General features: G+C 35.8%; 1 protein-coding gene across 2 annotated transcripts; it reads left to right on the top strand.

The window, feature by feature from the left end:
* Nucleotides 1–17,147: 17,147 nt before the first annotated feature.
* Nucleotides 17,148–48,594, top strand: RBM46 (RNA binding motif protein 46; the record flags this gene model as incomplete). Of its 2 annotated transcripts, none has more annotated exons than XM_079699182.1 (4): nucleotides 17,148–17,298; nucleotides 18,133–18,600; nucleotides 19,119–19,901; nucleotides 48,395–48,594. In XM_079699182.1, 4 exons carry the CDS (start codon nucleotides 17,148–17,150, stop codon nucleotides 48,592–48,594), a joined length of 1,602 nt encoding a protein of 533 aa, XP_079555308.1. The 2 variants fall into 2 exon arrangements, with proteins under 2 accessions (XP_079555308.1, XP_079555309.1); XM_079699183.1 differs by lacking the exon at nucleotides 48,395–48,594 and adding an exon at nucleotides 40,668–40,723.
* Between the last annotated feature and the right edge of the window lie 23,495 nt (nucleotides 48,595–72,089).

Here is a 72,089-nt window from a genome sequence, read left to right as displayed (position 1 = left end):
TACTAGGAAGAGGCTACATCAAATTAATTTGGTGATTCTAGCATAATGGTTCTCCATTCTTTTTTAAAATTATTTTAATTTTTAAAATTGAGGTATAATTGACATAACACTATGTTAATTTCAAGTATACAACATAATGATTCAATATTTGTATACAATGCAACATGATCACCACAATAAGTCTAGTTAACATCTACCAATATATATAGTTACACCTTTTTCCTTGTGATGAGCACTTTTAAGATCTGCTCTTAGCAACTTTCAAATCTGCAATACAGTATTATTGACTATAGTCATGCTGTACCTTACATCTTACAGCCACATGACTTATTTATTCTATATCTGGAAGTTTGTACCTTTTGGCACCCTTCACCCTTTTGCCCTCCCCTCACTTCCTGCCTCTGGGAACCACTAATCTGTTCTCTGTATCTGCAAGCTTCTTTTTTCTTTTCTTTTCTTTTCTTCTTTCTTCCATTTCCCCTTTCTTCCTTCCATCCTTCCACATAGTTACTAGCATTGCATATTCTGAGGTTTATTGCAGTTTTTAAAAGTGAGATCATACAACATTTGTCTTTCTCTGTGTGACTTATTCACTTAACATAATGCCTTCAGGTTCCAACCATGTTGTCACAAACGGCAAGATTTTATTCTTTCTTATGGTTGAGTAAAATTCCATTATATATATATATATATATATATATATATATATATATATAATATATATATATATATATATATATATGCCACATATTCTTTATCCATTCACCCGTTGATGAACAATTAGGCTGTTTATGTGTCTCCAGGCCTTAGCTCTGGGTTTACTCCCTGTGTAGACCATTAACCTATGTACGAAGATCCCAAAGATTTGCTGCCTTGGAAAGCTAGGTTGCTAATCATGGGAGGTACACTGAATGGATGTAAAAATGGCTTGGTGTAACCTATCACCCAAACTGGAAAAAGCGCTATTCTACCTTATAATCATCTTGGTACTGGCATTCACATCCCAGAGTCATGAAAAATTCAAATTAATCTGTCAGGCAGAAAGCAACAAATCAGGGTGAGAAATTAAAGGGCAGTGAATTGAATTAAACATATTTAATGTAAGTATGGAAAACGCTCCTATACTTCTGAAAGGGTTTTGAGATATCATTCAAATTTGAGAGTCACCAAATTAAAGGAGCTTCTCTAGCTCCCAAGCTATATTCATTAGTTCTATAAACATGCAAGTAGTTGCCATGTTTTTGGTGGATCTGTGCCATTACGGCCAGATATGGATGAAGGAAGCTCCAACACATGGAAAACAAAGCAGACTGCTACACAAGTCTCTTTTATATAAAACTGTTCACTTTTTACTCCTTTTATTAGGACCAAGCTGGATTTTAAACATTTATAAGGACTTCTCATTGCTTTTATTTCCCTTTTGGGGTTTTGTATTTTATAGAAGGTATGTGAAGATAACTTAATCCAAAAAGCTTGCATTTAATATGGGGAAAAACACATTTACATGGTATCCAGATCCTTTATCCAACTGTATTTTGCATACTCCTCCAGTTTTTTATCGGTAACTTTTTCTTTCCATGTTCCACAGTATTATTTATCTTTCTGGCATTTACAGAGCTCCCCTTCTATTTTCTCCCTCACCAATAAGTATCTTTCAACTTTTGGCTTCTTTTCAGTCAAAAACACCTCTACATAGCTTATCTTCTTTCTTCCATTCATTTGGATCACATTCCCCATAAACTTGTAAATAAACTTCTAATAAACCCTAATTTGGGATCTATTCCTGAAAAATAATTCAAGTTGGTATAAGTGTTTTAGATTCTCTTTTCTAGGAACCTTGAGAAATAAAGTTAAACGTCATTCCTTCAATTTTACATGTAAAGAATATAGTTTTAATAGCATTTGAGAAATATACCTATTTATAGGCTATGGATAATAAAAGATTTAGAAGGAATCTGACCAAAACGACATATAATATAAGCAGCAGAGGGGTCTTCAAGTAACACTGTCTTATCTAAAGCAAAGTTCTTTGGCCTGACTCTAATGCCTATTGAGGAACTTTTCTTTATTTGGCTTCCTTTATACTTGGAGTAGAAGAAAAAGGAAAAAAGAAAACTGGAAATGTAAAACAACCCTTCAGTCTGCTTCCAAGAACATCTTGTGCAGCTCACAAGATAACATCTCCACCTACTGTCATTTTAAGGATCCTACAGCAACTCCTTAAAAAATGATTAAACTTTTCAGACTAATATGTCTAACACAATTTTAGTTAGTTTAACCTTAAACATGTGTTATTTAGAATTAATTAATTGGATTTGAGGAGGCATCAGCATGAAAATTAAGAATGTAAGGAATCTTTCTCTTCAGAGAAATAAAAAGAGCAGCCACAAATAGTAATCAATATGATAGAACAATTATCATCCTTGTAGTTCCTGAAGTGGAGAAATGACATGTTTTTTTTTTTTTTAAAAAAAAGCTAAGTAGGTGTATCCTATCAGTCTAGGTTTTCTGATTGCTGTCCTTTGAATGCATGCAGCCTATATAAATGAGATTGGTATTCATTGACTGAAAGGCAGAGAGTTGAGGGAAGAGTATTTGTTGAGCTTCTAGTATGCATTGGGTATTATGCCACTTGTTTCTGGACACACTTTGAGACAGTATAACACAGTGGTTTTGTCTGCAGGTTTCAGAGACAAACTGGGGCTACTTATTTGCTATTTGACCTTGAGTAAACTACTTAAGCTCTGTGTGTCCCAGTTTCCCCAACTGAAACGTGGGGCTACAGGGGGCTAGCATGTTTGCCAAAGTTACTGGGGAAAATAAATGAACTAATATGTGAAAATCCCTTAAAGTTGTTTCTGGCACATAGTAAGTGCTCATTATTAACATCATCATTTAAACCTCATGAACCCCATTTTAAACTGGGGCTCAGAGAAGTTATTTCTCCAGGGTGTCATAATCACAAAATGGTAACATAGGGATCTGAGCTCAGATCTGTATGACTCCAAAGTTCCTGCTCATTCCTCACTGTTGGAGTATGTTAAAATATATATATATATATATACACACACACACACACACACACACACACACACACGACTTGTTAACTAAGCAAATTTAAGACATTCATTAGTGCCTCGAATATATGGAGACAGCAAATTGAAATCACAAATTAGTGTAGAAGAAAGCAACATGAGGTTGGGCATTAGGGGGCCTGTGTTATTGTGTTAACTCAGTGGATTATTCTGGGCATCAAGTTCCTCCTTTGTCAAAGGAGAAGCTACATGATCTAGGTTCTTTCCAGTTCTAATATTCCATGAATCTATGGAGTTGGTTCCTAAAGTCATCTTTTTCTTTGGTTGTCTGCCATATAAACCCAAGCTCTATTTTTAAAGGAGGCAAAATTCAGGGTTATGCGTGCAGAATGAGACACAACCGTATCCATGAAAGCTGGTTTTACACGAGTACAACCTGGTTCTTCAGCTCCGCCACCGCCAAATCACTCTCCCAACTGATTATAGCGGTAGAGTCCGACCTATTACTACTAAGTCTCCGATTCAGCCCAACCTCTTGTGCACTTAAACCACTCAATCTTTACAAGTCTAGTCTATTGCAAATCCTCCGTTTAGGCTTATACCTCCCCACCCCCACCCCCAAGTCCTTATTTAAAGAGGTCCATAGTTAGTATATATGAATGTCTTGGGTCAGACTAGCAGTTTAAGACTTGAAAACGCTGAGAAAAATAACCTTTACAATGCATCCACATTCCCCCCAAGTAAGAGAAGTACGGAAGCTCAAATCACAGCCCTTGTTTTTAAACGCCTCAACAAAACACACAGGACCTTTTTTGGTATCCGTCTCTGCCCAACTGCGCCGGCAACTGGCTCTTCTCGCTCCAATTGGCTAAAGCGTCTGTCACTCCAAGAGTTTTTTTCTCCCCTTCCAAGAGCCACCTTCGGATTTAAACCTTAGTCCCGCCCACTCCCCCGCCTCCCCTCCCCGGGGCTGGTCACTGATTGGTCGAGGCGTCATTCCTCGTGGGCTGCCAAGGCCACCAAGCGCTGCGCCAGCTGGGAGACCAGGCTAGGCGCGAGGACGGCGCGAGGACGGCGCGAGCTTCTTCACGTGGGCTCCCCTCCCCCCTGCGGCGACCACCGCTCCGACCGACTGGCCCCGAAACGGTGGCGGCGGTTTGTGGTAGTTGGTCCCAGGGATTTAGGACGAACATTTTAAGACCTGAGGGGTGAGGAAGGAATGGGGGCCGCGGGGACACTGCCAAACCGTTGGTAACGGATGGAGACCCTTCCTCCTGGCTGCAGAAAGCCCTGTCCGACTCCCTGACCCGGCAATTGAGCAGCGGGGACCCAAGCCCGGAGGGAGGCGGTGTTTGCGGGTTGCCCCAGTCCCGTCGAGCAGCGGGAGGGCAGGTGCCCTCGGCGTGGCTTCCTGCCCCAGGGGCATCTTTTGAGCAGACTGGTCCCGCCGTCGCCGCTCGCGCCGCGAGGCCTCGCAGGCACTCCGCCCCCAGCCCCGCGGTCCCGTCGGGGACCCTCTGCGGCTCCTTCCGTCCGCGGCGCCCTGCCCTCTCTCCGCCTTATTTCCGCTCTCCCCCGCCGCCTTCCGGCTGCTTCCCTCCATGTTCTTCTCTTAACACTCTTCTGTCGATCGCTGCAGGTCCAGGCCGCCCGCCTGACCTCCCGGCCGTGCAGTTGTTGTCGCGCCCGCGCGTCCCCTCTGGAGGCTTTGGGACGACGCCCTGGCCGTCCCACTGCTGGGTGAGATTTGGCAATTACGTCGTTCTTTTCATCGAATTGTAACGGGGATGAGCCTCGAACTTTCTTCTCTGCCTCGGACTCTCTTCTGTTCCTCCCCAAGGGCTCCCTAGTGTGTCGGGTGTTGACAGTGGCGGGCTGCGGGTGGAGAAGGCGATACTGACCCCTCTCCCCCGCGACAAGCGGCGTGCAGCCATGGACTACTACACGCGTGAATACCCGCACAGTATTATCTTTGTTTCCTAACGCCACATGGTCTTAATTACTAATTAAACAAAAATATTTTTGGGGGTGCCGGAAAGACCGCTGAACCTGGAGTCAGGAGACCTGGGGTTTCATCCTTGCATTGGTTTGAATTCTGAGATTCTTGTGAAGCTGCTTGTTTTATTTGGGCACCGTTGCTTCATATGTGAATTTAGTTTAGCTAATGTTGACGTTTCTTTAAGCTGTCTCTTTATATTCTTGATGAATACTCTATAGCCTTTATCGTATATGGTGATTCTAACATAGGCCAATATCGTGGAACATCAGCAGGTGCTTTTAAAGACTTGCCTTCTTTTACACATCTGTACCACTTTGTGTTTGAGGATGATGCCATAGAACCAGGAAGCAGGATATGTTGCATGTATAAGTAGACTAACATGTAAATAACATTCGCATGTTGATAGAATTTTGCTTATTTAAATAATTAGAAGGTATTTTCCTTTCAAGAATCACTGCAGTGTATAGTTGAGGAGTTCGACAAACTTCCATTTAGAGCTTTTCAGAATTAAAGTTCATCATGGGCTCTAATATATTCCTTTCCAGAGTACACATTAAAAATATTCTATTTTAAGAATAGCTTGTTTGCAATTATGTGCCATTATAGACATAAAGATTAGTATTAGTGCTGCAGTTATTAAATATTACCAGTGCCATAATTAGCACTGCTTCAATTGCTAATTTTCACTTAAGAAGATGGAGTATTCAACTTGAACATAATTCCCTAAGAGTATAATACATATCAACACTTGAAATACAAAGTGAAATGTAAAGTGTATATTTTATTGAAAAATAAGATGTAGCATTACTAGAGATATAAGGAGGTAAAAATTATTAGTAACAAGAATATGCCCAATTTGTGGACAGAAATTAAGCCTTATATTTTTAAGGGTGTCATTTTTGTTGTTAGGGAACTTAGACATGCTAGTTTAAGGAGGGTTTGGTGTAAAATCTGTCCAGATATGCATATTAATGCTGGATGTTGTTTCTCATTTAATTACCTGAGAGTTGGTGAAGCAAGAAAATGAGTGAAGAAAATATGATCTCTGTGTTCAAATTGTAACAGATTTCAGGTGACAGATTATAGAAAACCTTATGTAAGCAATAGTAATGCATAATTTTGTAGTAGTGTACAAGAATTTTGGTCCTATTGTGGATAGCTTTATCCAAAGTTCAAAGAGCACATTACACTTTTGTATTCAAAGCACTATTTTAAAATTTTATTTTTAGTTACAATTATTTTTAAAATAGTTCAATTTTTAAGTCTTTTCTGAATTTAAACCTGCCCTCCACAGTATTGCTAGAGGTTGTGAGACACCTAGTACTGAAACTTTTTATACTTTATGTATTTAACTTCTAGGAATAAAAATGTGCTTTCATTCTTTCATAAAAGTAATGGAATTGAACTGATCCAATTCTACCCTTTTAATGTTAGACTTACACATCCATACATTTTTGACTAATCCTTCTCATTTTTCCAACCATGTTCCTGTAGTGCAGTCTGTCACTAAAATGAATTGTTGCTAAAAAACCTCCATTGACCTGCTAACCATGTACCACACTGAGTAACAACTGAACAAGTGAGGAATTTAATGCCATGAAATTTAAGGGATGCCTTAAAGATCTAATGTGCTTTCTATAAATGTATTTTGATATTTTAAAAATTAATACTTTTTCACTACTGCATTGTTTTTAAAAATCCAAATAAGATCTATAAAATGTTCATTTTCACAACTTCATAAATTTTTACAGTAATTCAGAAGATGAAGTTTCAATTTAAGTAATTTGAACACAACTGACAAGTGCCTTTATTTTTTTATTTTTATTTTTTTGCTGCACGTTTTTCCTTTTTTTATTTTTATTTTTTATAAGTTTATGCTTTATAACAAAGTGAATCAGTCATACATATACATCTGTTCCCACATCCCTTCCCTCATGCATCTCCCTCCCTCCCACCCTCCCCATCCCACCCCTCCAGGTGGTCACAAAGCACCGAGCTGATCTCCCTGAGCTGATCTCCCTGTGCTCTGCGGCTGCTTCCCACTATCTATCTACCTTACGTTTGGTAATGTATATATGTCCATGCCTCTCTTTCGTTTTGTCACAGCTTACCCTTCCCCCTCCCCATATCCTCAAGTCCATTCTCAAGTAGGTCTGTGTCTTTATTCCCGTTTTACCCCTAGGTTCTTCATGACATTTTTTTTTTAATTCCATATATATGTGTTAGCATACGGTATTTGTCTTTCTCTTTCTGACTTACTTCACTCTGTATGACAGACTCTAGGTCTATCCACCTCATTACAAATAGCTCAGTTTCGTTTCTTTTTATGGCTGAGTAATATTCCATTGTATATATGTGCCACATCTTCTTTATCCATTCATCCGTTGATGGACACTTAGGTTGTTTCCAGCTCCGGGCTATTGTGAATAGAGCTGCAATGAACATTTTGGTACATGTCTCTTTTTGAATTATGGTTTTCTCAGGGTATATGCCTAGTAGTGGGATTGCTGGATCATATGGTAGTTCTATTTTTAGTTTTTTAAGGAACCTCCATACTGTTCTCCATAGTGGCTGTACCAATTCACATTCCCACCAACAGTGCAAGAGTGTTCCCTTTTCTCCACATCCTCTGCAGCATTTACTGTTTCTAGATTTTTTGATGATGGCCATTCTGACTGGTGTGAGATGATATCTCATTGTAGTTATGATTTGCATTTCTCTAATCATTAATGATGTTGAGCATTGTTTCATGTGTTTGTTGGCAATCTGTATATCTTCTTTGGAGAAATGCCTATTTAAGTCTTCTGCCCATTTTTGGATTGGGTTGTTTGTTTTTTTGCTATTGAGCTGCATGAGCTGTTTATAAATTTTGGAGATTAATCCTTTGTCAGTTGCTTCATTTGCAAATATTTTCTCCCATTCTGAGGGTTGTCTTTTGGTCTTGTTTATGGTTTCCTTTGCTGTGCAAAAGCTTTTAAGTTTCATTAGGTCCCATGTGTTTATTTTTGTCTTTATTTCCATTACTCTAGGAGGTGGGTCCAAAAGGATCTTGCTGTGATTTATGTCATAGAGTGTTCTGCCTATGTTTTCCTCTAAGAGTTTGATAGTTTCTGGCCTTACATTTAGGTCTTTAATCCATGACAAGTGCCTTTAGATGAATGATTAATTTTCATTTATATTTTGCTAAAATTGTGCTTGTTATTTTTTCATTAATATATTTTCTATTTTGAAAGGCAGTAGGAATTTGAAATTTTATATTTTTGTTAACTTATTAAGATTAATGAAGATATAGTTAGCATTTCAAGCTAAAGGCTTGATTCAAATTGCTGCTTGAGTATCTATCCTGTGATTGGCTATACTATCTTGGATTTCTGCTTTATAGCTTAGTGGGTTTTTTGTTTTTCTTTTTCTTCTACTTTTGAAACTGAGATGGAGAGGAATCTTTGAAAGTCCAAAGTTTAGGAAAAAAGATTTATCTGTGAAAGCTAGAGTTTATAGGGTACAACAACTTTTAACATACCCTTCCCACTTTTTTTTTTTTTTTTTTTTTTTTGCATAGACCATGTATGCCATTCTCATGCTCAGGACCCTCCTTCCTTTACTCAGATTCCTTGGGTCAGCAGGGTACGGAGAAAGTTTGTAAAACACTTAGGACTGTGAATACACAGCTGAAAGTGGCAGAGGACTAACTGAGCCTTGGAGGCCTCAGTTGGTATGTCAGCTTTCTCATAATGTATTGGACTGCTGTGCTTCCTTGGAATTTTGGTAATTCTCAGATTGATTCTGGAACATTTTGGAATGAATATAAAGATATTGTATGCCTGTTTTAGATTTGATTTATAATTCTCTGGTTGAGGTTCTTGAATTCTGGCCCTTATAGAAATGTATTTTGGTTAAATTAAGTATGGTCTTCATGTTAGATATTTTTAAACTTTCTTAATTGTGACTTAGGTATGTGTATATGTTACTTGTGTTTTGGAGGCTTTAAGAACATACTCCTTTTTAAAGAGAGGGGAGGATTGGTGACTTTCCAGTGTATCTTATACTTCTGTAATTTCAAGTTTTTATATTTTGATTGAGATTTCTTGAAATGTACTGAATATAACATACATTTCTAGTATTTGTTTAGTGAAAAGAGTCTTTAATGTGGAGTCTGGCCTATTGGGGGCTTTAGATAATGTCTTCAAAAATATAACGTCAGTGACATGGATTAACCCAAAATATATGTCTATAAAGTAATTGGAGGGGTGGGGTGAGTTGCAGAAATCAGCCATTTAGAGCAGGCTACGCATTACAGTAAAAAAAAAAAAAAAAAAAAAAAAGTCCAAGACTTCTTTGGATAAAATGGAAGCAGAAACCGTATTTATCTATTATGTTTATAGGCAGTAAATTTCATGTGTAAGGTAGCATATTAAACTAGAGCCTTTTTTTCCTCATTCTTTTTCCTGCAGCCTGTTTTAAAAATGGAAATCTCACACTTTGCTTTTCTCTACATTGTATCAACATGATGTCTTTAGTGTAGTGGACCAATATGATGTCCTGTGGGATGTTTATTCCATTAAGGTTCCTCTAGACTAAATGATAGAAGAGAGCCAGAGTTTATAAATCTCTGAGGGCTTGAGCCTCAGGTCTTTTCAGTTACTAGTTTTGTGACCTTAAGCAAATTTCCTTACCTTACTTACTCTTGATTTTCCAATGTATAAAATTGGAGGTGGTTTAAGGTCCACTTGCAATTATAATATTTTCTTACTGTAAAGTCTTCAGTGACGGTATAATGGCAAAAACTAGAATAAAAACCATCTTAAACAAAGAAAAGTAGTTGTATCATTTAAAATGCTTTTGATTTTAAAGGAATGATAGTAGAAAAAAATTGTGTTTAAAGACAAGAGGTTGGTTAACTAATCTTTCTCTCGTTAATGATTTTGATTGTCAAAGAGTAGCATCTCTTTTATAAGAATTTATTAATAATACATTGATTTATTTATTGGGATTTGATGTCACATTAATAAAATACATTCCTGAAGTATAGTATAAGGTACACAGTTAGCTGAATCTACAGACTTAAGACTTCTCCCTTGATAAGACTTCTTTCCTGCTTCTGCCATTTAGTAAATATATGAGGCCAGTAAATTAAAAGAATCTGAAAATGATATAAAGAGAAATGAGGCATTACTAGCCTGATGAAATGAACATGGAAGGAGGAATTAAGGAAAAGCTGAACAGCTTTTTACCTTTTCTGGAGATGGGCCTTTACAATGTAGCTTTATTACTTAAAACAAAAGTTCTTTAGGGTATCACATGTACCTGTTCTTCAAGTGTAAATACATTTTTAAAATGAGTTATCAGTACCCAAATAATATTAATGGGTGGATATTCTGTTTTATTACAAGGATGACAGAATGTTGACTATTTAAGCCAATGTTGAATTCTGTTACTATTCACTGGTTAGACTAGGGCAGATTTAAGTTGTTTTTTTAAATTATATTTGGAAAGATAGCTCTTAATTAAGCTTGCACATATGTGAAAGTTGTGTCTTGGAAGAGGGGGATAAGTTAGGTCATTTCATGTATGGAGCACCAGTTGGATTAGAGAGGAGGGTGGGAAGAACTGGTTGGTTAAACCTAAGAAGATGAAATTCAGTATGACTCTAAAATCTGGTTACTTGATATAGGCTAGGACAGATTTGGGTTTTTTGGTTTTGTTTTTTTTTGACAGTTTGCTTAATTTGAACTGTGAGTGTCATGCAGCTGTGTAAAACATGTAATCTTTCTCTGTACTGGTGGACTTTTCAGTCTTGGCCATCATGCTTTTAAAGGTAAAAGAGGATAGTGAGGGAACATGAAACTATACAAGAAGCAGTTAATACACCCATTTTCCAAATGGCTCTATAGAAAGCTAATAGAGGTACTAAGGAGAATTAGGGTATCATATTGAAATGTTTGGAAAACACTTGAGTTAAACAAAACTGAAAGGTTTGTTTACCTAAAACTTTTTGTGGGCTTAAATATGCTGGTGTTCCTTGTGATGCTCTTAAGAGGAAGGTATAGTGATTCTCAGATGTTTTTAGGCATTGAACACAATTTTGAGGCCTGATAATAGCTCCTGGAATAATCATTTTAGGGACATCAATTTAGAAGATGTTGGGTTAAAGAAACTGATAATGTTTAGCCTGGAGAAGAGAAGAATCATTTTTCAAATGCAGTTAAATGAAAGAGGCATGTTCAGTTTGGCCAGAAGAATAAAGTCAGAACCTATAGGTGAAAGTTACAAGGAAAGAGATTATGATCCATTAAAAGGAAGAACTTTCTTAAAGAGTTAGCCAAACTTACGTTGCTCTAGTGGATAGTGAGTTTGTTGTAAGAATTCAAGAGTAAGATGGATGACTGCTCTGCAGAAATATTATAAAGAAGATGTAAACATCAGGTGGGTGGTTGAATTAGATGATTTTTAAGGTCTCTGATAAGTTTGAAATTATTTTATTAGGGGTTTTCCAAAAAGTTTTTTTTTTTTTTTTTTTTTTTTGCGGTACACAGGCCTCTCACTGTTGTGGCCTCTGCTGTTGCGGAGAACAGGCTCCGGACGCGCAGGCTCAGCGGCCATGGCTCACGGGCCCAGCCGCTCCGCGGCATGTGGGATCTTCCCGGAAAGGGGCACGGACCCGTGTCCCCTGCATCGGCAGGCGGACTCTCAACCACTGCGCCACCAGGGAAGCCCCCAAACGTTTTTGTTGATGGATTTTTTTCCCCTCTAAGTTTGTACAGTGTTGTGATTTTTTTTTTTAATTGTGTTGTAGTTTTTCAAAGAAGGCATGAATGATTGATTAGCTATTTTAACCTTTTTTTTTTAAACTATTATGAAAAAAGTCTGGATTCAGGTACTGGTATTGCAGTTTATAAGTTTTATGATCTCCGGCAAATTATATCACTCTTTGGAGATCTCAGATTATTAAATAACGAAAACGAGGGTAATATAAAGTAAGGGTTTAGGAGTCCACTGTTTAGGCAGACGGGTCTCTAATTTGCATATCTACCTTACAAGTGCTATGACTTTTGTCTCTCTTAGTCTTAGTTTATTTATTTTTAAAATGGAAAAGAAGACTTACCTCACAGGGTAAGTACTAAATGAGATAATGTGTATAAAGTGCCTGTTGTCATGCAGAGTATATAATGTTGTAAATAAATGAACGCAGAAATAAGCATAAAATGGAATTTCAGAAATTAGTAAAGGTAAAAGTGTAAAATGATTTGTCAGAGGTCTGTTGACTGAGAAGTAGAACCCAGGTCCGTTACTTTTAGTTAAACCACAATGTCTCTCTCTCCCTGTCTCATCCATTGAGCATTAAACATATGCCAGGGAATGTACATTGTGGTAGAGATCTGGAAATAAAAGACTAGACCCTTCTAAAACTCTGTCGGGGGCTGGAGAGGAGGAGGGATAGGGGTTGACAGCCCAGCACTCTGGGATGGTAGCAGTACAAAGGAATACAGTACCTAATTCGGCGTTGAGAAGGGAGGGTCGACAAGGGTTTTTTGGGAAAATATTAAGAGTGGGCAAGGCAAAGAAAGTGAGGAAGGACTGGGGGAGCAGCCGATGCAAAGGCTGGTATCTGAGAACATGGCACATTTGCAAAATTGCAACTAGATAAGTGTTGTTGTTGACATAGAGTAAGAAATGAAGTTGGAGAGGGGTAGGTGGGCCAGGTTGGGAAAGGACCTTTATGACTTTTCTAAAAAAGAGTTTAGATTTTATCTTTACGGAGGAGTGGGAAATCCCTGAAAGGGCTTTCTGCTTTTAATAAAAGTAGCATACTCCTGATGTTCACAAAAACGTGACAAATTAAGGTCCCTTAAGTCCTTATTCCTACTTACCAATGATAACTACTGTTAAAGTTCCTTGTAAATTTTTCCAAAATTGTATACCTTAATTTTTGTATTTACAAGCATCTGTGAGTGTATACATCTATATCTTTAAACAAAACACACAGTTGATATATAGTAAAATGTATTGTTCTCCAACTTACTCTCATGTGATATTTCTTGAATATTTTTCTATATCAGCACACACAAATGTATGACATTCTTTAATAACTACATAACATTCCATTGTGTAGTTATACCATAATTTTTAAATCAGTCCTCTATTGGTAGACAACTAGATAGTTTTTAGATTTTTTATTTTGCATACAATGTTTCAGTGAACATGCATGTGCATATATCTTTATATACTTGTGCAACTATACCTGTAGGTTAATTTCTTAGTAATTGAATTACTGAGTATATGTACATTTTAGATTTTAATAAATATTAACAAATTTTCCTCAAAAAAATCATTCCAATTTAATGCATACCTGCCCAAAGTGTATGAAGTTATGTTAAGGATTTTTTTGAATTTTCTGTTAGATTATTCATCCAACAAATAATTACTGAGTACCTACTGTGTACCAAGCACTGTGGTGGGTAACAGGGAAAGTGTTCAAGGCAGATGGGATCTCTGCTCTTATGTAGCCCAGAGTTTAAACCACAGAAAGTCTGCAGGTATTTTGTTTGGTCTCTACAGTTTTTATTACTGTTTTTTAAATTGAATTAATTTCCTTTTTTTTCTTTTTTAACCCTGCAACATTTTGTTTTCAAGGAACTATGAATCTCTTGTAGAGATAATGCTCTCTGAAATGCAGGCTTAAAACATAGAAGGTACCTAACTGGATGATGATGGTGATATTACTCTTTCCTGGATTGTAAGTCCTTTTAAGGCAGGGTCTATGCGTGAACTCTCTTTGTTCTAAATTTTGGAAGGAATGTTAAAAGCCACGTGGTCCAGCAGTGCACCCTTTGTTTGAATCTCTCCAGCATGTCCAACCTGTATTTGAATACTTCAGTTTGGCGGGAAGATACCTTCTGTTCAGCCCTTTCCAACTTTGTGCACTTCTCTCTGCTTAGTAGAACAATACAATAGCCAGGCGTTCCTTTTAAAATGAAAAATCATATTACCCTTGTGCTCAAAATCTCCAGTGACTCCTCATTTACTCAGAATAAATCCTGAAGTCCTTCGGCACCTGACTTACAAGGTCTGTGTGATGAGGCAGCTTGTTACCTCGCTGACTTCATCTCCCACTGTTCCCCTCTTGGCTTTACCATGCTGGTCCCCTTGCTGTACCTTATATGTGCCATGCACGCTTCTACTCTTGGGCCTCTGTCCTCATTTTTCCATTTGTGTTGAATGTTCTTCCCCAATAACTGCAATGGCCAGGTTCCTCAGTGTTATAGGGAGGCCTATGCTGGTTATCTGTTTAAAATTGCACCCTGTCTTCTGCAAACCTCTTCCCCACCCATGTACCCTGTCTCTGTTCTTTTTCCCCCTACTGTTATCTTTTAACATATATTATTTACATATTAGCTGTATTATCATTTGTTTTCCTTACTGGAGTATAAGCTATACAAGGGAGGAATTTTGGTCTGTTACTTGCTGTTGGATCCCAGACATAAGGAGTAGCGCCTGGCACACTCCTGGGCCTCTGTCCTCTGTTTTCCATTCATTAGTTGGTCCTTAATAAACATTTCTTGAGTAAATGAATGAATTTGAGTTTGCAGTCCCTGGTCAGCCATTTGTTTTATTAATTTATTATACAACAGTATTATTTTATTAGAAATTACTATTAATTATATATTGTATTATATTAATTAGATAGTAAATACATTATAGTGCTTATATGCAAAATACTATTTTAAGCACTTTATGCTTAATCCTGACAATAACTCTGTGAAGTAGAAACTGTTACTATCTACCTTTTAGAGACAAACTGAGGCCAAACTTGCCCAAAGTCATAGCTAGTAAAGGGGAGGAACCAGGGTTCACATTTAAGCAGTTGTTTAGGTACCTGAATTTGCTCTCAATTATGACACCATACTGCTCTTCTTATTTGAAGGAAATTAGCCTTTTATTATGTTGTGTTGCAGATCATTTTTCCCTGTTTTTAATTTTCCGTCTTAGTTTTGTGGTATTTTTTGCCTTCAAAATAGTTAATACTTAGGTAGTAAAAATAATCTAGTAATATTTTTCTTTGAGGCTTTTTGTTTATTTTTTAACAGGGCCTTCTTGACTCTAAGATTTAAAAAATAAATTTACCCATTTTTTCCCTTAGTTCTGATTTGTAGGAGAAGCTTAAAGTAGTCATATACGTATTTTATATCATCTTGACAGCATTGTGGAGATTTTGTTTGTAAGAGACAAGGCTAAAACCTGGAATAATGGTTAGGAACCTAGCATAGTTGGCCCTCCGTATCCATGGTTCCACAGCTGCAGAGTCAACCAATCTTTGATTGAAAACATTTGAAAAAAGAAATTCCAGAAAATTCCCCAAACTTGAATTTGCCAGGAATGCTGGCAACTATTTATATAGCATTTGCATTGTATTTACAACTGTTCATATACCATTTACATTTTATTAGGTGTTCTAGTAATCTAGAGATGATTTAAAGTATGTGGAAAGAGGTGCATAGGTTATAGGCAACTACTATGCTATTTTATGGGACTTGAGCATACGTGGGTTTTGGTATCTGTGGGAATCCCCTGTGGATACTGAGTAATGAGGAAGAACTATGCTAATTCAAGTAAGACATAATTGAGAACAGGCTGTGGGGATAGACAGGAAAAGATTGATTTCAAGAAATATTTAGATGGACACAAAGCACCAAGCTGATCTCCCTGTGCTACGCATCTGCTTCCCACTAGCTATCTATTTTACATTTGGTAGTGTGTATATGCTTGTAATCTCTATATGGCAGTTGCCTTTCGATGAGAACCAGTTCCCTCTGGTACATTTACCAAATGCATTTCATTTTTGCAAAGTAGAGATTAATTACGTGCTCCATGAACTGAAGGAAGGGAGGTCAATTTATTTCGAAACGGTAGAATTTACATGGAAAAAATCAGCCAAAAGAAGTAAGAAATAGGTATTGTAGGGTTACATTCAAGGTCTACAGTTGGTTCTACACGATGTTCATGTCTTTATTTTTACAACATTCTTTTTTTTTCAGATTCTAAAATATTTTATGTTGCACATAATAGAGTTATTTCTAAGTTATTGAGAACTGTTAGATGTGGTGATAAAACATAAAAATTCTTTCCTTCAAAAGAAAAGAAAAAAAATATTTAGAAGGGAAAATATGCAGGTCTTTGTGACTGATAGCTGTGAGTCAAAGGAAGGACTCAGGGTTTAGTCCCAAGTTTCTGGTTGTGACAGTTTGGAGAAGGAGTAATACATACTCCTTGTGGTGTCATTTATTGGTTGGATGGATGAATTGATGGAAGTCAGGTAAACAGGAAGGAACATGTTTGGAAGATAAAATGACATTCAGTTCTGGATCTGTTGAATTCAGGATGCCAAATGAAAATCTCATTCTCAGTGCTCGTTAGGCAAACTCAGTAGGCAGTTTGATAAATGACGTTAGTAGTAGTTTAATAAGTTACTTTAATAGTAGTTTGATAAAGAACACTGGGCTGCTAAAGTTAAGGCAGTGAGGTGGACGGCAGGTAGAAGCTGTATGGGTGCACGAGCTGCTCTCCTGCCGTGTTCAGAATTACATCATTGGATGCAATAGGATTGCTTGGAAAGAAATGTAAAGACTAAAAAGATTGCGTGGGTGTGATGTGTATGATATGGATGTGTTTGTAGCTGTATTCCTCATCACTCAGAAAAACTCAGATGTTTTAAAACAAGAAAGGACTTTGGAGGTCACCTAATTTTAGCTCTATCACTTTAGAATTTCTGAATACTTTGTTACTGCTTCTGCTTGCTTTTTTCTCCTCTAACTCCCTTTCAGTTACTTCTGTTTTCCCACTTTTGTTTTTGTTGTTGCCTTTCTCTTTTTCCCTTTTGACTTCCTTTCTCTGTAGCTTAGGCCTTAAAAAGGTACTGCTTAATCGATCAGAGATTAAAAGAGGTTTCCAGCTTCCACTGTAGGGAAGAACTTTGGGGGCAGGGCTACAGTGATAACCAAATGTAGCAGCCACAACTATCCTTGCTTTTTTGCTACTCAGAGAAATGCTTCATAGATTCCTCCTGGTGCTCCATGTCATAAACACTGCTTTTAAACTTTGCTTTAGGAGCTGCAACCATGAATGAAGAAAATACAGATGGAACAAATGGATGCAGTAAAGTCCGAACGGGTACTCAGAATGAAGCAGCATTACTTGCTTTGATGGAAAAGACTGGATACAACATGGTTCAAGAAAATGGGCAAAGGAAGTTTGGTGGTCCACCTCCAGGTGTGAATTTGTTTATGTTCAAAGAACTGAATCTTTAAATGTAGTCATTTACATCAGGTATATATCTCCACAAGTATCCCAAACAATAGGTCTTTCCTTGTAACCCGCTTTAAGACGTCAGCAATCATTTTTACTGTTGGGAGGGAAAAGAGGTAGATTATATGTGTTACGCATGCCTTTCCCTTACATTTTTTAACTCTCCTCTTGGTTTAAGAAGCAGTTGAGAAAGAAGTCAGTATTAGGTCAGTCGGGAAAGGGTACTCTAGGTATGAAAGGGGAGGTCATTTGGGGAGGAATTTGAGAGTACTGAGTAGAGGAGTGCTGTTTATACTAGATGCAAACAGGTTATTGGATATAATGTTTTGCCTTTCTACCAAGAGCCAGTACAATTTCCTTGCTCAGACCCTCCAATTAACTTTCTGTCAGACTTTAAAGAAAATGTTGGCCTCTGACTGCATTGATGGCTACCATTTTACTCCTCCCTCCAGTATACATTTCCTATACAGATCTGCATGCTCTGGTTGTTCTAATATAACTAATATAAAAAACACTTGCTTTTCTTTTTTCTGATATATCCTCAAGGCTCATTCTCTCATTTCATTCAGGCTTTATTTTTCTCCATAGCACTTATTACTCATTGTCTCCTTTCTCTGTTGAATATAAGCTTCATGAGGGAAGGGGGCTTCTAGTTTGTTCACTGTTGTATCCCCAACACCTGTAATAGTGCATAGCACATAGAAGGCTCACAGTAAATTTGTGGAATGAATTACTGAATAGTGAACATAAATATCTAATTAGAATTTATTTGTCTGTTTATTTATTTTTGTCTTTCAGGTTGGGAAGGCCCACCTCCACCTAGAGGCTGTGAAGTTTTTGTAGGAAAAATACCTCGTGATATGTATGAAGATGAGTTAGTTCCTGTATTTGAAAGAGCTGGGAAGATATATGAATTTCGACTTATGATGGAATTTAGTGGTGAAAATCGAGGTTATGCTTTTGTGATGTATACTACAAAAGAAGAAGCCCAGTTAGCCATCAGAATTCTTAATAATTATGAGATTCGACCAGGGAAGTTTATTGGTGTGTGTGTAAGCTTGGATAATTGCAGATTATTTATTGGAGCTATTCCGAAGGAAAAGAAGAAGGAAGAAATCTTGGATGAAATGAAGAAAGTTACAGAAGGAGTTGTAGATGTCATTGTTTACCCAAGCGCAACTGATAAGACCAAAAATCGCGGTTTTGCATTTGTTGAATATGAATCTCACAGAGCTGCTGCTATGGCTAGGAGAAAACTAATTCCAGGTAAACTTATCCTTTTTCAAAGGTTATTTTTCTGTGTTAACCTTACTATACTTAATGGACAGACAACAGTACCTCATAGATCAATTTATGAAAATATGTAGTGCCCTTAAAGAGGAATGGAGATTGTTTAAGGAAGTAAGATAAATCAGGTGATTCCAAAAGACATGAAGCTGATCTTATGAGTCATTATTTATAATAATTTACTGATTTACTGAATGTGTACATTTTAATTTAGCTGTTAATTGTTGTTTGATAAAAATACAAAGGACAGTACATAATTCTTGTAATAAAGATCCATCTTTGAAGTGTTTTTGTTCTTTTGACTCTTAAAATTAATTTCACCATAAGTTCTGGCTACGTTTGCCTTAGTAAAAACTATTTTGTGAGTAGGAAACTAATGCTGACCAAATATATCGATATGTATTTGAGTTTCTGCTTCTTTGGAGAAACAGTTTTACTTAATTTTGACTTTTATTTGTTTTAATTGTCTTCAAATTAATTTATTCTTTTTTTTACAGGAACCTTCCAACTGTGGGGCCATACCATTCAGGTAGATTGGGCTGACCCAGAGAAAGAGGTTGATGAGGAAACCATGCAGAGAGTTAAAGTTCTCTATGTACGAAATTTAATGATCTCAACTACAGAGGAAACAATTAGAGTAGAATTCAGTAAATTCAAACCTGGTGCAGTTGAACGAGTAAAGAAACTTAGAGATTATGCTTTTGTTCACTTTTTCAACCGAGAAGATGCAGTGGCTGCTATGTGTGTTATGAATGGAAAATGCATTGATGGAGCAAGGATTGAGGTAGCACTGGCAAAACCTGTACATAAAGAAAGCACTTGGAGACAGCTTCTTAATGGTCAGATTAGCCCCAATTCGGAAAACCTGATTGTGTTTGCTAACAGAGAAGAGAGCCACCTCAAAATTCTAGGCAAGCCACCAACTCTTCCAGCTCGTCTCAATGGCCAGCCTAGCCCAGGCCCCCCTGAAATTGAAAGATGCACTTATCCATTTTTTCCTGGAACAAAGCTTACTCCAATTAGTATGTATTCTTTAAAATCCAGTCATTTCAATTCTGCAGTAATGCATTTGGATTATTACTGCAACAAAAATAATTGGGCACCACCAGAATATTATTTATATTCAACAACAAGTCAAGATGGGAAAGTACTCTTGGTATATAAAATCATTATTCCTGCTATTGCAAATGGATCCCAGAGTTACTTCATGCCAGACAAACTCTGTACTACTCTGGAAGATGCAAAGGAACTGGCAGCCCAGTTTACATTACTTCATTTGGGTAAGTTTAAAAGTACTTTAAACAATATTGTAGAATATGAAATTAGGAAGTATTATTATAGATTATTTATAAATTCATTTCTTTTGAACTCAACATTAGTGGTGAGTATTTAACATAAATTTTACCTCAATTTTGTGAATTCATGGTAAATTTTGTTGAGACTTCTTTTGTATAAACTTCCTATATTTAGCTATTTAAACATTACTTGGGGGGGATCATTTAGTTTTGATTTACTTTATAGAGTTCATGATCCTGTTTCATCAATTTACTGTTTTTGTAATGACTAATCCTCATTTGAAATGATTTCTGTGTAAGTTCCAAGATTTGTTACTTAAACCAATATATAAGAGTGTTACTGCATCTTTGGTGAAGTCTACACAATAATCTTTTTTTGAGGGCAGGGATAGGGAGTTGGTAAAATCAGAGGCATTTCAGATGGGTCATGTGTAGACACAACCTTATGCTCACCAATCTGGAAATCTGTCATTATTACTCATGAAAGACAAAAAGCATCATTAAGAGATGTTTATGACCATTCTCTTAATTTCATGCTTTAAAAAAAGTAAGTTTCTCTAAAGCATTTGAGGGATAATTCAGACAAGCTTTGGGCCATATGCTAACTAAATGTTTGGCATTGTGAAGGAGGAGATGTATATCACTCTGGTATTTTCCTACTGCCTGTTTGTTACTGTGTTAACCTCTCCCCTCCCCCCTCCCCCTGCACCAGTTTGTCTCATTTTTTAATGCAGCTGTAGATTTCAGTTGGTAATTACTTCATGCTCAAAATAATATTTATTAGAAGAATATTGGCTTATTGAAAAGTCCAATAGAAAGAAAAGGTCTCCTACTAAGGATTATAATTGTTCTTGATTATAATTGTCAAAGTCATAGCTTAAATTGATTTGTTATATAGTTGCAGAATCATACTACTGAAGCTTATATCTATTTAAAATTGACATTCTCAAATTTGGTAAGAAAAGGAAATCGAAAAGGAAAAACATTGTCAAAAGGGAGAGTAATTTTTATACACTATATAGACTTGCTTATCCATCATGGCCACTCCCATGGTATTATGATGAATACTTTTAGGAGATTCTGATTAGGAGGTAGAGTCAGAATTTTAGAACGGAAGGGAGGGTTCCCTACAAGAAACTTTTCAGCAGTATCCTCAATTATTAGTTTGGAATTTGGGAATTTTACAATCATCTAAGTTAATAAAGTCTTAGGTATGATTTCTGTTAATTTACAAAATAGAAATCCTTCCATTTTTCTTTTAATAAAGACAACTGAGTTAAAGATAAAATTAGGTGGATAGCAAATGATTAACATTAGGGTTCTTAGAGCAAATTGGATTAAATTATTCTTTTGGAGTGGAATATTAGGCATTCAGTTGCTGAGCAAGATACTTGTGTCTGATTTAACATGGTAATGCTGAAACGTTTTATTTCTATATCCATTCATTTCCCTTACAAATTTAACTTAAATTTCCAAGATTCTTAAAACTGTTTTTAGTTTGTCAGACTTTCTATTTAAACATGGTTTACCCATCTGCTTTTTTTCTTTTTGTGCGGTACGCGGGCCTCTCACTGTTGTGGCCTCTCCCGTTGAGGAGCACAGGCTCCGGATGCGCAGGCTCAGCGGCCATGGCTCACGGGCCGAGCCACTCCGCCGGCTATGGGATCCTCCCGGACCGGGGCACGAACCCGTGTGCCCTGCATCGGCAGGTGGACTCTCAACCACTGCGCCACGAGGAAAGCCCCTACCCATCTGCTTTTAATTCGATTTTTAAGATGTTTTTTACATGAGTCATAGGGCCATAGTTAACTCCTATTCACCTGTAGTTCCCAAAGGAAACCCCTGTTCAGTTATAGCATTTCCAACTTGATTATGTTCATTAGGGATACAGTTAGCTTCAAGAATTGAAATTCTTAGAGGGCACAGACAGTTTGCTTTAGTCATTCTATTTCAGATTTTATAAACTTTATATCAAAACTGCTTATAAAAAAATTGAACAATTTGTGTTTTATATATTTTTTCAGTTTTAGTTCATCATCAGAGGCAAAAGCTAAGATCCAATATAAGCCAAAAATTTCAATTAAGTACTAGGGCTTGTAAACACAAGGCTCGAGGCCTTGTCTACAGACAGTACCACAAAAATCCTTATTGTGAATATGAGTGAAGCTTGAGTTAAGAGGCAACGAAGCAGGAAAGGAGAGAGAATTCAAGGAAGTGGAAGAATCAGAGATCAGGGGTCTAGGAATCTTTGATAAGAAAGCAAATATCAGATCTTCAGAGGTCATTAAAGTAGGGCCAGGAGCTATAGACAGCCAGGAAGTTACGTATTGCCACAGGGCAGGTTAAGAATAGATTGAATATTGTTGGCAGCGTTCGGGCTTACCTTTTCCTTTTGTTAATATTGGATCATCTGGGCTTTAAAGAGCTGATGCCTTTTTATGTGCAGTTTCCTTTAGATAAAGGTTGTAGGGTTTTGCTGAATGGCTCAGGGTTGAGATCATTTGGTGATAGTGATGTGTTTTTAGAGGGGAAGGGGTACTGTATTACTGATATATCCTGCATGTTTCAAGCATTGGATTGTTTTGAGATCTTGAGAGGTTGCTACTGGTTCCTAGAGTCCCTTAAATGCGGTTCCATTAGATCATCCTTTGCCTCTGTTTTCTTGAAGAATTTGACTCTAATTTTCTAGATAGTGAATTTAACTGCTATTTTAAGATGTTTTCTTTGGGTGTAGTATTTTTTTTTTTTAATTTGCTTTGACACTCTTCTATTACCCTTTCAGTTTTGATGCTATTTCGAGCATTACTATCAAATCTTACCTTAATGATCTTTTGCTATTATATGTGATATAAACAGTCATTTATCTTTTTATTTCGGAGCTCTTTAAGAATGTGCTTTTACTATCCACATTGTTTTGGCATTACCACGCCCATTTTTCAAGCCTGAAAAATAAAAGAGAAAAAAATTAGACTTTATTTAGTTAAATGACGATCATTGGTGTTGAGGAAAATAGAAGTTTTTTCCAAGGGAGAGCAGGCATCTATATAAGTACTAAAGCCAGAGTACTTCTGGTGACCATTTAGTGCTCTTACTAGAATCCCAAATGTTCTCATTGCATAGTACCTTAAAATAAATTTTTAAAATATTTTGGTTTTTTTTGCTTGGTTCCATTTATAGCGAGCTTTATTTTAAGCAAAATATTTTAAGAAAAGCTGAAAACTGGGGTTAATGCCAAAATTACCCCCACACACACACCTTTTTTTACTTCAAAGATAGAGACTGTCTCCATCTCCAAAATGTCAGAGAATAACCTCCCTAACCTCACTGGGGACTCAGCACCCAATCAGCAGGGTAAGAAATTATCTATCACCTGATTATATTAGGAAGCTGTAATAAATAGGATACTTACTGGGTTTAATGGTAGAGTACAGACTTGGGGGCTAGGAGATAGGTTCTATACTAAATATTTGATGTATGGAAACATCTTAGGTCATTCAGTATCACATCTTTTTAAATAAGCCTTTTCTATCTCATAATTTTGTATCTGTTTAATAATGGATCAGACTATCAGTGTGAATAATCCTGCTTTTGCTAAAACCTTGCCTCTGTTTTGAATCTGGGCCTTCTGATATTGCCACTGCTTTCCCCTGGAGGATTCTTCACCATCTAGGAGATCAAAATCAAGGAGATAGAGGAAAGTCTTAGTTTTGAAGAAGAAAGTCCTGGAAAATATTTAGTGGAAGGAGGGAGGTAGCCTCAGTGTGTGTTCATCATTCATTTTATTAAATAATTTATTAACAAATAACTGTAGGCAAGGCATTTCTTGTCTCATTTCTGTGTTTGTGTAATCCTGGTGCAAGTGGTAGTTTTTTACTTGAATGACCAGCTAAAACTTTTAAAACAGAGGTGAAGAACCTCTGTCACAAACGAGCTTGTGCCATTGATTTAATTTCATCTGACTTTTGTACTGTTGTTTTGGCCATGACTGATAAACTTTAATTAAAGAACAAATCTGTTTTGAATGCCTCTCATGTGTTAACTGTACTTTCCTAAGCAATCTGGAGCTAAAGATAAGTAAAACATTGTTTTGGCTGTTAAGGAGCCAAAGAAGAAGGCAGAGACACAAACTCTGAGCATAGGTTATTTGGGGAGTACAGAGGAAGGGGACGCCTCCCACCTGATCTGGGTTGTAAACCTTGAGGAGAGTTTATGGGCAGAAAGGGGCACAATATGAGCAAACACCTATTAGAAAAACAGCGTGATGGTGACTTAATGGCAAACATTTCTGTATAGCATTTGCTTTGGTGATTTCAGTGAGATTTTAAGAATTAGAAATTGAGAAGATGTGGACTTTTAGTTAACTGAAATTTTATCAGTCCTGCTTTTTGAGACTTTGCAGATATATATATTTTTTAGTACAACTGTGTTGACTGTGCTTGCTTTTTCTCTAAGTAATTTTTTTCTTAGATGAATCCATTCTGATTTGTGTGGACTATTTTATGTGTGAATATTCATCTTTTTTATATCTTCTGTACTTTCTTCAGTATTCATTTTGTGTCTGACTTGCATATTGCTTCTCATATTTTGACTTTGTAATGACAAACATCATCAGAAACTTTCATTTTTTTCTCGTCATGAGTGCTAAAATATTTAATATATATATATGTATATATTCTAAGCATGATAGCCATTGTGTTTGCTATCCCTTTAATATCATTTAAAGATTAGGGGATTAGGTTTTGATTTCTGTTATCACTTGTAAGTTGGTTGAAAGTTATTGAAATAGAAGACACAGCAGGATGAAGGTATACTCCTCTGAGAAGTTTTAATCTGAAAAATAACTGGTGCTTTTTTCTTATGAGCTATCATTATCTACAGATTGATGGGCAGAAATGCAAAAATGAAATTTTGATTTAAAAAATTTGCCAATAAATTGCTTTGAAACAAAGAGAAACCTCTAGTTTTTTTTAAATTTAAGAAATAATTTTAGAAGACACTTAAGCTAAGTATAATATAATGGTTATATTATAGTGAAATTTTATTATAAATAATTAGAAGAAAAATAATAATACTTTTAGAAAGTTATCCTTTTCTTTCCAGTTTTAATATAGATCTAACTTTTATACTATTTCAAACTTACATTTTAAAGAACAAAAATAATTTTCTGAATTTGCTTTAAAATTCACCTAGTTATGTAGGATGAGCACCAGCATTTCATACATTGATTTGTTTTCATATGACCAAGTGGTGAGATGAAAATTCCATTTAACTCAACTATGTTTCTTTGACCCTCTGAGAGGGCCCAGTGTTCATGAAAATGTGTTTCTGTTCCTCTTGAAACTTACAATTTTTTTTTTCTGAAAGGTCATCCTCTGGTATTACTCATAATTCTTATCTTACTAACACTTGTATTAACGGACCATAATTGTTACGGAGTTGCTGCTGTCAGAGGAGAAGCTTAACAGAGTAATGAGTAGTCAAGTAAAAGTAAAAGAAGCTGTAGTCTCAGCTGCCAACAAATTGTGACCTTGAAATGGGCAATGAATCATTTACTCTTTGTGGACCTCAGTGCCTTCATCTCTAAAGTATCAGGGTTTTACTTGGTGACCTCTAAGGACATTTTTATCCGCCAAATTATGGTTTTGTTCAAAATATGAAAAAAACTCTTATGAGGTACCAAAAATAATACTTGAGTTTTCTTTGTGTGTGTACTGAGATAGATATTTGAATTAAAAATAGTTTAAAATCAAGAGCTACTTTTGTAGGAATCAACTCTTCTCAGTTTAATATTCCTTTCTTCATATATAATAATTCAAAGCTTATATTTGTCCACTTCATAGCAGAACAACTAGATAAAAAAAAATGAGTCAGTTACCTGTTTCATTTTCATGATGACAAGTAATTACTTTTTATTTCTTTCCCTGAATTTGTCAATTAATTATAATCAAAACCAAGATTTTATAAAACAACCTAATTACTTAACAGTTTGGAAATTAGTTTTCCTTTTGTAACAGAAAATCTAGGAAAATAATGATGTATATTAAAACACATCATGTGACCAGTATTTGTTCCATAGTTATGTTATTAACTGATGAATGTGATCATGTGACTTCATTTACTTTATACATTTATTTAGTCATGCTTGATCCTCTGTCCTACAATTTCTTAGTATCTTTGGTTAATACATTCCTAAAATATTTGTTCTAATACACTAGTTTTAATAGTAGCTACTGCTGTTTAATTTATAAATGTAATGTATGATATTTTTATTTAATATTTTAAAAAATCATGGTTTGTAAAATTTTGCCTATTGTATCAAAGGCCACACAATAAATTTTGCATGTGCATTCTTAGATGTCAGCAGCAATTCATAATTTTGCCACATGATGTCCCCTACAATATTTTTCAGTGTGGCTTTAAAAGGAATTTCAATGTTGTATTGATTTTTCTCTCCTCTAAGGCTTACTTATTTTGGAGGGGTTTAGAATAGTGAAAATCTATGTAGAGGTTGCACTATCGTGCCTTTATTTCTGTTTCCTGTTTAATGTTTAGTAGACAGTAATTCCTTGTGCTATAGAATGAATGGACTAGTGAATGGAGACGGAAAATGTTTTGGAAAAATGGTTTTACTGTGATGAATTTATTCAAGTGATCACCTGTGCTTTTAACCGTTTTAAGATTATTCAATGTGAGTTGCTTCCAGGCCTTTTGGTTAAAATTAAATATAGTATCTACTTTTATTAGTTAATTTCAGATATATTATCTATCCTAGAGCAATTCGTCCTCTATCCTAGAAGGATGCATCCTCTATCTAAGATCTGATAGTGCGTTACCTCTAAGAGGAGTGCACGTCCCTCTGGAGATTCAAAACAAAAGCAAACAAAATAAAAAACCCCTAATTAGAATCTCTAAATTGCCAAAATGTTAATAATAACTTGGATTTTCTTGCCCTTAAATTTGTAATATTTGGTTAGAGATCTGTTAGTTACATGTGGGCCATTCCTTACAGCAAGTGACATTTGAGCTGTAAAAATGGCCTGTATATTGATTTTTATATATATATAATAATTAACACTTTAAGGAAATGATTTATTTGGCTAGCTGTATACCTTCCTGAATTGCTTTTAATAAATATAATCTTACATACCACCCTGATAATGATTTCTACTATAAATGTATTTATAACTTTATGTTAAAAAGCATATAGGAATGCAGTCATTAGAAAACATGTCTGTTGTAATTGTATTGCCTGATAATTTGGTGAGTATATTCTGAACTCCCTCATTTCTTACATGTTTAAACAGTATAGCTTGATTTTTATACACAGATTAATCAAGAATAAATGTGAATAAATAAACATTGTAAACTAGGATGTACAACTCCAGCTTCTTTTATACAGTAGTTATGTTGACCTTCACTTTTTCTTTGCATATTTGATTTCCTTTCATTATATTTTCTAAGGATGTTATTTCTAGAGATACTTCATGCTTTTTTTGTAATCCTGTTTCATAGGTGGATTGTTGTAAGACTGCAAGCCCATGAAATTAATTTTTTTCTTGTTACCTTTGTTTCAACATACATGTTCCAGTCTGCTTGTTTACTGGCCAGATTAGGGGGTAAACAGATTTACAGCAGTTGTGCCATATGTGTCTATGGCTTTTTTTTCTTCTGCTGCTATGTCAATTTTTGGTCCAAAGGTGACCAAATATGTAGTTATAGATTTGTGAAAGTACAATTTCCCCCCACTATCCAAGTTAGAGCGTTCCTGTGAAACCTTTTGTAGGCTGAAATGGCATAAAGCAAAGAAGCAGTTACCTTAGGACACATCTTGCTAACAGATGGACAAAATAAATCAAGTTAAAGCACAAATGCTCACAGACACAGTTCAAAGCTATGATGGCTGATGCTGAGGCACTGATGTAGTTCTGGGGGAAGGACCTTGGCCATGCCAGTCTGGATGTTCAGGCTGCATGCTGCCTTTATAACGAAATTGCTACAAAACAAACCCGGAATGCTATTTTTGCTTTTTGCCTTTTTTCATAGAAGGGAAAATCCTCTTTGGATTTCTTTTGGTTAGCAAAAACAGATACTATTGTATGGTGTAAAGTGAACTTTTGAAAAGTGGGGGATACCTGTATTGTATAATTTGGGGCACAGAATTTAAAAGGTTCCAAGTGAGCCATTATGATTCTTTGAAAAACAGGTTTAAAATTGTATTCTGCACTATAAAGTTATAATTTTTACCAAAAACAAAATAATTCAAACAGAGAAATGTTTACTCATTTAAGTATCTCACTTGTGTGTATTAGGTGTCTACATATATTTCTTTGAGAGATCACAAATCAAGTTTCCTTGAGGGATTCCTAGGTGTAAAATTTAGATATATCAAGTATAGGAATAATGAAGATATCAAATCATTGGAAAGTTAATTTCTTTTCTCTTAAGAACTAGAGGGAAAGAGGAGATACTGAGCAAAAATAGGATTACTTACCCTGTGAAAGCACTCTTTTGGCTTCTGAGGGGGATTTACAAATATGATGAGATAGCTGTGTTTGTTTTTCCTTCTTTATTTCTTAAGTCTATGATTTACTGACTTAAGATTTTTAAGTACTTGTATTGAAATGCATCTAGGATATCTGTGACTCTCTAGGATATCTGCTCTTTTTTACAATCATCTATTTCTCATTTATGCACCAGTGTCTTTTTTAAACCTCACTTTTCCTAATTTTTAAAAATGTTTGCACTTTTATTTATTTACTTGCTTATTTATTTTTATTTATTGTGGTTTATGCCACAAGCAGGGAATGGCATGTTACTGAACATGACTTGGGAAGAGGATGAACAGCCTTTTTCCATCAATCGTCTTAGGCTTTGGCAAGTAGATTGATGTCAGCCAGTCTTTGATTTAAATTGGTAAATAAGGCAAATTTCATTGCCTTGAGATCTTATCTGAATTTTTAGGCAGTAATGATTATTTTCAGTTATTTTAGTCTGGTGTTCTATTTTTAAAGTTTTTATATGAGAAGAAAAATTCCTGTAGTCAACTAGCAAATATTTATGTTTAGATATGAGGTATGAGTAAATTGAAACTAAATAATTCAAATGTCGTTGCCTCATTTATTTAATTATATTTATCCTGGGATGCCCTTTAAATATGTAGTTCATTAATTCAAGGAATTTACATACATTCTAAAGCCCTATTATAAAACCCAGGTTAGGAGAAAGATTGAAAGATGTTCAACTTCGCCTCAGCTCAGTTTCTTTTTGGGGAGAGATAGCATTGTCTCATATTGATGGGGCAGGCTGACCTAAGCAGAATATTAATCTTACCTTTGTGATGGGCTATCCACTGTAGTCCCTGCTTCACTCCCTGAAAGATACGTGGTGGCTTATTAAAAATAAGTGAAATACGAAAAGATTCATATCTTACATTGAAGGAATTGAGGCAATGGGAAATTATGAGTAGGAAAATAAAGCCAAGCAAAACTAAACAATATATTGTTTAGGGATGAAGGAATGTATGACAGAACTATAAAGGAAAGCAAGAGAATGGTTAACACTTAAAAATTAGGATCATGATTACTTTAAAGACTAAAAGGAGAAGTTGGCAAGGATATAAGAGAGACTTCTAAGGTATTGATAATCTTCTGTTTCTACACCTGAGTGGTGAGTGCATGTTTTTATTTTTAAAATTATGTTGACTGTACATCTATATTTTATACATTTCTCTGTTTGTATAACATACTTTTATAATAAAATAAATAAGGTGACACAGAATGAAAGTCAGCCAACCAACCAATAGTAAAAACCTGAATTATTTTGTCAAAACCAGAATAAGAGTCATTCTACTCTAGAGATTGTCAGATTAACATACATACCCTGGAAACAATATGGGTTTGAGTTGTGCTGGTCTACTTATATGTGGAGTTTTTTCAGTAGTAAATGCTACAGTACTACGAGATCCAAGGTTGGTTGAATCTGCAGATGCGGAGGGCTGACTATAAGTTATATGCGAATTTTCAACTGCTCAGAGGCTCAGCACCCAACCTCTGCATTGTTCAAGGGTCAACTGTAACTCAAGGCAAAATTGGAAAGTTATGTAGTATTCAGACCAAATAATTTTATTCTGCTCAACCTATATCTGGAATGTTTTGTTTGCTTTTGGGCACCAGCATTTAATTAAACATTGGCAACTAAGGAAGACTTAGAAAATCTGTAATAAGAAGTTGGGACGGTGAACAACTGAAGTATGTAGTTCTGTTTAGTCTGTAAATATTAATGCAGTATTTACAGGGGGAATATGATTGCTGTCTTCAACAGCTTGAAGAGCTGTCACATAGAAGAGAGACTTCAATATGAAGCTCCAGGGGTTGGAATTAAGTCTAATAGAGGAAAGTTTCAGGGAGGTAGATTATGATTGAATATAATGCAGAACCATGTAAGTGCTTAAACTACTAAAAGCTCTGTACAAAAGGAAAAAAAAAACTTTACTTTTTTAACATTTATTTTAAAATTTTAATTTTTTAATTTAAGTGTAGTTGACTTACAATATTATATTAGTTTCAGGTGTACAGCATAGTAATTTGATATTTTTATAGATTATACTCCATGCTAAACTGTTATAAAATGCTGTTATATTCCCTGTGCTATACATTACACTTTTTTAAACTTATTTGTTTTATACCTAGTAGTTTGTGCCTCTTAAACCTGTTTACATTGTTAAGTAAATGTATGGAGGCAAAGCAAGATTCTTTACTAGACTATTTTAACTCAGAATTATCTTCTTTAACACCACGTGGAGTGTATTAGCCTTGCTATTTTGATGCCTTCTGAAAAATTTGCCCTTTTTTCACACTTTGGTTTAAGAAAGTTTATTTTTAGAATCCTTATTCTTATCATATGAATAACCTTTTTGTTATTATTCAGTCCTGTAGGCTTAATTATTTGCATTTTCAGTTTATTAGCTGGCTGATGGTTAATCCTTGTTAATATATAATATATATGTTCATGCAACAAATATGTATTGAACACTGTGCTTTATATGAAGTCCTGAGGATCACTGTAGTGAATCAGACACAGTTGCTGCCTTCATAGAGTTTATATTGTATTGAAGGAGACAGTTATTCAGTTACAGTTCTGATAAACACTCTAAAGAAGTATGGGGTGTTATGAGAAAATATAATTGCATGACCTGACCTAATCTGAGATGAGAGGGTCAGGAAATAGTACATTGCATTTTAGAAAGAATTACAGCAAAAGGAACTTCAGTACTTTAAATTTAGTATAGCGTACAGGCCACATTGAATAAAAGAGCATGGCATTCAGAGCCAGATTTCCTGGATTCACATCCCAGCTTCATTACCTACTTGGAAAAGTTACTATAACCTGTCAGTACTTCAGTTTCCTCATCTGAATGTTAACAGTATTTATCTCATAGGGTAATTATATATATTAAATGAGTTAAAATTGTAAAGGGCCTACAGCAGTACCTTTTATATTAAAATATGCTATATAAGTATCGAAGAATAATACTTATTCAGAAAACAAATCCAAGACAACAGATTTTTCCAATTATTTATAATAATGAACTTTATTAGTAATAATAATAGTTAAGATTCTTTGAGCACTTACTGTATGTTAGGTACTGTGCTAAATGCCTTTACATGATACTACATTATTCTGTCAATTCTTTGAGGTACTATAGATATTATTTTAATGTCTTCACTTTGTTTTTTCTAACAAATGAAGAAACCAAGGCTTCAGTAGATTGAATAATTTGCCCAGGACCCCCCAGTTGGCTAAGAGGCTGTGCTCCTAACTGCTATTCTTTGTTAACTTCACATGATCCCAGTGAAAAACTGACCTTGTCTAATGTTAAACATTTGATAACAGACTGTGAACTTGTGGAATATTATTGGCAAGTTATTCTTCTAAAACTTAAAAGATAGTGTAATGGGCTTTTGTTTCATACTTTATCTCCTTTTCAGAGACAGTTTTAACTCCACTAGTCCAACAAGCCCATATACCAGACCACTCCATGTAGTGTGGACCTAGGACATCTGTCTGAATCCTGGAAGAATCATTCTGAGCTACAAAGATCTTGCGAACATATCTTATTTACCTTGTAGCTTTGAGATTTTTAAGTTTACTCTAGGATAAGCATTGCCAGCTGATACTATATGTGTCAAGGTGGCAGAAGATATGTGTTTTTTTCCTCCATCAGATGCTAGACAGAATTTCAAATAGGCAAAGTTTGTCTACGTCTATTTCATGGTCTCTTGTTGCTTGGTATTCTCATTTTGCTTTTTGATTATACTCCAAACGTCTCATTTTGTAATTCAGCAACATAATTTATCACTCCAGTTATGTCTGATTATTCTTGTTCATCATTATTTCCTTGCTCAGGAACCTACAGTGGCTTGCTATTGTAATGTAATAAAGTCCTCTGAACTCCTCATTCTCCTGTTCAGGATGCTCTATTGTTTGACCCCATCTTACCTAACCATAGATAATACCTCTTGCTTTGATTATCTGAACTTGCCATGCTCATTGGTGTTTCCAAGCTTTTCCTAGTGCTGCTTACTCTGCTTGGAATATTATTCTACTTTTATCTACTTTATCTGTTATACAAAGCTTTTCTTGGACATTGTAACTGAGAATGATTTGTTCTTTATAATATTACTCAACAGTTTAGTAATTTTTATATTACTGTTTATTTACTATTATAAAGTTTTAATCCATTAGGATTATAAGGCCAGGGGACTTTGTACATATATTTTTTAAATTGTTGTTATTATGTCCTTCATTTATTATAGGTCAGTACTATCTCTTCCTTTAATACTCAGCATGTGGTGCTTTTCAAATAATTGAAAGTGATCTACATTCTGTAAGATTAAGAGATAAAATTCTGAGGAAAGATAAAGTTTGGCTGTGCTTTGAGCAGAAAGAAGAAAGGATTAAAAAAGAAATATCTGAGATATAGAGTTGGTAGGTGCAGACACACAATCAAATTATGAATGGTGCTTAACAGGATGATATATATTTATATTTCACTGAAGTAGAAATGAACAGTAAATAATTTTTAAAAGGCTGATAAAGTGTTTCAAAATAGTGAAACCTTTGAAATATAGACTGAGTCGTGGGTTATTTTATATTGAATATGTAGATATGTATTGTGTGTGTGTATGTATATATATATGAATGAAATTTGGAGATTGGAAGAACAGGAGGGTATGGTTGTAGTAGTTGCTTTTAAACTATCTGAGAAAAACTTCATGTTTTTATCTCTGTCAACAAAATGTAGTATAGAAATAAAGGATTGTCTTACGTACAATATTATTATTATTTTAATGAACATTATGATAGCTTCCTAAGTTCATTATGTAGTCTACAGTTCTATTTAGTGCCATTTGTTAGGACTTCGCAAGTGGAAAATAATTGGCAATAGCTTATTGTGTATTATTTCTAAACTTAGTTTATATTAGCATTGCATTTCTTCATTCTTCTACACAGGTATAGACCTAGGCGATGGAGTTGTTTCAGTTTAGTTTCCTAAAGGCAGGAAAAGCCCTGAAAATTCAGGATGCTAATATAGCAGTCTTATTTGGAATATACTGGAATCCTGTGCTTTTAGTCATTTTCTATTTTCAGAAGAAGAAATAGCAGTATGACACATCCAAGAGTCTGAAAAACAGCTTTTCATCTTCATACCATTTACTATAAAATGTATATGGGAATCTTCTTCAAACTGAAACCAGTAAAATCTTCAAAGATACAGAATATACTTGTAACATTTAGTTTTAAGTGACTTTTAAAACTTTTCATCACATCTTTACAGAACAAGTCATAGTTCTACAGTGTCATGTCTTCATGAGTATAATGAAAATTAGAATCCTAATTAGTGGAAATTATACGTAGTTTATCTTTCTTTTGGCTCTTATTCCTACATAGCAGAAGAGTAAAATAACATATCCAATATTTCAGTTTTCAGAAAACAAGATCCTGTCTCTGACCTTTGAAGTTTAATGTATCCTATTCTTATTCTTGACTTTCAATATACCTTTTCTTTTCCTGGTCTCTTTCTGTGTCTTGATTACTGAATAATCTCATTCTAAATAACTTATCGGAATATATCGGTCTTCTTTTAATGGAAAAACACTAATAAATTGCAAATTAAACTGGACTAAAGCAGCAGTAGTAACCTTGTGTTTGATATTAAATTGAGATTCTGCTGTTAGGTTTTCACCATCTCTTCTGTATATTTATTAACAGAAATGTAATTGTCCTATATCAGTAATTGAAATCCCAGCATTTTTTCCTGTTGAACTTGATTTCATTCAACTTAAAGATTAACAGAAAACTAATTCTTAAAACTCCAGGCCCAGGTGGTAGTCTGTGAAGGCATTTTGGAAGGAAGACTTGTTCCATATTTAATAGTAATTCCATTTAGCATCTCTACTGAAAATCACCATTATAGTTTTTTAAAGTTACTTTGAATCATTTTTCTTTTATATGTTATTCTGTATTGATAGTAACTTTATTAAGTGGTTTAATTTTTTATAATTATAAATGATCAACTTCTCGTGTATGTTCTAATTCCTCTTTTTTATAACTTATTACATTACATACAAACAGAAAAGTGCACAATTCATAACTGAAAGCTTTGTGAATTGCCACAGAGGGACCACATCAATGTAACCACTAGGTGAAGACATAAAATATCAAGACCCTAGAAGCCTCCTTTGTACCCCCACTCAGATATTACTCTCTCTGTTCCCAAGGAAACCAGTCTTCTGACTACTACTGTTTTTGAAATTTGTACAAAATTTTGTAAGCTTTTGTCTGGCTTATTTTGACATTATGTTTATGAGATTGGCCCATGTTGTTGCATGTAGCAGTACTGTTCATTCACTTTCATCAATGTAAGGATTCTATCGAAATTATAGAATTTATTTGCTATTTCTGTTGTTAGAAATTTGAGTACTTTCAGTTTGGGCTGTTTGAGATAATGATGCTGTGGAGATTCTTGTACATGGTGTTTTTGCATGTATTTCTGTTGAATACATAGGAGTGAAAGTGGTAGGACATAGTTTTAAAACTTGAGTAGATAATGCCAAACAGTTTTCTAAAGTGATTATACCAATTTACACTTTATTAGCAGCACATGGGTTTCAGTTGTTCCATACATATCCCTGCCAATACCTTGGGTATTATCAGTCTTTTAATATTGAATATTCTGGTTAGTATATATTGCTGTCTCATTGAGATTATAACTTCTATATCACTATTCAGTAATGTTAGTGAGCATCTTTTAATAGGGTTATAGGGCATTAAGATATCCTCTTGATGAAGTGTCTCTTGATTTAAGTCTCTTGTCCCTTTATTGTATTGGGTCATCTGGTTTTTTCTTTATTACTTAAGATACAAGCCCTTTGTTGGAGATATACTTTAACAGATACCTTCTTCCACTTGTGGCTTACCTTGTACTCTCTTCATGATACTCTGAAAAAAACAGAAGTTCTTAATTTTAGTGTGGTTCAATTTATCAGTCTTTAAAGTTAGTGCTGTTTGTACCCTGCTTAAGAAATCTTTGCTTACCTTGAAGTGATAAAATAGTCTCCTGTATTATCTTCTGGAAACTTTTTTTTATCTTTCAAATTTAGTGAGGTTGTGAAGTATGTGTTGTATGTATGTGTGTGTACACACATACACATACCTATATACACATACATATGTATAAGTCTTACTATACATTCTGTATTCTCTTCCATTGATCAATTTTATTATAGTGTGTTAATTATGAAAATCTTAATATTTGGTAGAGAACATCTTCCCAACTTTTTTCTCCATAATTATCTTGACTCATCACAGCCCTTATATTTCCACCTGAATTTTAGAATCAGGTTGTAAATTTTTACCAAAAAAATCCTACTGGGAATTTGATTGGAATTGAATTGAACCTGTGGCTCAATTTGTGAAGAAATGACATTTTTTATAGTATTGGGCCTTCTGATCCATGAAAATTATAGATCTATCCATTTATTTAAACTTTCTTTAATTTCTCTAAACATTCAGTAGCTTGTAAATATTTGTGTAAATACCTCCTATATTTTTTATTAGATTTATTCCTAGGTATTTAATGTTTTGCAATGCCATCGTAAAAGGTGCCTTTTCTATTTCTGATTGTTCCTGTTTATATAAATACAATTTATTTTTTAATGTATTGAATAAAACATTTGAGTATAATGGTTTGTTTTGGCTCTACATTATTTAAAATTTTTCTACATACACAGTCATGTCAATTGCAAATAATGAGAATTTTTGTCTTCCTTCTTTCCTTATACTTTTCTTTTTTCTCTTGCCTTATTGCACTGGCTAGAACCACTCGTCCAGTCTTGAATACAAATAATGATAGAAGGCATCCTTGTATACTTTCAGTATTTCTCCATTGAGGTATGATGTTTGCTGTGGTTTTTATTATAGAAGCCCTTTATCACAGTAAGAATAGTCCCTTCGAGTCCCTTCCTAGTTTGTTAAGAGGTTTTATCACAAATGGGTGATGAATTTTTTCTTTATCTATTTAGATAATTATATCATTTTGTCTATTATTCTTTTAATGTGGTGAGTTGCATTGATTGATGTTTGAATGTGACATCAGTCTTGCATTTCTGAAATAAACCCAGTTTGGTCATGGTACATTATCCTTTTTATGTATTGATGAATTTGATTTTTGATACTTTCTTTAGGATTTTGTATCTATGTTCATTCATAAGGTTGTCCCATACTTTTCCTCATAAAAACATTAGGAAGTTTTTTCTCTTTTACCATTCTATGGGAGAGTTTGTTTAAGATTGGTGTTGTATATTTTTTGGATATGTGGAATATCATTTAAGAAGCCATCTTAGTTTAGAGTTTTCAGCCTTTCTTTTATTACATTGTATGCATTTCCAGGCTACAAATTGACTTCTTAAGTATGGTTATAGCTGCATCACATACGTTTTGATGTACTTTATTTTTATCATCATCTGTTTGAAAATATTTTGATTTCTTTTCACGAGTATAAATTTCTAAAATATGAAGATTTTTATAGTTATATTGTTTTTATTTTACTATGATTGGAAAGTATATTATGTATCATTTCAGTCCTTTGCTTTTTGTTTTTTAATGACTAATTAAAGTAAATATTTCATGCCTGCTTAAAAAGAATCTGTTTCCAGTTTTTAATTGCTGTGTATTAGTTTGCTAGGGTTGCTGTGACAAAGTACCACAATCTGGATGGCTTCAGCAACAGAAATTTATTCTCCCACAGTTCTGGAGGCTAGAAATCAGAAATCAAGGTGTTGTTGGGGCCATGTTCCCTCTGAAGCTGGTAGGGGAGAATTTCCTTGCCACTTTTAGCTTCCAGTGTTTGCCAGTAGTCCTTTAGTTCATTGGCTTATAGATGCATTACTCCAATCTCTGCCTGTGTTGGATATGGTTATCTTCTCCCTGTGTGTCCCTGTGTCTTTACATGGCATTCTCCTCTCTGTGTTTCTCTATTCCTATAAGGATATCAATCATAGTAGATTAAGGGTCCACCCTACTCCAGTATGACCTCATCTTAACTAATTTCATTTGCAGTTACCCTGTTTCCAAATAAGGTCACATTCTGAGGTACTAGGGGTTAGGACTTCAATATATCTTTTTTGGGCACACAGTTCAACTCGTAATATAAATTAGGCCAAGTTTATTAATTATATGTAAATTTCTTTACTTTCATGTTTTTTTGGCCTGCTCATTCTATTACTATGAGAGGGTCATGAAAATCACCTACTATGACTACAAATTTATCTTTTCCTCCTTTTGATTCTGTCAGGTTTTGCTTTTTATATTTTGAGGTTGTGTATTAGGTGCATAGAAATCTAGAATTGTTATATTTTTCTGGTGAAGTGTACCTTTTAGTATTATACTGTGTCATTCTGTCTCTATCATGCATTCCTGCCTTAAAGAATACTTTTTCTGATATTAACATAGACTTACAAGCTTTCTTTTGATTAGGGTTGCATGTGTATTTTTTTCTATATTTTAACTTTTACTTTCCCTGTATCTTAGTCTTAAGATGAGCCCAATATATGGTTAGGTTTTGTTGTTGTTGCTGAAGTTTGTTTTTGTTGAAAGTCTGTGTTTTGAGTTTGCTCAGCTTGAACTGAATATACTTATTGAAAAGCTTAGAATTAAGTCCGTTGTCTTGCCATTTGCTTTCTATTCCTTGTTCGGTGTCCCTATTCTATTTCCCTTTCCTCCTTTCTTGCCTTCTTTTGATGGATTATTTATTTGCCCTTTTCTCTCTTCTTCTTTTAGCTGTATTAGTCATAGAGTCTTTATTATCCTTTTAGTTATTACCCTGTAAACTCCAACATGTATTCTTAACTCACTGAAATCTAATATTAATTAGTGCTTTTATTCCATTCCAGACAATGCAAGGACTTTAGTACACTCTTAACTTTTTAAATTTTCTCTTCCAGTTTTGTGTAGTGTCTTGATATTTCTGTATGTTTTTAACTTATATGTTTTAACTCCCTACATACCTAATTTTAATAGTTTTTAGTTAATATAGATTAGTATTCATTTACCATTTATATATCATTTCCTTTGCTCTTTATTTCCTCCTATGCGTCAACTATGCTTATTTCTTTATCCTGCTCAAAGAACATTCATTTGTGTTTTCTTTGGTATGAATATACCTATGACAGGTTACCTCAGTTTTGTTTGCCTGAATATGTCTTTAATTCACCTGCCTTTTGAAAGGGTATTTTTACTAGATCAACAGTTACTTTCCTTTAATTCTTTGAGGTTATTAATTCCACTCACTGTCTTCTGGCTTCTGTTGTTTCTGTTGAGAAGCCAGCTATAATTTGCTTATTACTCCTTTATTGTAAACCTCCCCACCCCCCAGCTACTTTTAATATTTTCTCTTGTGATTTTCACAAGTGTTACTGTGATAGACTTACTTGTAGCCTTCTTAGTTTTTATCTTAATTGGGACTTTCACCACTTCTAAAATCTGGATTAGTGTTTTTCACTTGTTTTAGAAAGTTCTAAGTGATTCTGTTTTCATATATTGCTTTTGTCCCATTTTGTCTATCCTTTCTATATGGTACTCTAGTTATACATTTCTTAGACTGTTTTACTGTATCCTGTTTATCTACTATGTGCTTTCTGTTCTTTCCCATTCTTTTGTGTGTTTAGTTTGCATATTTTCTTCAGACCTGTCTTTTGGCTCATGAATTCTTTTTTTCATCTGTGTCTAACATGATAAAACCATTATTTGAATTTATTTCTCAGTTCTAAAATTTCATTTGACTTTTTTTTATGATTTACACTTTCCCTCCAAAATTTTCAGGTTTGTTTTTTATTTCCTTGAGTATATTAGTCATAATTATTTTAATATCTAGTTCTGAAAACTTTACATTTCCTGTAGATCTGTTACTGTTGACTTTTGTTTCTTGTGCTTTTAGGTCACATTGTTTTATCTCTTTGATTGGTTCTTTTCGATTGAATTCCAGATATTGTATATGAAAAAAATGTGGAGATAATTTGAAAGCGAACATGCTGTTAACTTTATTCAGAGAGGATTTATTTTTGCTTCCGAAAGGTGACCAAAGGACTGGCAATCCCAGATTGTCTTAATCCAGGCAGGGATTGAGAAGATTTGAATTTAGTCATCATTAAAGTTGGTCTACTTCTGGTTCAGTTTTATTCACAGTTCTAGACTTGCCTCATCAGTAGCTCCTCAGTTCCAGTTTTTGTCCTCTTATCCTCAGAAATTTGTCTGTCTCTTGCCATCTTCCCTTGCCTTTCAGATTCTTTAGAATTGGCCAATCCTCCTAGGCAAAACACACCTCCAGAAGACGTGCACACCTCTTTGGGTTTCTTGTCTAAGATCACAGTCCCACAATTCTTCAGTCTTGGCCATTCTCAGTGCTTTCATGTGGGTAGTTTTGCTTTTAATAATTGTCTAGGTGTTATAGTTCTCACTGGGGGGGGGGTTGATTAAATTACCTATTTCATTATGTAAAACTCAGAAAATACTGTGACTGTTTTTTTCTGCTGAGTTATCTTCAAGATGGGTATTTAAAAATCTGTAGTTTTATGTGGATCATCAAACATTTTTCATTTGTTCATACTCTAATGCAGTTTCTTAGCATAGCTTTGGATATACATTCCTATGAAGAGAGATCCACCAAAATGGATGGATGTCCAGAGTTGTACTATATATGGCTAAACTAGGCTTCTAAAGTTTAGCTGTTAATAAGCCAGATATTTTTTATGGTTTGTATTATTTTGGCCATTTATTTCTTTTTAAGATGGAAAGAAAGGATATTGATATTTTTCAAATTCACTTAGATTCTTTGGCTATCTGCTTATCAAAAATTGGGCAATCTCAGTTGTTTTTAAAATCCTTTTCTTATTTTATTGGTAGAGTAGTACTTGGAAAAACCAACTAATAAGGACTTAATTTGTATAGAAAGATATGTTTTTTCTGTGAATGTATTAACTCATAATTTTCATTCCAAAATCAAAATACTGTTCTCTTTGTTCATCTTTGCAGAACTTCAGAAATAACTATCACTTTTTTCTTTTCCTCAATTTATTTTCATATTTACTGATCAAATAGTTTTTACCTAAAGTTATCAAGGATTCCATGCACTTCCAAGATAAGGGGTAACATCAATCTAAAGACTCAATTCTTTTCTGTCTTCACTGCTTACAGACAGGGAACACAGTCTCTTCAGCCTGGACTTATGTAGAAGAATTTGGAGAAAATAAACAGGTAAGAAAAAGTCTCTTAGGAATATTAAGTGATATATTTAGTTTCCAGAAAGCCAGTTATAAATTAATTCTTCTTATGGTTTTAAGAAGAAATATTTAAAATTGTTCAATGAAACCTTGTGAAAATTTTTAATTATTATGACTTTGTTAATTATAGATACATTAAGCAAAGTTTTAAAGAGTTAAACTGACTTCTATATTTCAGGTCTTCTGAAAACTTTTAACATGCTAGTGTGTACATTGTGAACCACCAGGATGGCAAACAGTATTAAGGTGGATGTAGTTGGAATGAGTGTATTATAAAGTAGATTACCCAGAATTTCTCAAACTTATTTGAAAATGGAACTCTTGTTTTTTCAAGCTTACTAAACCAAAATTATTATTGATACAATTAGAATAAAAGTTATGTTTATTAGGATTCACTGTTTAGTTTTTCCAACATGGTACTGAGAAGGATAAGTTTTAGTCGGAAGCTAAAGGTAGTTTATAGTTTGAGTAAAGATTATTACTATCCAAACTCCTTTTTACATGTAGAGGCAAAAAGAATGTTGCAGTTTCCTGGGTAGTAATCCATGTGTTATTGAGTAGGTTACAATCCTAGTTTGCTATAGCTTGGATCATAATTTTCCCTCTCATAGGCTGCTCTTTTATTCCTCTGTTTCCAAAATGGTATAGAAACTAGCATTAAAGGGAATTTGACATAATTCAATCTCTTAATACAAAGGTAGCAAACTGGAAGCGCTTGATATGATTTGTTTAGTCTCTTCAGTTTTTTGAAAGGAAAGCAACTGGGTTTCATTTCACTACAAATAGCTGGACAGCATTTGTTTTATATTTGGTCCTTTTTGAGTTCTTCTTTTGTTTGTTACATCTTGGCCTCTGAAGGCATTTGAGTTTGTAATTGCTGTGTTTAGTGTATTTTAAGAATTTTTCTGATTTGTTTTTAATGTTTTCCCATTATATAGTATCCCTATTAAAAGTTCTTCCCAAACTGATTTGCCAAGTTGTTGAGTGAAATAACTGTTTCTATGGTCAAGTTTGGGAAGAACCATGTACTATATACTCCCCATGGAAATCATAATGCATGTTAGCATCCTGAATAATTGTAGTAGCAATTTGTTTAGCTGTTAAACCCATCTTTCCTAAGGTTTTCCCAATGTTTTTTGGCCTAAGGGATTCTTGTTTTGACAAGGTACTTGAATTGTGTGGGTTGTAGTTTGAGAAACATTTAAACTAACTTAGAGAAACACTTGGGATTTCTTTATAACTTTTTTGAGGTATAATTGAAATACAATAAAATGCACATATTTAAAGTGTACACTTTCGTCAGTTTTGCTTTATGTATAAGTCTGTGAAATGACCATAATCAAGAAAATAAACATTTCTATCACCTCTACTATAATCCATTCCTCCTACTCTCTTTCCTAGGCAACCACTGAACTGATTGCTGTCACTATAGTGACATTAGTTTGCATTTTCTAGGATTTCAAACCCTTGTTTTTGAAGTTTAAATTATAACCTTTAGAGATAATTTAGAATGAAATGGCTGTAATTTCTTAAAAATAAAAGTACTGATATCTGACAAAGTATATGTTTATGATTGTTATACAATATTGAAGTTTCAGAGTAAGAATTTAAAATCCAAATTACTGTTTCAAAATTATATGGGAAAATACGTTGTAAATTTAAAAAATAATTTAGTTGAAAATAGAAATAGATGATTTTCTCCCAAAATTGAATCTGAAAAATATAATCATCTAGTAAAATCAGAGAACTAATTAACTAGAACCTTATAAGGAAACAGTTATAGACAATAATTTTCTTATCCAGCCACCTGTTACTAAGATTATCATACTCAAACCCTCCTATAAGTCATCTTAAAACAGAAATAGTGGCCTGAGTTACCCTGTGGGCCTAGTCTTAGAAAAAATGTTGGTCATTGCCCGTCTACTTTTTGCCCTTTGCTGTCAGTCATCTGATAGGAAAAATTAAGTAGACAATAAAAATACTTTTTAAAAATTGAATTGAAGTAGGGAAAGTAAATGAAGTAAAAATGCCAGTAAATTTGATAATACTAGTGTATTCCAGCCAAAAGTATCACTTAAAAATTAATGATTTTTAAATATTTCATAGGTTATAAGTTGCTTAATAATTACCAATTCTGAAAATTCTTTCCTCTGCCTTATAGTTAGCTCTTGGTCTTCTGTACTAGGAGAAAGTACAAAATAATAAATGATAAATGTTAATAATATTCGAATACAGATGATTTTTGTAAATCTCTGTGTTTGAACCCAGCTGTATTTTATATTCGGGGTATGTATAATAAATACTGTTACCAAAAACTTGTTTTGCAGATGAAATTCAGTGGTTCAGTAAAAGAAAGTTATTGAGTTATTATAGTTATGACTCTTGGAATGATAGAAATTGAAATAATAAAATGGTAAAATGATTTTTTTTTCAAAAATTTTAATAAAGATCTCATAGAAATCTAAAGAAATACTTAAAATATGTATTAAGGTGGGAAATGTATTTCATAGGTCAAAATATCAGGTGCTTCACCCTTATACATTGCTGTTGGGAGTGTTAAAATGGTACAGCTGCCTTGGAAAACATTTGGCAATACCTCAGAAAGTTAAACATAGAGTTTACCGTATGACCCAGCAATTCCATTCCTAGTTATTTACTCAAGAGAATTGAAGACATACGTCCACACAAAATCTTCCTAACCTGGATGTACAATGACTAATGAATGGATAAACAAAATGCAGTATCTCCATACAGTGGTTATAAAAAGGAATGAAGTTCTGATACATACTACATGGATGAACCTTGAAAACATTATGCTAAGAAGCCAGTTTAAAAAGACCACATAAATTATATGATTCCATTTATATGAAAAATCCAGAATAGGCAAATCTATAGAAACAGAAAAGTTAGTGGTTGCTGGGTCTGGTGGAGAGGGAATGGGGGGCGACTGCTAGTAAGTACAGAGTTTCTGTTAAGGGTGATGAAAATATTCTGGATAGTGGAGTTTGGTTGCACAACTTTGTGAATATACTAAAAACCACTGAATTGTACACTTTAAAAAGGTGCATCAAAAAGAGAGGGGATGAGTGTGAAGGTAGAACTCAGAGCTAACAAGGAAAAGAAAAAAAACAATTATGAAGAATTTACTTTCTAATGGAAAGTTAGTTTAAAGAATATATGGTCAGAAACAAACTAAAAGAAAAAGATTAGTATGAGAAGACACTTTCAACTGAACTCACTTTAAAGTCTCTATTAAGGGTTTCCCCCCTTCATATGAAACAAAAGCAGCTAGAGAATCTGTGATGTTCGGTCAAGAGGTGTAAGAGAATTAGAAACAAAAAAGGGACACACAAGAAGAGAGTAAATCAGTATATATCTATTGCTTAGTTTTCACTGAGGAACATATTGATGGTATTCGTCTCTTGTGCTGGACAGAGAAAGGTAGGAGACCAAATTATAATCGCTGCAGAGGCGGGACTGGCAAGCAGGTGATGAATGTGCTGCCGGCTCTGCTCTTGCGCCCATGTCAGATGTGGCGCTACAGTTACTACTCACTTTCTTGCTCATTCCAGACACAGCTTCAGAATCCTTTGGAATCCAGGGTCCTTTTAGCGATTACTGCTTGATTAGAATTGGCACTTAAGGTTAAGCCTATTTACTAGTCTTAATATAGGTCAAAGTTATTCTGTAAAAATGTATCCATTCAACATTTAAATATGAAATTTTAGAGGATTTGATCAAAATGTTATCTCTAATAATTATATTAAAGCGTTAAAAGGGCCTTTTCTTCAAATGAAGTGTTACATAAAAGTTTAGCATATAAAGCAAGGGAATGCAGAGCTGTGTGGGTTTAAGTGGGAAGTGTGGGCGTGGGCAGGCTCAAGCAGAAGCCAGGTAACTTAGACCACCCTCTATTTCTCTCCCCATACACACAACAGCCTTTTGAAACGCTTTCTCTCAACCCAGTTTTGAGAAGATTGCCAGAGTAAAAAAGCTTGATCAAGTGGAAATAATACTTTCCTAGGAACTGGGAAACCTCATTTTTAATTTGTTTTTTTCTCCATTTAACTGTGGGAATATGGAACAGTCACTTAATCAACCATCTTTTGTCTGTAATATTCTTCAGTGAAAGAGGTGGTTTGAATTAGAGACTTGTGAGGACTCAACCTATTGCTATTTAACATTTTGATTTAGAGAATCTAATTAGTCAAAAACTTTATTGATATCAATGGTAAAAAGACAAAACCAATAAGAATGATCAAAAGGCTTGAACAGATACTTTACTAAAGAAGATGTTCAAATGGTCACTAAACACGTTATTAGTCATAAGGGAAATCCAAAGTAAAGCCAAAATGAGATACCATTCATATCACTGGAATAGCGATGATTAAAAACACTGGCAATAACAAATGTTGGTGAGGGTTTGGAGCAACTGGAGCTCTCATATTTTATTGACGTGAGTGTAAAAATGGTCACAATGCACTGTTCGGCAGTATCTATCTCTAACCTACCACCCAGCAATTCTACTCTTAGTTATTTACCCCAAAGAAATGAAAATTTGTATCCACAAAAGGACTTGTATAAGAATGTGCATAACAGCTTTATCCATAATAGTCAAAATTTAGAAACAACCCAAATCTTTATCAACAGGTGAGTGTGAGTGGATAAAGAAATTGTGGTATATTCATTCAATGGAATACTACTGAACAATAAAAAGGAACAAGCTACTGATACATACAGTATGAATGAATCTTAGAAATTATGTTGAGAGAAGACATAAAAAAATACTTTAAGAATACATTTTAGGGCTTCCCTGGTGGCGCAGTGGTTGAGAGTCCACCTGCCAATGCAGGGGACACGGGTTCGTGCTCCAGTCCGGGAAGATCCCACATGCTGCGGAGCGGCTGGGCCCGTGAGCCATGGCTGTTGAGCCTGCGGAGCCTGTGCTCCGCAGTGGGAGAGGCCACAACAGTGAGAGGCCCACATACTGCAAAAAAAAAAAAAAAAAAAAAAAAAAAAAATACATTTTATATGAAGTCCAAGAACAGTCAAAACTAAGCTATAGTGATAGAAATCAGAAAGTGGTTGCCTCCAGCAGAAGGGCTCTTGACTGTAATGGATAATGGGAACTTCTAGATTGATGGACATGTTTTATATCTTGCTTTGGGTGTTGGTTATATAGATTTATACAGTTATCAGAACTCATTGAAATGAACACATAGGATGTATGCATTTTATTGTATGTAAATTGTGCCTCAATTTAAAAAAGTGTTAATTAAGACAGTTGAATAATTCTCAGTGTAAAACTTAAATTCTGAAATTGGCTCTGTATCTTCCCTTAAGAAGAGGGGGGAAGGGGAGTAATATCCCAGTCTGAGGCAGAAACAGTGGGATTGAAGAGCTAAGGATGTTCATTGGGAAGAAAAAGCAGGGGTGGGCAAGTAAGTATATGTTAGGAATTTTAATTCATTTGTTAATTTGTTAATCAGTGATGTTTTCTGATTTTTATTGTCTGTGATATATAAGTTGTATGTTAGGGGAAAACATGGTTCATCTAGGTTTATCTCACAGTTATTGTCTCAAGTTTGACATGTATTATATTTTCTAATCACCCAGATGTTTTCCCGAATATATTTAGATTCTTAAATTGTAAAAAAATTATTTTTGAAATTCTTATAAACATCTGAAGCTTTTCGTTTCCTAATCTTTGTAGTATTAGGGGGAAATTTTTTTTCTTGATTTATCCTCTGTGAATAAAGTCATCAAAGTGAACTTTTAATTTTATACTTTAATTTAGTCTCCTTAAAAATGTGAGAATAAAACAGTCTGTTAGGGTATTTGTAAATTGAAGGTTTACATCAGGGAAATATCAGAAATACAAATTTTCAGACCTGATAAGCACTCTGCTAGTAGCCAGTTGTCTGTCTATCTTCTTTGTGAAATCTTCTCCTGAAGACCTCTTTTTTATCCACATTTCATGAGTAGGCTGCATTAGATCTTGAATGGATATAAACCCAAAGTGAAAGTGATTTCTCTGAAAACTACATTTCCCCACATACAGAAGTGTAAATATTTAAAGATCTGTTCTTCTAAATCATGTTGTCTGTATCACATTGTTAAAATTTGAAAGAGCTAGTTATATATACATGCTTAATAAGGAATTTATTGTATTTGTGTGATAACGTTTAGAAGGAGAGAATCAGAACTTTTTTTTTTAGCAATTATTTGAATTATCAGGAACACTAAGGTTTTTGTTCATACTCAATGCTATAACACTTCAGGCAAAGTGGATCCTTTAAGAGAAGAAAAAAAGTTCTCTAATACCTAGAGTTATCCTACTTTTGGATATTAGAAAAGCAAATGGTGTCAAAGTCATTCCTTATCCAGTTTCAAAATACTGAAAATATTTTGAACTGTATGCCTTGAATGTATTTATGTCTTCTTGGAACAAACTGCTTTTATTGATCTTATGGTACCATTAGTAAAAATAAAAAGGTTATAAAATTATTCTAATTAGAGTTTTACAGTGCTAGAAATTAAACCTATATTTAACTGATTATTTTTTCCATTTTTTTTCTTAACTAGGTCCTTTCTGATGTTGCTTGAGCTTATTCTCCTGCAGTTGATCTCATTCCTGTTGGCTTAATATTAAGTCCCATGAGAATACTAAGTTAACATTCATTTTTAGGCCTCATTTCTAGCACCAGGAAAATATAGAAAAAACTTTACCTGTGCATAAGATGACCTAATTTCTTCTATTCCTAGAAACACCATACCTTTTATAAATAATCACTTCATAGTCATTTTCACACCCTTGGCTTACTCTAAACCAAAGAACGTAGTTGAGTTTTTGGAAAGTACAGGATTTACAAATTTGGTCTTTAGTACTCACACACATCTGTAAACATTATAACTAATGAAGCAGGAAATTATTCATACATAAGATGAATGTTTATTGTGGAATAGTAGTATTTCAAATGTTGGTTTCTAAAGAAATAATTTGGTTTAATTTTGGGATTTTTCTGTACTGTAAGTTGATAATGGTTTCTTGAAGTTTATTTTATAAAGATGATTCATTTTACTGTTTTATGGTACCAGTAGGATTCTAATGTTAAATTGGTTTGTGGGGTTGTATAAATGTTTACATTAGTATTTAAATAATGAAATATTAGACAGTTTTTGCAGTCCAGGGGTAAATGTGTCTGCTGGTTTGGTACCTAATACAGTTTCAGAAAAGAAGCAAATATGAATTCACTGTTTTATATCTTCTTGGATGATCCCTTAGTGTCAGTACCAAATTTAAAAGGAGTTTCCTTGTGGATAGAGCAAGAGAAATCAGAGGTTCTCTTTTTCGGTGATCATAAAGACACAAAACAATTAATAGATATCCAAGAATGCATTCTAGTAAGATCTCTGAAGCATTGTGTCAGTGAAAGTTTACGTAATACTGACTGATGAAACTATCAGGATTTGCAATGCAGTGAATGCTGAAACAGTCTTTACCAGCAATATAAGATTATCAGGATTTTGAATGTTAGAACATTATGTTAAACTGTGATTATAGTTTTAATGCTTTGTCTCTTTGAATTAAATTTGTAACCATAAAGATGTGAAGCATAATTGTTATGTATTTATTTACAGACTACAATTTCCATCGCAGCTCAATAAATAGTCTTTCCCCTGTTAGTGCTACCCTCTCTTCTGGGCCTCCCAGCCTGCTTCCTTACACTTCAAGGCCTTATTCTTATCCAAGCTATCCCTTGTCACCAACAGTATCACTTGCTGATGGCAGCCATGTTGGACAGCGGCTATATATCTCCAATCAGGCCTCATTCTTCTGAAGAAAATATTATAAATAGGAGTATGAAAGTTTCCTTGTAAAACATGCAAATTAAAATAGTTTTATTTTAGAATCGGGTTTGTACATTTAGTTTTAAAATGATAATTATATATTTATTTCAACATAGTAAATATCAGTCACAATTCAGAATAACCTACCATTGTAAAACTTTAAAAAATGCTAAGTTTAAAAAGTTACTTAGTGATTTCTCTTGATAAAGTTATAACAAACTGCTGTTCTTTTTAAACTTTTGGGATTTTAAATAACTTCTGATTCCTGAGTGGTCAGTAGAACCCAGAAATTTACATTAAATTTTTTCATTATAACTTTGCTAAATAGAGTTTCGCAAGTATTAAAGCACTTGCAGACAATGGTTACACTAGATTTGATTACCAAGGATCACTATCTGTTTTAGTGATTAGAACAATTATATAAACAGAAGCATCTAACTATTATGTAGAAAGAAATGAAGGGCAAAAAGATTAAGATGCAGATTTTATGCAGTACTAAAGAAAAAGCAATCTACCATTGTGGTCCTTGCAAATAACTATAAATATTTTAGTTAATTGTTTGTTGTAGAAATACATTATAATTTTGCTGTAATGTATTTAAGGTTTTTATAGTTACGCTCCATTTGTGCTTTTGATATTCACTGTATAGTTCTTTGAGTAATAAGTGTTATGGTTTTTAATGTTGAAATCATGTGTTAATTTTTGTACTTGAATTCAAATTCTTTGACATTAAATATACGATGCTTCTAATATGCACGTGTTTCACTTTTGTTTATTAATATGCACAAAAAAATTAGCTCTCACAATTGCTTTGACCTTCTGAGAACAATTTCCCCTACTTGGTATACATAGGCTCAGTGTCTTCACTGGGACCAAAGCAAAGGATACTGCAGAAAGAAAATAAATAGTTTTGTGAAACGTAACAAAAGTCCTTTTCAAGGGCCCAATAGAAATACTTTGTTCATGAACCCAGTGACGTTTCCTCCATTTTTTATGAATAATTAATGAATCCAGGTCATTTGGACTGTTTAATAGTTTAGCAGTATACATCTGTAATCAGTTTCTAATGATGGTTTGCATAATTTATAGAGACAAAAATCTTTCCTCTTAGAATATCAGACATTAACTTTGTTGATCAACTCATTGTATAAGGTATAGGGTTTTCATTAATAGAATATGAAATAGTTGCATATATTTTTTCTACTAAAGTTTTTTCTAGCAGAAGTTATCAGAGAGTAAATTAGTTTCTTTTTTCATCCTCTAAAGAAAGTTCATTCCCTCTAACTATATGTAATACTTTCCAGGTTACTGCCTTAGATCTTCTAATTTAAATGAGCATAGGCATTATACTTAACTAGCATTAATTTTTTTCTAACATCTGATTTTACAGTTTTAACTCCCGTGACTCACAGGTTCATATCACTCCTTCAGCAAACATAACGAGCATTTATTTCGTTAGCTACTGTGGAAATACCCTTGGGATGCAGAGGTGACTCAGATTGCAAACCAGAAGATAAACAGACAATTTAGTTTTTCATAGAAATATTTGGAATGGCCCAAATAATAATAATTACAAGTTCACACATAATTTTTTCACTTAAAATATTACACAGTTGACCCTTGAACAATATGGGTTTGAACTGCACAGGTCCACTTTTACATGGATTATTTTTTCAATAAATACATACTGCAGTAGTACACCATCCATGGTTGGTTGAATCAGCCAGTATGGAACCATGGGTGCTGGAGGGTGGGCACCCCCAACACCTGCATTCTTCAAGGGTCAGTTGTATATCGTGAACAATTCAGAGAGCTTACTGACCACATAATGTATTTGGAGGTCCATAGTTATATGGTGGGAAACATATAAGCTTTGGCATCCAGTTTGATTACCACTTCTGCCAAGTGACAGGTCTTTGAACTTGTACACATTTTTTAATCTCTCTGAACCATACTTTCAAATCTGTATAATCATGATATAAATAAACCTTATAACGTTAAAGGTAAAACACTTGCTAAGTAGAAGGCACTGAAGTGGTAGACTATATTGTTTATGTATAATTATATGAAGAATATAGTAATTTATTTGTACTGGTTTTTCATTCCTTCCTCCTTCAACCAGAAATATATACATCAGTGCATTCATATCAAGCACTGTCTCTTTCTATGACGTTATGGTTGAGCAGTTTTGTTCATACTGCATATGAATTTTCATTTGACTTGTGATCATAGCTACTAATTATTTGCTGCATTAATTCTTGTAGCACAGGCTCTATAATAAGCTATTGACCACAAGCCATTATTGGTAGGTTTCTTAGCTATATCATGCAGCTCATTGGGCAGGGAAACACTTCTAAAGACAGCCCTTTATCAAATTCTTTGTACAATTTTGTGCCAGGGGTTGTGGCTGAGATGTTCTACTAAGTAGCCATGATCCCTTGGCTTGCATAAAATCCCTTGTAAGCAGAAAGAAAGGTTATGCAGGAAGTTTAACCTTACCTCTCTTCTCAAGTTTTTCTTTTACAATATTGGAGTGGGAAAGTTTTCCCTAACTATGACTCAAAATCTAGAGGCCATAATAGAAAAATTTGGTAAGTCCAATTTAAAAAGGAAAGCCTGTGTGGCAAGAAAGTGCCGTGGGTCGTGTCAAAAGACAAGTGATGAACAATAATGGAGAATTGTTTCACAAAGGGCTAATCTCTAATATTAATAAAAAGATCATCCACTCAAGAGGAAAATGGACAAAATGTATGAAGGCAGATGACAGATGGCCCTTAAATGTATGAAAAGGTGCTTTATCTCACTCATAAGAAAAATGCAAACTAAAAACTCAGATTTGCAGAAATTCAAAAGGTTAAACCTTTGGAGGCATTGAAGGAAATGAGCATTCTTATACATTGCTGGTGGGATTATAAACTGGTGTAGAGAACAATTTGGCAGCTATCATCCAAAATTACAAATACTTAAATCTTTTGATCCAGCAGTCCTACTTCTGGGATATACTTGCATATGTGTACGAAATGGCATGTTTAAAACACTATTCATTGAAATAGTTTGTAATCCAAATACCCATCATTAGGGGACTGATTAAATAAAATAATAAATGTATTGGTGCACAATAAAAGGCTGTACAAAAGAATAAGAATACTCTTTATTCCTAATATAGAACGAGAGATGTGAAAAAGAACAAGGTTCCGAAATATGTGTGTAAGATCCTATGATGTATTTTGGGTAAAGAAGGAGAAAACATTTGTATGTGCTTATATTTGCACACCAAACTGTGGAAGGATTACAAAAAAACTAAATGATTATGAGGAAAGCTTACGAGATCACACTTTAAAAGTTTCCTTTACTTCAGACACAGTGCTATGATAAATCTATCTATCTATCTATCCATCTATATTTTATCTAAATTTCTTTTAGGTAAAAAGACATATAACTGTTCTCAGAAACAAAATGAAGATCTTTAGTGAACCATATCCAAACAAAAGCACATTAGGAAAAACTACACTGATGTATTTACTGAGTGACCAGACGTTAATGGGTTTTGAGTAGGGATCTAGGGCAAAATAAACACGTGTGGTAAATGCAGCAGTACAATCAGCTATTCACTTCACCAATTTTGACTCAATGGGTTCAACGTGCTTCAAATGTGTCACTAATTATTATGTGTGCATGAAGCATGTATAATCTCTGATAGTAAAAACAATGAAGACCTCTAAGATTTGAAACAAAGTTGTGTTATCTTAGGCAAATAATTCTCCTCCTTCTGAAAAACAGGTCTTAGCTCGTGATTTGGCTTAATAGAGACTGACCCGCATGAACTGGGTGTTACTTTATCACCACGTACAAGTCCAGCAGCACCACCATCAAGTGGAAATGGCATGTCACAGTCTAAACAACTTTGTGCTGTAGTGCCGTCCTTTGCTCTTTTGTATTATGGGGGACTCCTGAAGTCGGTTGGCCAAGGGGAGCATTTTTGGAAATAATGGAACTTACCAAAACCCAAATCTCTTTACACATCCTCTGTAAACTATACAGAACAACCAAAAGCAGATAAAGCCACACATGATCCACACCTTTTGCACAACTAGAGAACACTACAATTTGCAAATTACCCGTAAGTAAAAATAAGTATGGATAACAAATTCCAGAAGTGTTTTATATTATTATTGAGATGTATTTCACATATAACAACTATATTAGTTTCAGGTATATAACATAATGATTCAATATTTTTATATATAAATAAATCTTAACATCCACCACCACACATACTTACAAATTTTTCTTGTAATGAGAACTTTTAAGATCTATTCTTTTAGCAATTTTCAATGTACAATACAGTATTATTAACTGTAGTCACCATGCTGTACATTACATCTCATGACTTTTTTCCTTTTTTAAATTTTTTTACTTTTTACATGTTTAAAGGAGTATAATTGCTTTACAGTGTTGTGTTTCTGCTGTACAACAAAGTGAGTCAGCTATATGTATACATATGTCCGTGTATCCCCTCCCTCTTGAGACTCCCTCCCACCCTCCCTACCGCTCTAGGTCATCACAAAGCTTTGAGCTGATCCCCCTGTGCTATGCAGCAGCTTCCCACTAGCCATCCATTTTACACTTGGTAGTGTATATATGTCAATGCTCCTCTCTCACTTCGTCTCAGCTTCCCCTGCCCCACGTGTGTCCTCAAGTCTGTTCTCTACATCTGCGTCTTTATTCCTGTCCTACCACTAGGTTCATCAGTACCATATTTTTTAGATTCCACGTATATACGTTAGCATATGGTATTTGTTTTTCTTTTTCTGACTTATTTCACTCTGTATGACAGACTCTAGGTCCACCCACCTCACTACAAATAACTCAATTTTTTTCCTTTTTATGGCTGAATAATATTCCATTGTATATATGTGGCACATCTTCTTTACCCACTCATCTGTCAATGGGCATTTAGGTTGCTTTCGTGTCCTGGCTATTGTAAATAGTGCTGCAGTGAACATTGTGGTACATGTATCTTTTTGAATTATGGTTTTCTCAGGGTATATGCCCAGCAGTGGGATTGCTGGATCATATGGTAGTTCTATTTTTAGTTTTTCATGGAACCTCCATACTGTTCTCCATAGTGGGTGTATCAATTTACATTCCAACCAACAGTGCAGGAGCATTCCATTTTCTGCACACCCTCTTCAGCATTTATTGTTTCTACATTAATTGATGATGACCATTCTGACCAGTGTGAGGTGATATGTCATTGTGGTCTGATTTGCATTTCTCTAATGATTAGTGATGTTGAGCATCTTTTCATGTGTTGGTTGGAAAACAGTATGTCTACTTTGGAGAAATGTCTATTTAGGTCTTCTCCCCATTTTTGGATTGGGTTATTTGTTTTTTTTTGATATTGAGCTGAAGGAACTGCTTGTAAATTTTGGAGATAAATCCTTTGTCAGTTGCTTCATTTGTAAATATTTTATCCCATTCTGAGGGTTGTCTTTTCGTCTTGTTTATGGTTTCCTTTGCTGTGCAAAAGATTTGAAGTTTCATTAGGTCCCATTTGTTTATTTTTCTTTTTATTTCAATTTGTCTAGGAGGTGGGTCAAAAAGGATCTTGCTGTGATTTATGTCATAGAGTGTTCTGCTTATGTTTTCCTCTAAGAGTTTGATAGTGTCTGGCCTTACATTTTGGTCTTTAATCCATTTTGAGCTTATTTTTGTGTATGGTGTTAGGGAGTGTTCCAATTTCATTCTTTTACATGTAGCTGTCCAGTTTTCCCAGCACCACTTATTGAAGAGGCTGTCTTTTCTCCACTGTATATTCTTGCCTCCTTTATCAAAGAAAAGGTGACCATATGTGCGTGGGTTTATCTCTGGGCTTTCTATCCTGTTCCATTGATCTATATTTCTGTTTTTGTGCCAGTACCATACTGTCTTGATTACTGTAACTTTGTAGTACAGTGTGAAGTCAGGGAGCCTTATTCCTTTAGCTCCGTTTTTCTTTCTCAAGATTGCTTTGGCTATTCGGGGTCATTTGTATTTCCATACAAATTGTGAAATTTTTTGTTCTAGTTCTGTGAAAAATGCCAGTGGTAGTTTGAGAGGGATTCTGTTGAATCTGTACATTGCTTTGGGTAGTAGAGTCATTTTCACAATGTTTTTTCTTCCAATCCAAGATCATGGTATATCACTCCATCTACTTGTATCATCTTTAATTTCTTTCATAAGTGTGGTATAATTTTCTGCATACAGGTCTTTTGTCTCCTTAGGTAGGTTTATTCCTAGATATTTTATTCTTTTTGTTGCAGTGGTAAATGGGAGTGTTTTCTTAATTTCACTTTCAGATCTTTCATCATTAGTATATAGGAATGCCAGAGATATCTGTGCATTAATTTTGTATCCTGCTACTTTACGAATTTCATTGATTAGCTCTAGTAGTTTTCTGGTAGCATCTTTAGGATTCTCTATGTATAGTATCATGTCACCTGCAAACAGTGACAGCTTTAGTTCCACGTTCTGATTTGGATTCCTTTTATTTCTTTTTCTTCTCTGATTGCTGTGGCTAAAACTTCCAAAACTATGTTGAATAAGAGTGGTGAGAGTGGGCAACCTTGTCTTCTTCCTTATCTTAGTGGAAATGTTTTCAGTTTTTCACCATTGAGGATGATGTTTGCTCTGGGCTTGTCATATATGGCCTTTATTATGTTGAGGAAAGTTCCCTCTATACCTACTTTCTGGAGGGTTTTTATCATAACTGGGTGTTGACTTTTGTCAAAAGGTTTCTCTGCATCTACTGAGATGATCATATGGTTTTTCTCCTTCAATTTGTTAACATGGTGTATCACATTGATTTTTTGTGTGTAATGAAGAATCCTTGAATTCCTGGGATAAACCCCACTTGATCATGGTGTATGATCCTTTTAATGTGCTGTTGGATTCTGTTTGCTAGTATTTTGTTGAGGATTTTTGCATCTATGTTCATTGGTGATACTGGCCTGTAGTTTTCTTTTTTGGTGACATCTTTGTCTGGTTTTGGTATCAGGGTGATGGTGACCTCGTATGATGAGTTTGGGAATGTTCCCGCCTCTGCTATATTTTGGAAGAGTTTGAGAAGGATAGGTGTTAGCTCTTCTCTAAATGTTTGATAGAATTCACTTGTGAAGCTATCTCGCTCTGGGCTTTTGTCTGTTGGAAGATTTTTAATCACAGTTTCAATTTTAGGGCTTGTGATTGGTCTTGCATATTTTCTATTTCTTCCTGGTTCAGTCTTCAAAGGTTGTACTTTTCTAAGAATTTGTCCATTTCTTCCAGGTTGTCCTTTTTATTGGTATAGAGTTGCTTGTAGTAATCTCTCATGATCTTTTGTATTTCTGCAGTGTCAGTTGTTACTTCTCCATTTTAATTTCTAATTCTATTGATTTGAGTCTTCTCCGCTTTTTTCTTGATGAGTCTGGCTAATGGTTTATCAATTTTGTTTATCTTCTCAAAGAACCAGCTTTTAGTTTTATTGATCTTTGCTATCACTTCCTTCATTTCTTTTTCATTTATTTCTGATCTGATCTGTATGATTCCTTTCATTCTGCTAACTTTGGGGTTTTTTTGTTGTTGTTGTTGTTCTTCGTTCTCTAATTGCTTTAGGTGCAAGGTAAGGTTGTTTATTCGAGATGTTTCCTGTTTCTTAAGGTAGGATTGTATTGCTATAAACTTCCCTCTTAGAACTGCTTTTGCTGCATCCTATAGGTTTTGGGTCGTCGTGTTTCCATTTTCATTAGTTTCTAGGTATTTTTTAATTTCCTCTTTGATTTCTTCAGTGATCACTTCGTTATTAAGTAGTGTATTGTTTAACCTCCATGTGTTTGTATTTTTTACAGATCTTTTCCTGTAATTGATATCTAGTCTCATAGCATTGTGGTTGGAAAAGATACCTGATACAATTTCAATTTTCTTAAATTTACCAAGGCTTGATTTGTGACCCAAGATGTGATCTATCCTGGAGAATGTTCCATGAGCACTTGAGAAAAATGTGTATTCTGTTGTTTTTGGATGGAATGTCCTATAAATATCAATTAAGTCCCTCTTGTTTAATGTATCATTTAAAGCTTGTGTTTCCTTATTTATTTTCATTTTGGATGATCTGTCCATTGGTGAAAGTGGGGTGTTAAAGTCCCATAATATGATTGTGTTACTGTTGATTTCCCCTTTTATGGCTGTCAGCCTTTTCCTTATGTATTGAGGTGCTCCTATGTTGGGTGCATAAATATTTACAATTGTTATATCTTCTTCTTGGACCGATCCCTTGATCATCATGTAGTGTCCTTCTTTGTCTCTTGTAATAGTCTTTATTCTAAAGTCTATTTTGTCTGATATGAGAATTGCTATTCCAGCTTACTTTTGGTTTCCATTTGCATGGAATATCTTTTTCCATCCCCTTACTTTCAGTCTGTATGTGTCTCTAGGTCTGAAGTGGGTCTCTTGTAGACAGCATATATATGGGTCTTGTTTTTGTATCCATTCAGCCAATCTATATCTTTTGGTGGGAGCATTTAGTCCATTTATATTAAGGTAATTCTCAGTATGTGTGTTCCAATTCCCATTTTCTTATTTGTTTTGGGTTCGTTATTGTAGGTCTTTTCCTTCTCTTGTGTTTCTTGCCTAGAGAAGTTCCTTTAGCATTTATTGTAAAGCTGGTTTCGTGGTGCTAAACTCTCTCAGCTTTTGCTTGTCTGTAAAGGTTTTAATTTCTCCATCAAATCTGAATGAGATCCTTGCTGGGTAGAGTAATCTTGGTTGCAGGTTTTTCTCCTTCATCACTTTAATTATGTCCTGCCAGTCCCTTCTGGCTTGCAGAGTTTCTGCTGAAAGATCAGCTGTTAACCTTTTGGGGATTTCCTTGTGTGTTACTTGTTGTTTTTCCCTTGCTGCTTTTAATATGTTTTCTTTGTATTTAATTTTTGACAGTTTGACTAATATGTGTCTTGGTGTGTTTCTCCTTGGATTTATTCTATATGGGACTCTCTGTGCTTCCTGGACTTGATTAACTATTCCCTTTCCCATATTAGGGAAGTTTTCAACTATAATCTCTTCAAATAATTTCTCAGTCCCTTTCTTTTTGTCTTCTTCTTCTGGAACCCCTATAATTCGAATGTTGGTGCATTTAATATTGTCCCAGAGGTCTCTGAGACTGTCCTCAGTTCTTTTCATTCTTTTTCTTTATTCTGTTCTGCAGTAGTTATTTCCACTCTTTTATCTTCCAGGTCACTTATCCCTTCTTCTTCCTCAGTTATTCTGCTATTGATCCCATCTAGAGTATTTTTAATTTCACTTATTGTGTTGTTCATCGTTGTTTGTTTCATCTTTAGTTCTTCTAGGTCCTTGTTAAGTGTTTCTTGCATTTTCTCTATTCTATTTCCAAGATTTTGGATCATCTTTACTATCATTATTCTGAATTCTTTTTCAGGTAGACTGCCTATTTCCTCATCATTTGTTGGGTCTGGTGGGTTTTTATCTTGCTCCTTCATCTGCCGTGTGTTTTTCTGTCTTCTCATTTTACTTATCTTACTGTATTTGGGGTCTCCTTTTTGCAGGCTGCAGGTTCGTAGTTCTTGTTGATTTTGCTGTCTGTCCCCAGTGGCTAAAGTTGGTTCAGTGGGTTGTGTAGGCTTCCTGGTGGAGGGGACTAGGTCCTGTGTTCTGGTGGATGAGGCTGGATCTTGTCATTCTGGTGGGCAGGTCCACCTCTGGTGGTGTGTTTTGCGGTGTCTGTGCACTTATTATGATTTTAGGCAGCCTCTCTGCTAATGGGTGGGGTTGTGTTCCTGTCTTGCTAGTTGTTTGGCATAGGGTGTCCAACACTGTAGCTTGCTGGTCGTTGAGTGAAGCTGGGTGCTGGTTTTGAGATGGAGATCTCTGGGTGATTTTCGCCATTTGATATAATGTGGAGCTGGGAAGTCTCTTGTCGACCAGTGTCCGGATGTTGGCTCTCCCACCTCAGAGGCACAGCACTACCTCCTGGCTTCGGCACCAAGAAACTTTCATTCACACGGCTCAGAATAAAAGGGAGAAAAATTAGAAAGAAAGAATTAGTTGAAGTAGAAAGAAAGAAAGAAAGAAGGAAAGAAAGAAAGAAAGAAAAGAAAGAAAGAAAGAAAGAAAGAAAGAAAGAAAAAGTAGGAATGAAAGGAAGGAGAGAGGGAGGGAGGAAGGAAGGCAGGAAGGAGGGAAGGAAGGAAAAAAGAAAGAGAAAGAAGATAAAGTAAAATAACATGAGATACAATATAATAAATTTATTAAAATGAAAAAATAATTATTAAGAAAAAAATTAAAACAAAACAAAACAAAACAAAAAAACTAATGGATAGAACCCTAGGACAAATGGTGAAGCAAAACTATACAGACAAAATCTCACAGAAGCATAAACGTACACACTCACAAAAAGAGGAAAAGGGGAAAAAATCATAAATCTTGCTCTCAAAGTCCACCTCCTCAATATGGGATGATTTGTTTTCTATTCATGTATTCCACAGATGCAGGGTACATCAAGTTGATTGTGGAGCTTTAATCTGCTGCTTCTGAGGCTGCTGGGAGGGATTTCCCTTTCTCTTCTTTGTTCTCACAGCTCCCAGGGACTCAGCTTTGGATTTGGCCCCGCCTCTGCGTGTAGGTCACCGGAGGCCTTCTGTTCTTTGCTCAGAGAGTATGGGGTTAAAGGAGCAGCTGCTTGGGTGACTCTGGCTCACTCAGGTCAGGGGGAGGGAGGGGCATGGAGTGCGGGGCGAGCCTGTGGCGGCAGAGGCCAGCGTGACGTTGCACCAGCCTGAGGCGCGCCATGTGTTCTCCCGTGGAAGTTGTCCCTGGATCCCTGGACCCTGGCAGTGGCGGGCTGCACAGGCTCCCCGGAACGGGGATGTGGATAGTGACCTGTGCTCGCACACAGGCTTCTTGGTGGTGGCAGCAGCAGCCTTAGCGTCTCATGCCCGTCTCTCGGGTCTACACTTTTAGGCGCAGCTCGTGCCCGTCTCTGGAGCTCTTTTAAGCAGCGCTCTTAATCCCCTCTCCTCGTGCACCAGGAAACAAAGAGGGAAGAAAAAGTCTCTTGCCTCTTTGGCAGGTCCAAACTTTTCCCTGGACTCCCTCCCGGCTAGCCTTGGTGCACTAATGCCCTGCAGGCTGTGTTCACGCCACCAACCCCAGTCCTCTCCCGGAGCTCCGACCGAAGCCCGAGCCTCAGCTCCCAGCCCCGCCCACCCCGGTAGGTGAGCAGCAAGCCTCTCGGGATGGTGAGTGCTGGTTGGCACCGATCCTCTGTGCGGGAATCTCTCTGCTTTGCACTTCGCACCCCTGTGGCTGTGCTCTCCTCCGCAGCTCCGAAGCTTTCCCCCTCCACCACCCTCAATCTCCTCCTGTGAAGGGGCTTCCTAGTGTGTGGAAACCTTTCCTCATTCACAGCTCCCTCCCACTGGTGCATGTCCCATCCCTATCCTTTTGTCTCTGTTTATTCTTTTTTCTTTTGCCCTACCCAGGTACGTGGGGAGTTTCTTGCCTTTTGGGACATCTGAGGTCTTCTGTCAGCGTTCAGTAGGTGTTCTGTACGAGTTGTTCCACGTGTAGATGTATTTCTGGTATATCTGTGGGGAGGAAGGTGATCTCTGCGTCTTACTGTTCCGCCATCTTTACAAGTTACCAGCCCGCCGTCCACACGACTGTCACAGCTTTGGCCACCAGGTCCCCTCCAGAGCCAGCAGCCTCAGTGAGGCTGCCCTCCCCTCAGGATCTGGGGCATTTCCGTGACAGCGGAGGGAAGAGACCCCGAGCCTGGAGCTCCAGCTCTGTGGAAACGTGGGCACTTCTAGAGTATTTTTAATTTCACTTATTGTGTTGTTCATTACTGTTTGTTTGCTCTTTAGTTCTTGGTCCTTGTTAAACGTTTCTTGTATTTTCTCCATTCTGTTTCTGAGATTTTGGATCATCTTTACTATCAGTACTCTGAATTCTTTTTCAGGTGGTTTGCCTATTTCCTCTGCATTTATTTTGTCTTGTGGTTTTTTATCTTTCTCCTTTGCCTGCAAGATATTTCTGTGTCTTCTCATTTTGTTTAATTTACAGTATTTGAGGTCTCCTTTCCCTAAGCTTTGGGGTCATAGTTCCTCTTGCTTCTGTTCTCTGCCCTCGGTGATGATGTTTTTCCAGTGGATTGCATAGGCTTCCTGATGGGAGAGACTGGTGCCTGCGTTCTGTTGGGTGGAGCTGAGTCTTTTACCTCTGATGAGGAGGGCCATTTCAGGCAGTGTGTTTTGGGTGTGTCTGTGAGCTTAGTATGACTTTGTGTAGTCTTTGTGCTGATGGGTTGTTTTGTGTTCCTGTCTTGTTTGTCATTTGGTGTGAGGCATCCAGCAATGGGAGTTGCTGGCAGTTGGGTGGAGTCAGGTCTTGAATTCAGAAAGAGGCCATTGTGAGAGCTCTCAGTGATTAACCTTCCCTTGGTCCGGGAATTCTCTAGTGGCCTAGAGTCCTAGACTCGGTGCTCCCACCCTAGAGCCTCAGGCTCGATTTCCTATCAAGGAACCAAGACCCCGAGAGTTGCTCATCCCAGCAGTACAGGGGATTAAAAAAAAAAGTCTAACAAAACCCAAGACAAATGGTAAAAAGTAAAATCAAACAAACAAAAACAGAAACAAGGAAACACACACAGAAGAAACAAAAACAGAACCAAATAAAACAAAAATCAAGAAAACAACCAGACAACGTAAAGAACCCCAAAACGAAATCAAACAATTAAAAAGAAAACTGACAGAAACACAAAACTGAAAAACAAAACCAAAGCAGAATGCCAACTGAAGAATGAAGCAAAGAAACAAAACAAACCAACAAAAATTATTTAAAAAAAGAAAGGAAAAGAGAAAGGGGAAAGATGGCAGATCAACAGAAAAGCAATGTAGAAAGAGAAATATAAAAAAATAGAAAATATATTAAAGAAAAACAAAAGACAAAACCCCAGAGAAATGGTAAAAACAAAGTCAAACAAACAAAAACAGAAACAAGGAAACACACACACATGCAGAAGAAACAAAAACAGAACAAAATAAAAAGCAAGAGAACAACAAGACAAATTGAAGAACTCAAAAATGAAATCAAATAATTAGGATCAAAACTAACAAATATACAAAACCTAAAAACAAAACCAAAGCAGTGTGCCAACTGAAGAATAAAGCAAGGAAACAGAACAACCTGATAAAAATTATTTAAAAGAATAATAGTAAAATAAAAAGGGAAAAAACACAGGACAACAGAAGATCAAAGTAGAAATGGAAATTTTAAAAAAAGATATATTAAGGAGAAAGAAGAAAAGAACACAGAACAATAGAAAAGCAAAGTAAAAATTGAAAGATATAAAAAAATAAAAATAAAAAATTTGTTATAAAATACGAAGATCCCAAAAGACTAAAAAAAGACTAAAACAACTACGAACAAAGAAAAGAAAGAAAAAAAACCAAACAAGCCAGAACCAATGACAGAACGAATCAAAACTTAATAAAATTAATTGTAATAATTATGTTTCCCTGGGGTCTCAGCTGTAAGTGTCCTGGCACATGCTATGAGCCACAGCCCCCCTCCGCCTCCCCAAGAGCCCCTCCTCTGCCTCTGGACTGGTTTCTGGACCTGCTGTGGGCATTGTGGGGACCACTCAGACTCTGATCTGGCCCAATTCCTGCATGTGTTTGCCCCCAAAGTCCACAGCTGCCAGAGCTAGACTGTTTTCATTTGTGGGAACACTCATTTTCTACTCAGCTATTCCATAGATGCAGGGTCTACCTAGCTGATTGTGAGGATTAAATCTGCAGCTTGTACAGCTTATGGAAAGATTTTTGATCTCCTTCCTTAGTCGCCCCATCCCTGGGGTTCTGCTTGGTTTTATCACCACCTCTGCATATGGTCCACCCACAGGAGTCTGGTCCTGAGGCTGCCTTGGAGCTCTGGGGTCTGCCTCAGTGAGGACTGGGTGCAGAGGTGGTATGACTGCTTGGATTGCAGCAGCCCTGCTGACACCAAATGCACAGGGAATCTGGCAGCCAGGGGTGCAAGAGATATGGCCCTAGTGAGGGCCTTTTCTGGCGCCTGACATATGGTGCGTGAGGGCTGGCCCTGGGAGGGCGTTTTTTTTAAATTGCCCTGCAGCCAGCGTGTGAGTGCCAGCCCTGAGGGGGCTTTTTTTATTGCTCGTCAGCCAGCACACAAGAGCCTGCCCTGAGATGGCTTCTTGTATTGTCTGTCAGCATGTGGAGAAAGAGTGGCTACAATAGTGGTTCCTCCCCTTGTGTGTGACTCAGCAATAGTGCCCTGCTTCAATGGCTGTCTGGTCTTCCTCCGTAGGCATTCCCTGCTGCAGGTTTCCTCCCTCCCATCCCCTCAGTCCATCTTCCCACAGCCAACAGCATTTCTTGCTCTGAGCCTGTTCTCCAATCCCCACACTCCAGCTCACAGCCCCCTTGCACACCTGTGAACACACGTCCCAGTCTGGGGCATGTACAGCCACAGTACGGACAGTCTGTGTATTTCTCACTCTGTCCTGTCTGCCATAGATCGGCCACTTAACCCTCTTCCGACAGCCTCAAATGCTTCCCTTCTGTCCCTGGAGAGGGTGTTTCCCTTTCAGAGAGGGGTTTTCCCCAAATTCGGGAATCTCTGCTTCAGCTCCCCCACGCCAGGGTGCAGGTCCTGTCCTGCTTCCTCTCCTCCTCCTTATCCCTTCTTTTTTTTTTTTTTGTCCTACCCAGTTATGCAGGGATGTTTATAGTCCGTTGTTGTGTCCAAGATCTTCTGCTAGTTTTCAGCCAGTGTCCTGTGAGAATTGTTGCATCTATAGATGTACTCCTGATGCATCCGTGGAGAGAGATGAACTTCACGTCCTCCTACTCCTCCACCATCTTAACTCCTCTGACATTTATTTTATAGCTGGAATTTTGTATTTTTTTACCCCCTTTACCCATTTTGCCAACTCCCAGCCCCTCGGATTTGCACTCTGTACCTATTAGTTCAAATTTTTTGTTTTTTGCTCTTAGGTTACACACATGAGATCATACGGTATTTGTCTTTCTCTGTTTAACTTACTTCACTTAGCATAATGCCCTCAATGTCCATCCATGTGTTCACAAATGGCAAAATTTCCTTTTTCATGGCTGAATAATTTTCCATTATATATATATATATATATATATATATATATATATATATATACACACACACACACACACACACACCACATTTCTTATCCATTCATCCATCATAGGACACTTAGGTTATTTTTCTGTCTTGGCTTTTTAAATAAAGCTACAGTGAACATAGGGTACAGATATCTTTTTCAGATAGTGATTTTATTTCCTTCAGATAAATACCCAGAAGTGGAATTGCTGGATCATATGGTAGTTCTATTTTTAACTTTTTGAGGAACCTCCATACTGTGTTGCATAGTGGCTGCATCAATCTACACTCCCACCAACAATGCACAAGTGTTTCCTTTTCTCCACATCCTTACCAACACTTGTTATTTCTTGTCTTTTTGATAATAGCCATTTTAACAGGAATGAGGTGATACTTCATTGTGCTTTTCATTTGTACTGCCCTGATGATTGGTTATATTAAGCATCGTTTCATGTGCTTGTTGAAAATATGTATGTGTTCCTTGGGAAAAATGGCTATTTTGCCTTTTTTTTTTTTTGCAGTACGTGGGCTTCTCACTGTTGTGGCCTCTCCCATTGCAGAGCACAGGCTCCAGACGTGCAGGCTCAGCAGCCATGGCTCACGGGTCCATCTGCCTCAGGGCATGTGGGATCTTCCCAGACGGGGCACGAACCCGCATCTTCTGCATCGGCAGGCAGAGTTTCAACCACTGCACCACCAGGGAGGCCCTGCCCATTTTTAATTGAATTGTTGTTTTGCAGTTGAGTTATGTGAGTTCTTTATATATTTTGGATATTAACGACTTATCAGATATATGATTTGCAAATATTTTCTCCCATTTTGTAGGTTGCTTTGTCAGTTGATGATTTCCTTTGCTGTGCAGATGCTTTTTAGTTTGATGTAATCCCACTGTTTATTTTTGCTTTTGTTGCCTTTGCTTTTTAAACGGTCATCACCAAGACTGATATCAAGAAGATGACTGCATATAATCCCTTCTAGGGGTTTTAGAGTTTCAGGCCTTACATTCAAGTCTTTAATTCATTTTGATTTAATTTTTTTGTATGGTGTAAAATAGGGGTCCAATTTTATTCTTTTGCATGTAGCTCTCCAGTCTTCCCAACAACACTTATTGAAGAGACTGTCCTTCCTGCATTGTATATTCTTGGCTCTTCTGTTGTAAATTGATTGTCCATATATCTGTGAGTTTGTTTCCAGGCTCTCTATTCTGTTCCATTGGTCTACGTGTCTATTTTATGCCAGTGCCGTTTGTTTTGATCATTATAGTTTTGTAATATAGTTTGAAATCAGGAGGCCTGATGCCTCCAGCTTTGTTCTTCCAGTAGAGTTATTTTTTGAGTTCTTGATGCAAACCTTTATGGAGGACAAGGGATGTGTTAAGGGGTCTAGAAAACTGTAGAAAAGGAAATATGAATAGAAAGCTTAATGTAAGCTAACAGTCCACCTCAACTGTGAAAATAGTGGGGGAAAAGTCCTGGTATATACAAGCAGTCTCTTCTTGGAGAAGAAGGTCAAAAGGAACTGGGACATGCCCTTTGGATTCTGGATAGTGAAGGGGAAAAAATGCAAAAGCTGAAATTCAGGATTCTGCAAGACAAATGAGAACCACAAGAGAAAAGGGAGCATACAACTCCTATCACCCACAAAAAAAATCCATTTAAAAAATTGTACTTTACTACACTGAGAGCAGAGGACATTTTTGAACATGGAATCTTATGAACCATTCCAAATTGCCAAGCCTATCTGGTGAAATGAGTAGACAAAAGCAGTCTACTTCTTTACAAAGCCACTCTAAAAAGAAGAGAGAAATGAGAACACATCTCAACTAATGAAAATTTCCTGAAAAAAAAAACACTAAATAGCAGAAAACAATGACACAATACACTAAACTGAAATATACTCAAACAAGAATTTGGCAATGTGAGAAAAAACAAAACCAAAAAGCACCTTAGGCACTCGTGAAATATCCTTCTGAGGCTTCTTGAGGAATCTACTAAAGAGTGATCTTTCAACAACAATATGACTAGGGAAACTTTAGGAAAAGAAATGATGGTGAGCATTTCATTAATTGTAGATCTAAGACTAAAAGGTGGGGCTAAGGGTGGGAATATACATAAATGTTGTTATAACAAAGTAGAAATAATGCAACTAAAAATGGGAGAAGGGAAAGATGAAGGTGGAATAAGCTCTTTGTTTTGTAATTGGTCGGTAGCACTTGGAGGATTCCCTTAATGACTGACAAAGCATATTGTAAAATGTCAAATAAGAAAATAGGGACTAAAAAGCTTTATAAAAGATGATATAAGTAAAAAGATTACCACCAAGAGACTGGCCAAGATAGAAGAGTGGAAAGACCCTGAGCTCAACTCCCCTCATAAGCACACCAAAATCACAACTATTTGCAGGAAAACCATAGATGAAAAAGACCAGAACCTAACAGAAAATATCTTCTACAACTAAAGACATAAATGAGGAACCACAATGAGACCAGTAGGCAGGGTGGACTCGTGATATAGTCAAGTCTCATAACCCTGGGTGGGTGACCCAAAAACTAGAGAACAATTATATTGTAGAGGCTCTCCCACAAGAGTGAGAGTTCTGGATCCCACATCAGGCTTCCCAGACTGGGGATCCAGCACTGAGTAGATGAGCCCTGAGACATATGGCTTTGAAGGCCAGTGGGGCTTAATTTCAAGAGTTCCACAGGACTGGAGGAAATAGAGACTTCACTGTTAAAGGTGCACACAAAATCTCACATGCTCTGGGACCCAGGTCAAAAGCAATAATCTGATAGAAGCCTGGGCCAGACCTACCTGCTAGTCTTGGAGAGTCTCCAATAGAGGTGGGAGGTGACTGCAGCTCACTCCAAGGACACAGACATTGACAGCAGCCATTCACAGGAGTTCCTTCTACTGTGTGGATGATGGTGCAGATGGGTGTCATTGCAGAATCCTCCCTCTAGCTCATTAACTCCTTCCAATAGCCTGTAGGCACCAGTGCTGGGACACCTCAGGCCAAGCAACTAACTGGGTGAGGACACAGCCCCACCCATCAGCACACAGGCTTTCTTAAGACCACATGAGCCCACAGCTGAATCTGGACATGGCCCTACCAGCCAGAGAGCCCAGGACCTAGCTCCACCCATCAGGGGGCAGACACCAGATACAAGGAAACCAAAAGCCCACAGCAGGTGAGACCCTGCCCTGGGGCCAACTGGTCCCCAGCCCTGCCCACTAGCAGGCCAACACACGCTTCAGGACACCCTGGACCCTGTACCCAATGGTGTCAGGAATGGTACCCCAACTAACCAGTGATCTGACACCAGGTCTGGGATTCCTAGGCCCTGGAGCCAGACTCCATGATCCTGTTCTGCCTGCCAGTAGTCCAGCACTAATTCTGGGGCCCCCTGGGGTTCTGCAGTCTGCTGCCTTGTGACCCAGCCCCACCAAAAAGCACCTGGCAGCTTCTGCACAAAGCAGGGTCTGGCAGTCAACCAGACCAGGGACCAGTCAAGCCTACAAGACTGCCCACATAGTCAGCCTGCCACAACAGAAGAACCCACTTAGCCCTCATAAGGGAAACCCCTAAAGCATATAGCTTGGGTGACAAGAGGGGAGTGTGCTTCTGGGATGCATAGGATGTCTCCTACAGAAGACCACTTTTCCAGAGTTGGGAAACATAACTAACCTAACAGATACATAAAGCTACAAACACCAACTTAGGCAAAATGAGGCAACAGAGGAATATGTTCCAGGTGAAGGAACAAGATAAAACCTCAGAAGAAGAACTAACTGAAGTGGAAAGAGGCAATCTACCTGAGTAGAGTTCAGGGTAGTGATCATAAAGATGATCAAAGGACTCGTGAGAGGAGTGGATGCACAGAGCAAGAAGTTAATAGTTTTTAACAAAGAGTTAGACAATATAAAGAACAACCAAACAGAGATGAAGAATACAATTAGTGAAATGAAAAATACACAAGAAGGAATCAACAGTAGACTAAATGATTCTAGAGGAATGGATCAGCAAACTGGAAGACTGAGTAGTGGAAATCACTGATGCTGGACAGAAAAAAAGGAAAAGGAATGAGAACAGTTTAAGAGACCTCTGGGACAACATCAAGCTCACTAATATTCGCATTATAGGGGTCCCAGGAGCAGAGAGAGAGAAAGGGCCTGATCAAAAGAAAGAAAGGGCCTCATCAAAATCAAAAGAAAACTGGAGGAGCAATACTTATATCAGACAAAACAGACTTTAAAATAAAGACTGTTACAAGAGACAAAGAAGGACACTACATAATGATCAAGGGGTCAATCCAAGACGATATAACAACTGCAAATATATATGCACCCAACATAGGAACACTGAAATACATAAATAAAATATTAACAGATATAAAGGGAGAAATCAACAGTAACACAATAATAGTAGGAGAATTTAACACCCCACTTAAATCAATGGACAGATCATCCAAAGAGAAAATTAATAAGTAAACACTGGCCTTCAATGACACATTAGACTAGATGGACTTGATATTTGTAGAGCATTCCATCTGAAAGCAGCAGAATAAGCATTCTTTTCAAGTGCACATGGAATATTCTCTAGGTGAGATCACATACTGGGCCACAAAACAAGCCTCAGTCAATTTAAGAAAACTGAAATCATATCAAGCATCTTTCTTGACCACAACACCATGAGGCTAGAAATCAACTATTAAAAAAAAAAAACCTGCAAAAAACACAAACATGTGGAGGCTAAACAATATGCTACTAAACAATCAATGGCTCATTGAAGAAATCAAAGAACAAATCAAAAAATACCTAGACACAAATGAAAACAAAAACACTATGATCTAAAACCTATGGGATTTATTCTCTATCCCCTTAACCCCTAAATTTCTTCATAGCAGTTATCACCACCTGACATTTTATGTATTTGTTTGTTCAACTGCTTTTCTGTCCCCATGAAAATGTGATCTTCATGATAGCAATTTTTTTCTATTTTGTTCCCTATTTATCTGAAGTATCTAAAATAGTTCCCGGCATATGTTCATTCTCAACATATTTTTAATGGATTTTATGATTACATTCACAAAAGTAGGAAACACTGAAAGAGAAAACACAAAAGTAGTCTAAGAAAACCCACACTTGCCTCTATTTCTAATGCTTTAGTTCAGAAGCTCCTTTGTTTTTCAGTCAATGAAAATATAAGACATACAGAAAGGTGCACAAATCAGACATGTATAGCTCAATGAATTATAGCAAAATGAATATACCATGTTACCAGTATGCAGGGCAAGAAATAGAACATCATCAGAGTCCCCAACATGGCCCTCCCAATCACTCACTCCCTTCTTCCTCCCCAAAGGTAACCAGGAAACTGACTTCTAACCCCATCAGTAGTTTTACCTGTTCTTGAACTATGCATAAATGGAATAATTTCATTTGTTTTCTTTGTGTCTTGCCCCTTTCACTTAATATTAAATTTGTGAGATTCATCCATGTTGTTATATGGAGCAACACTTCCTTCTTTTTTGTAGCTGTATGGGATTCCACTTTATGAATGGTCCACAACTTACTTTCTACTGTTGATGAACATCTGGGTTTTTCCAATTTGGAGCCATTACTACTGACACTGTTATGAACATTCCAGTATATACCTTTAGGTGAACATATGTATTTGGGAGGGTGCGCTATATATCTAGGAAAATAATTGCTGAGTCGTAGAGTATGTATATGTTCAATTTTAATAAATACTACCAAAATGTTTTCAAAAAACAAACAAACAAAAAACCTATGGGATGCAGCAAAAGCAGTTCTAAGAGGGAAATTTATAGCAATACAATCTTACGTCAGGAAACAAGAAAAATCTTAAATAAACAACATAACTTTACACCTAAAGCAACTAGAGAAAGAAGAACAAACAAAACACGAAGTTAGTAGAAGGAAAGAAATCATAAAGATCAGAGAAGAAGTAAAGGAGAGACTACAAAAAAAAAAAAAGAGAGAGAGAAAAGTTCAATGAAACTGAAGGCTGGTTCTTTGACAAGATAAACAGAATTAATAAACCTTTAGTCAGACTCATCAAAAGAAAAAAAAGGGAGAGGGCCCAAATCAGAAATGAAACAGGAGTTACAACCAACACCACAGAAATAGAAAAGCTCATAAGAGACCACTACGAACAATAATATGTCAATAAAATGGACTACCTAGAAAAAAAGGGCAAATTATTAGAAATGTACAATCTACCAAGACTGAACTGGAAAGGAATAGAAAATATGAACAGACCAATTACCAGTACTGAAATTGAATCTGTGATTTAAAAACTTCCAACAAACAAAAGTCCAGGACCAGATGGCTTCACAGATGAATTCCACCAAACATTTAGAGAAGAGTTAATGCATATACTTCTCAAATTATTCCAAAAAAAACTGCAGATACAGGAATCCTTCTGAACTCATTCTATGAGGCCACCATCACCGTGATATCAAAACCAGACAAAGATATCACAAAAAAGAAAACTACAGGCCAATATCACTGATGAGCATAGACACAAAAATCCTCAACAAAATACTAGCAAACCGAATTCAACAATACATTAAAAGGATCATACACAATGATCAAGTGTGATTTATCTCAGGGATGCAAGTATTTTTCAACATCTGCAAATCAATCAACAAACCAAAGAATAAAAACTATATGATCATCTCAACAGATGCAGAAAAATCTGACAAAATTCAACATCCATTTATGATAAAAAAAAACCCTCCAGAAAATGGGCATAGAGGAAACATAACTCAGCATAATAAAGTCCGTATATGACAAACCCACAGCTAACATCACATTCAATGGTATAAAGCTGAAAGCCTTTACTCTAAGATCAGAAATAAAATAAGGATGCCCAGTCTTCCCACTTTTATTCAGCATAGTATTGCTGATAGCCACAGCAATCAGACTAAATAAATAAATAAATGGAATCCAAATTGGGAAGGAAGAAGAAAAAATGTCATTGTTTTCAGGTGACATGATACTATACATAGAAAATCCTAAAGGTGCCACCAGAAAACTACTAGAGCTTATCAATCAATTTAGTAAAGTTGCAGGGTACAAAATTAATATGCAGAAATCAGATGAATTTCTATACAACAACAATATATTTTCAGAAAAAAGAAATTAAGGCAACCATCCCAATTATCATTGCATCAAAAATAGTAAAATACATAGAAATAGACCTACCTAAGGAGGTAAAAATCTGTATTCAGAAAAATATAAGACACTGATGAAAGAAATTGAAGACCACACAAACAGATGGAAAAATAGATCATATTCTTGGACTGCAAGAATTAATATGGTTAAAATAACCATACTACCCAAGGCAATCTACAGATTCAATGCAATACCTGTCAAAATACCAATGGCATTTTTCACAGAACTAAAACAAATAATTTTAAAATTTGTATAGAAACACAAAAGACCCTGAATAGCCAAAACAATCTTGAGAAAGAAGAACAGACTGGAGGAATCATGCTCCCTGACTTCAGACTATATTACAAAGCTACAGTAATCAAAACAGTATGGTACTGGCACAAAAACAACACCAACATCAATGGAACAGAATAGAGCGGCCAAAAATATACCCACACACTAAAGGTCAGTTAATCTATGACAAAGGAGGGAAGAATATACAATGGAGAAAAGACAGTCTCTTCAGTAAGTGGTGCTGTGAAAACCGTACAACTACATGTCAAAGAATGCAATTAGAACATTCTCTAACATCATATACAAAAATAAACTCAAAATGGATTAAAGACCAAAATGTAAGACAGGATTTCATAAAACTCTTAGAAGAAAACTCAGGCAGCATACTCTTTGACATAAATCATAGCAATATTTTTTGGAATATATCCCCTAAAGCAAAGGACATAAAAGTAAAAATAAACAAATGAGACCTAACTAAACTTAAAAGCTTTTGCATAGCAAAGGAAACCATTGACAAATCAAAAAGACAACCTACTGAATGGCAGAAAATATTTGCAAATGATATAACCAATAAGGAGTTAATATCCAAAATATAGAAACAGCTCATAAAACCCAACATCAAATAAACAACCCAATTAAAAAATGGGCAGAAGACTTGAATAGATGTTTCTCCAAAGAGGACATGCAGATGGCTAACAGGCACTGAAAATATGCACAACATTGCTAATCATTAGGGAAATGCAAATAAAACCACAATGAGATATCACCTCACATCTGTCAGAATGGCTATCATCAAAAAGAACACAAATGACAAATGTCGG

The sequence above is a fragment of the Hyperoodon ampullatus genome (assembly GCF_949752795.1).
Source record: "Hyperoodon ampullatus genome assembly, chromosome: 1".
Taxonomy (NCBI): Eukaryota; Metazoa; Chordata; class Mammalia; order Artiodactyla; family Ziphiidae; genus Hyperoodon; species Hyperoodon ampullatus.
The sequence above is the reverse complement of the archived record's forward strand: the minus strand, read 5'-3'. Positions and strand labels throughout refer to the sequence as shown.